Genomic DNA, 56241 nt, shown 5'->3' on the forward strand with positions numbered 1-56241 from the left:
TCCTTTCAACGTCACTTTACCGAAAGAGCTAAGAATATGAATTACTGCAGTCACGAAAGCTTTAAATCAAAAGTTTACTTCAAGGTAGCTTCATTCTTTCGATGACAGCAGATACCTGGTTATTCAACTCCTCTCCCCGCGTTGTTCCTTTCAGGGACTCCATGGTCAAAAACTCCTCCGTTATCGCAAAACTGTCGTCAATGCCTCGGATAAAAATGAGGAGCTGAGCAGTGTCTTTTACGTCCGTACTTTCATCCAGTGCTAGTGAATATAACTCAAAGGAATCAGACTTTTTGTTTCGTTGGCTGGCTATATTTTCATCAATCATTTCCACACGGCGAGTCACAGTCCTGCGTGATAAACTGACTTTTTCAAATTTTCTTTTGATCTCCGGACACAAGATGTTTGCTGTCTGTACGATGCATTCTTTTACAAACTCGCCTTCGGAGAAAGGCTTGCTAGCCTTTGCTATTTCAAATGCCACCAATAAACTTGCCTTGGTAGTTGACTGTTTAATTGCAGTTTGTCGGTGAAAAAAATGTTGCCGAGTCTGTAAATTAGCCGCTAACCTCTGAGCCATAGCCGCCCGTTCTTGCGTTGACTGCTTGCTAGCATAGTTAGCATGCTTCGTAGCAAAGTGACGGCTGATGTTGTACTCCTTGAAAACTGCGACAGTTTCTCGGCATATCAGGGATACAGCCTTCGATTGGACTTCAGTGAAAAAGTATTTTGTTGTCCACTCCATGTAAAAACACTCGGCACTCATTGTCCACTTTTCGTTTCCTTGATCCGCTCATTTTACAGAAGGGCTCACAGGACAAAGCGAAAAAGTGAAGGAAGCACCGTATCTAACTCAGCAATGTAAACAAACCCTGAAAATGGCGCTGATGGCCCACAATGCATTGCGAGATCATGTGCCCTTTCGAGCCCTGTACACCATACTCCCGGTCAAAGTGCGCCATCTAATGGGAAAATGGGGGCATTACAGGAGAAAGGTCTAATTTAATTTAATAATAATATTTGGACAAGTTCGGCGGGCCGGATTAAAAAGCCCAACGGGCCGTATACGGCCCGGGGGCCGTACTTTGCCCACGTCTGCTCTAGTTGGTGGTAATGTGATCTATGATTTGAGGTCCCATGGGCGTTATTTCACCGTAATCGATAACGCTGATCAGTGTGGGTTGGCGAATTTCGCTGCATTTCCCTCTGTTGCTCTCAACAGGACCCTCTGCTGCCTACAACATCTGTCATGTACGCTGGTTGCCCATAGTACAGTCCAGTAAAGCAATCGATTTCGTTTCATTGTTCCCCGCTGCTCTCATCGTTGCTCTGCAGCCTATCACACCTGTTAAGAATGGGGGGGTCACCTATCCAAGCACTCCCCTTTCTGAGATCTTATCAGACGGGCATATTTCGATCGATCTGGTCATAAGCCATTATTGTTACAGTACTTTAATGCGAGCTAAGCTAATTAGATATTTGGGAGGCATGGCATGTCTCTTTTGTGGCAAATTACTTTACCGTTTCTTACCTTTTGGTAGCAAAATTTTAACATTCAAGAACACAAAAACACAGCAGGTGGCTTTGATTATTGTTTTATTGCTGAAGCATCATTTAATAAAATAAGCACACGAAGTCTGATATGCTTTGTCCACGTTTTACACCACTGATAGAGTAATTTCACATGCTTGTTTAAATGGTGTACAAGCGCTTTATTGTAATTTCATCTCCCGCATATTAAGCAGAATCACTGTAATTTTTTAAAATCAAAATTGCAGTTAATGTTATGTCATATAAAAAACCTGGTTATTTGTTGGAAAAGCACCCAATGCACAGTGGATGTTTTGGTATTAGCGTGTGAAATCATGTGCATGTTGTGCTTATGTATGTGTGTGATCTTGTGAAGAGCTGGTGGTAAATATACTGCAATTGCTGTTCATGACTTTAAGGAACTAATAAGCTGCACCAGTGGGTCAAGTTGGGTGTGACAAGCACGTGTTCAATTAGATCATCAGAAATCTGAGTTCATCAATTTAATCAGGATCTAATCCACCAGATGGACCTGTGAAACTCGCTCGGAGAACCAGGTGACAACATTGATAAATTACTATAAAAGAAACATCACCCGTGCAGCTTTAGTAATCAATTGATCATAATTTATCCAATCACATTTCACCTGAACCATTCCTCATTCAACTTGGGTCAGTAAATTGTTTGGTAGAAATTGAAAAATGTTGCTCCTAAAAGAGTGATGAGACCGTTCCAAAAATGTGCTGAGGCATGAAATCATTAAAAAAAAATTGTTCAGCAGTAAGCTTCAAGACACATCACCTTTCAAGAGATGGGAACTCTATCTGTTTTGTATAAGTGGTAAATATGACTACTCGACCACTATTTAACTGGAATATTATGAGATTCCGGCAGAATGTGGATCAAAGAACTTTGCCAAATGCAGTGTCCCAGCTTGCAAGGCATGGTGTGCAGTGTACCGTGTACAATGTCAAGAACGTACACATTGCAGTTAACCTGATCAGCCAGTGTACCCAATGTAACGTGTAATCTGTTGCATCATGTATAATCAAGAAAGTACGCATGCAATGCCTTGCTGTTGCAAGCACAGAGACCTGGCGATGTAAGCAGGCTGCTATCGATCAGAGAGCAGCAGGCATCACTGACAGCAGTGCCCATCACCTACTGGGACACAACAAAAAAACAGAATCTTTCAGTAATAACACGAGGCCCTTCATAAGGACTTTTGATGCAAGTGTTATCATAAAGGACATTTACATTGGCACAGCACAGTAGTGTAGCCGGTTGTGTTCGTTGTATTGCGCCAGAATAATACTCTCCCAACCCTTTGACCTTCCGTCTCTACGATACATCACGGCACAGTTCACCCTCAGTGTCAGGTTACGTTGGTTGAGACATACATTGTGTGTGAGGCGTCATGTTGCTTAATCTACCCAAACTTATGTTGTGTTTCGTAAAAAAAAACATCAAAAATTTGTGGTTAACTCACAGCCAACACTTGCTTTTATTATTAACTAGCTGTACTACCCGGCTTCGCCCAGGACTTGGATTCACCACACCCGGCCGCCTTTGTCTCCCCAGTGGCGATGTTCACACCACACCAGTTACTCGTTTGAGGCTGAGTCGACCTAGGGGAGGCCCAGGACCGGTTAAAATAATCGTCACTGGTGGTGGCCGTGAGCGGGAATCTAACTCGGGTCGCCGGGTTCGTAGCGCGGCGCGCTAACCACTACACTACAATGCGTTACGCTTCCACACACACACACAGACACATACACAGCGCGCTAACCACTACACTACAATGCGTTACGCTTCCACACACACAGACAGACACACACACAGACACACACACACAGACACACACACAGACACATACAAACATAGACACAGACAGACACATACACAGCGCGCTAACCACTACACTACAATGCGTTACGCTTCCACATGCGCGGGTCACGTGACAGATTTGACGTCACAGCTCACTTGCCGTGCAAAATATATGCATCATTGAGCTCACCCCCCCAAACAACACACAAAAGTGTATTTTTTATAATTGTTGCATAGTGTACAGTCTGGAAAGTACCCATATGGCAAATTTCAGGTTTGTTGCATGTCGGGAAGTACGCTAAACACTTTGAACAGACACACATTCACAACTTTGCCTTTTATATATATGGAGATTTTACAGTGTAGAATTGTTTATTTTAGGTTTATGTGTGTAACGCTTTTGGTGGCAGATTTTGGCCAGCAAGGCACCAGGTATTAACCAAAAATAAATATACTTGATTTGACTTGTCCGTGGTTTGTACTGTTTGTAGTCATGTGGGTAAAGCTACTTAATTTCTCCGCAAGCACGGTTAAATCGCAATGCTCAGAATCCACGCGTGGATAAATGAACATTAATTTAATATATTATTTTACGTGCTATATTTCCCAATTTTAATCACACTCAAGTATTCCTTTTTTATGTTAAGACAATATTATCGTGTAATCTATGAGTCGAGTGGTGAGTGGTTAACACACTATGAACCACAGCTACCTAAGTTTGCTTGCTGATCATAGCTAACTTCTAACTACAGTGGTGAATTATATCTGGGGATCCCCATTCACCAACGTGCATTTATCATCAAGGTGAATGTCATAAAACACCTCCCATGCCAACTAACGCCGCATGGAGAGGCCTTGACAGACAGTGGATTAATACATTTCAAATATGATCGATTTCATATTACTGCAGGTGTTGAATTAGCATTTGGCATGTGGCTGCTAGGGCCTAAAACATGTAAACGTAAACAATGCTTCATTGGGGAGTGGACGCATGACCTTGGTATGATATAGGGTGCGGGTGTCAGTACTCACGGAAATGGCACTACAGCACCTCCTCAGGGATGGGCACGGCCGAGCTCACGCACTGCCCCTCGGTGTCGTCAGTCACCCCGTGACACTTGCTGCCCGCGGGGCAGCCGCTGTCCTCCACGCAGCCTCCCTGTTGCTCACGGTTCAACATCGTGGCCACTTGGCGGAGGGTACGGTGGGGTGGGGTGGGTTGGGTTGACGGGAATACACTGTTGTTAGATTTTTTTTTAATAAGGTGACAAAAATAATTGTTATTTGCTTACGTGCTTGAGGGAGGCTCCACAGGCAATGCCTGGCGTGGGAGTTATTTGAGCATAGCTCAGCACAATGGTCAGTGCCGATTGATGGAGGCCGGTGTGGGATAGCAGAGAACAACAATTGTATTTTGCTGAACCGTCTTCCGACAACAATAGGTTTCAACCAGCAGCCTATAACGCTTATTGTATTATACATTGGTGGTGCACACACTAAAGCACTATCCAGGCTCAAATTTGCTTCGCTACCCAAGATTTGACAGGGGCATGATTAGAACGTCAACTCTCAGGGCATTAAAAAAAATGTAACGACCTGTTACAGTGCCTGATCAGTGTATTTAAGAAGTATATTTGACACGGCTTGAGAAATACATTTTGAAAAACCATGTGCTTGTGCAGGTGTGTGAACACTGCAAAGATACAACATCCGCAAAGCACGTACCTGGGAAGCTTAATTCAGCATGGGGAAGGCAAAGGTTGACCCCTCCATACATAGTGCAGGTTGTCCCTTTGCCACAGCATGACTTCCCATCTCCACAGCATGAACCCTGGGCACACAAATATCACATTACCTTCTCCACACGCCGTTATTATCACACAAAGCTATAACGAAGGAGCTATATTATACAGATGAGCATAGTCTGCAATTTTGCTGTGTGATGTTATTCAATTAAGTAATGTGTATCATATTTTTTGGTTCTATTTGGTAAAGTCACGTAGGTGAAAATAAAATAACAAAAAATCACGACGTTTTGGCCACAACACAAGCGGCCTTCATCAGGTGAAGGGACGAGACTGTCTGGAGGACAGCGCTGGATGAAGGCCGCTTGTGTTGTGGCCGAAACATCGTGATTTTTTGTTATTTTATTTTCACCTACGTGACTTTACCCAATAGAACCAAAAAATATGATACACATTACTTAATTGAATAACATCACACAGCAAAATTGCAGACTATGCTCATCTGTATAATATAGCTCCTTCGTTATAGCTTTGTGTGATAATAACGGCGTGAATATCAAATGTGCTATGATTATGGATATATAACTTTACCCATGCAAATAATTTGTGATCAAGAACACGCCACGCAACTTTTGTCCCTGTACCGAGATGGAGGGAGTCGACGACCTGCGGCTCTTTAAACGACTGCTTCGTGACCGTCATTAACCGCGTGAATTGCGGCTCTTGAAATATATATTTTTTTACCGAATAAGAAAGAAAAAAATGTTCTTCTTGCTATTTTTGTTTGCCGACTCCTGCCGTCGATGAAAACCTAATGTTTTTCCCAGGAGAGATCACCGGGGTCCCTCTCACGCAGCTGTTCCACCACGCACCTCAGACAAGGGGCAGCAGCGAGATTCTCCATTGGCCGAGCACACGGAGCCCGTGCAGGAGCGAGCGTGTGCGTTGTAGGGAGACACGGCTTGCGCCGGCACCATGCTCAACTGCATGACTCCGTTTTCACCCTGTGGAGGCACAATCAACAGCGCCCATTCAGCACAATCGGACATCCTTCAATACTTGCGTGGATCTTCGCCGTGCTCTCTCTGTGCTCTGACTTGTTTGAAGCACGGTCACTCCTGTTTAACATCACCATTTTCGCGGTAATATTATACTGGTCAGGGTGGTCCAGATATCTTGTGACACCCCCCCCCAAAATAATAATAATAATAATTGACCTCTTACATTGTTTTCCTTGGGATATTCATTTCTGTTTTAAATAATCCTTACTTTTAAAACATGAAGTTTTAGATAATTAATTGGGGGGCAGAAGACATCTGGACCAGCCGAATATACACATTGACATATCAACTCATGCACGAGTTGAACTCTGGAAATCGCATGCTTATTAAGGATGTATTTACAAGCGAAGCGTCGAACCTATTTGTTCAATGTTGTGAATCGTGCTGAAACCCTAAGAACTTCATGTATTTATCTAGCAGGTGGAGGACAGTATGCGACACAATGGCATTCTACTCAAGTGATTTGACCCAAAAAATAAATTATGAGTCATATCATTCGTCGTAAAAACCTATCCCTTAAATTATAATTGCAATTATTCACGACTGTCATTCATTATTTTACCTCGGCTTAATACAGATCCCGATTGCAGTGGATTTCACGTGGTTATTAATTCAGGTTTAAATCAACAACAAACGAAATATTTATGTTTTGCATGCATCAAAATATAATGTGAATATGCGAATCTACATTGAGGTTTAATCAAATACGTAGTCTTAGAGCTTGCCTTCTTAGGTTAGATCTAACTGAGCCTCTTCTATAAAGGCAAGCCTTAGCCTTTGTATAGATAAATAAACGGAGGAGTCAATTCAGTCAATGCAATTCAATTAATAAGGACCTAAAATCTATTTTTTATGTTCAAATACATTCCTACATTTCCCATTCCACCATCCCTAGTTAAATAGTTTACTCAAATTAGCCGCTCGTACCGAGAGATATAACGCCATTAACAGCTACAAAATTCTAATTTTCGAATTGATTGAGACATTACGAGGCAGCGTTAATCAGAATTATTTTCGAGGACAAAGTTAGGTCGAACATTTACGTTTGCTACAGAGCCGCCGTAACGTGTGCTTCTGCGGTGGCCACGCGAAAGAAGCATCTTGCCTTGTCTGCAAAACAGCAGTAAACGTTCAAGCCTCGAACGCAACACCTCCTTCTGCCACAGGGGCAAGCGGACGCGAGCCCGGCCACCACCAACAGCAGCAAGAGTGCACGAGGAAAAGCCATGACGGTTGCGTCTTCGTTGAGTCCAGGTGAGGATGCGAGCTCACCTCGGCATGCAGGGTCCCCTCCTTATAAAGCCCCCCACGCGACATGAGCCAACTAATCCGCACCTCTAATCAAGTCATGCAGGCATCCTGAGATGAAATTTTTGTTGGACGGTTAGACAAGAAATGTTTCACAAAGGATGTTAAAGCTTGGTTGCGAAACGTGTTGTGTGGCAGGATTAATCAGGGGATTGCATGATAAAGCATTTGTGTCGGTTTGGCACGTTGAAGATTTCTCCAAAAGTAAACGACATGCAATGTCTACTCATTGGTGGTTTTCTATAAGTGTGCGCCTAAAATGTAATGTACAACGTGGTTCAGATGTCTTGTGACCCCCCCCCCCCCAATTAATTTTCCCTTTGCATATTCATTTCTGTTTTAAATAAACCTTACTGTGCTTGGCCCATCACATTTTTAGCATCTACATGGCACCAATGGTAATTATGCACCAACATGTTGGTTTATCCTACCATTGCTATGCAGATAATGCTCAAATTTATATCCGGTTAAGACCAGACTATGCAACAGCATCTTCTGTGCTATCTGCATCACTAACAGGAGTTAATTCATGGTTGCGCCAAACTTTTTGCTGCTAAATGCTGACAAGACTGAAGCCATATTCACCGGCTCCCCTCTACATCTTTCTAAAACTGATTCGCCACGTTTGTCGATTGATGGTCACGATGTGTTGTCCCGACTCGACTACTGTAACGCCTTTCTGGTTGGGATACCGAGCGCAGTACTGGGCAAACTCCAGCTTGTTCAGAATGCAGCTGCTAGAGCGCTTACACCACGTACACTATTCCCTAAGCACATTAAACAAGTCCTCTTATCTCTTCATTGCCAACCGGTCAAATTCCGAGCGGGTTTTAAGATACTACAACCGTATTAACCTCGAAAGTTAAAAAAAAGCTCACCCCACATTACTTGCAGGAACTAATGCATTTGTATATTCCATCAAGGTCCTGAAGATCTTCTGATCTCCAACTACTCAGTACTCCGAGGTCTATGTTGCGCTGTTTTGGTGATCGGGAACGAACGTCTTGCCACTTGAAATCAGGAAATCAGTCGGTAGATATATTTAAGTCTGCTTTGAAAACCCATCTTTTTAAAGTGGCCTTCCCTCTTTAGTATGGTCGGTTTCCCTGGTTCTATTTTTGTTTCCTGCTTTCCATGCATTGCGCATTGGGATCCTAGGATGGAATGCGCATTATACATTTTAATTATTATTACTTCCAAAAATGTTAAGTATTAAAGAATTAAATATGGGTCACAGGACATCTGGTCCACGCCATATTGTCAGATGGAGGTCTCTCCATGTCTTTTTCTAATGGGGTTTTTTGACCATACTTGTCTAGGTTGGTGAACAGAACTTCTGGTATCACTTGCCACTGATGTTAACCGTGATTGGGAATTAAACTCAGTTCGCTAACCACTCTGCCACAGCCCCACCTAGTGTTTAAGTGATACCAAATATTTTACCGTCAAATGCATACTAGATTGTTTAAGGTATTGTGCAGTGTACTGGAATACCAAGTACTGTGCAGTGTACTGTAATACCATGCAAAAACAAAATGTATACATTAAAAGAGTGACAATCGTAATGTTACTGCCATTTTACTCGGTGGTGGCTCAATGGCTCCAGTTTGCAGAAGTAACAAAATAATCCTCAGCTCTTCAAGGTTACGATACTACATACGTGACTTTACCGAAAAAAAACAATGAGTAATTTTATGCAGTCACGAAAGCTTTCATACTTTATTACGATACTACAGTTTTGTCAAGGCTGCTACTTAATCGGGTTCTCATCTCCAGCCGCTGGGTGGGGCGACGCCCCAACGCCCCTAGTGGACGAATCGCGCCAGCTCCTAACCACAAATTATCTCAGTTTAACACGTAGGCTTTCGCAAATTATCTCCCCTGCTGCAGTCAAACTTTCCATAACGCAAACTTTTTTACAACGCGCACGGAGATCGTCGAGTGACTGCACACTAAGCAACGAACTCAAATGGTGTATGCGACGTGCTTGGCTGACGAGCACATTAACTTGTGTCTTGTAAAGGATGGTGTGATTTATGAAAAGTGCATATATAAATCCCGTGCCTCCTGTTCTCCCGGTTTGACACATTCAATGACATTATTAGTAGATTTAGTAGTTAGTCACGAAGATGCTAAATTATAGTGATGTTTTTTTCTGCAGTAGTTTCAGCTAATTTTCTAATTTTCAGGTAATTTTCCACATGCCTTGCTCTTTTTTTGTTGAACTTTGATAGGATTGTTAGCATCTACTGTGAAGCAAAAGGTATGTGGTTAATACAACTGCAGTATTAATTGGAGCAGCCTCTGAGCTTGAAGCCTCGTATATAATTGTCAGACAATACAATCGCACTCTATAAAAAATAAAGTAAATATTGTGAATATGCATCAAAATATTTTCGGAGTTTGAGTGACATGGCATCATATGCAATGACTTTATTTTAGATATTTCAGTTTTTTTCCTGCAAGTAGAATTTTTTTTTTAAATGGAAACCTAATCAAGGCCTTCCTGGATAAATAAGGGACAGTGTTCATTTTATTTACACATGTATTGATATTTTAACATTGGGTCGTTGGAACAAAAAAATACGCATTGTGGTTAATTTGAGTGTATGGAACTCTGTTAAAGTCAAACTAATTTTACATTTAAACAGTAATTGTATGGGAGTAGCCTGAACAGTGAACATATTTTACATTTTTATATAACGTTTTGAATATGTTTAAACGTTAAGGGTAATTGCAGCCACATCAAGGAGATATGGCCACGTTGTTGTTTATTACGCTATGCACATGCCCAACCACGACTTGAGAAATTATACCACGTAAAAATGAGAACTATGTTACGGAACTGATAACAGTAAAACTATCAATCAATTTGCAATAAACTGTGGTTACGAATCGCAAGTCATGGTATGCAACTTAATTATATAATTCTAGAATAAAAATGTGTAATGTGCAAGTATTACTCACAAGCTACATGATTTTTGACAAAAGGACAGTCGCATAGCACTGGATTTCTATAACATACAATTTATATAAATGTATATAACTTACATTGTTTAACCAGTTTCAAGACCTTTTCAGTCATATTCGTCACAGGAGGATTTAGCCCATTCCTATTTTCAGGAGCGTTTTGGACATGGGTGGAACTTGAGTAAGAGGAGAAAACCTGTGAATATGATGGGTTAACACTTAAAGGTGCACTGCTGGGTTCAAATATAGGTCGTTGCCCTTGATGAAAACTGAACAATTATGTTAAGCGAGTTGATGGTTCCAGCACGGTCACCGATGTCTTCGTAAAAAAAACATACATAAAAAAACGTGCACTTGAACTTAATTCTGTATTTTCCAACAATTGAAGACTATTCTTAGCTCTTTCGGTAAAGTCACGTTGAAGGGAAACAATAAAATATATATAAAACAATAAAAATTCTCACGACGTTTTGACCATAACACAAACGGTCGTCATCAGGTGTGTCGGTTTGCATTAATTTATTTATTTTTGAACGGTGTATTTACTTATTTATAAAAAAACGTCAGCGCCACGTGCAGCGATTTGGCAGTTTATTTAGAAGGACTAGTCCATCTATGTTCTGAAAAGAGGATGGGGGAGACGAAAAATTAATGTATGCTGTCTGAAAGCCACTGTAAGCGTGAACAATCAATTAAGACCTGAAATGGTTTATCAAATCTTTCCAATGATTGCTAAGCCAGAATCCATCTTCTCGGTTGAAATTGTCTCTGTGCTTGTATATGTGGATAGCCTCATGAACGAATCTCTCATGGTAGCCAGATGGCTTACAAAGAACCTCTGTCTTGGAAAAGTCAATGTCATGTGAGCCTACTGAATTATAACAATGATCTGGCATGGCCGAGGTGTTGGTCCTACCGTATTTAAGGTCTGCTTTGTGTTCACGAATGCAGTCCGAGACATGGCGTTTGGTTTCTTCAATGTAACTACTACCACAGAGGCAACTTAGTTTGTAGACACCAGGGTACTGTATGTCCGGAATCACATCCTTTACAGACGGAACCAGATCACGGATTTTATGTAATGTGTTGAAACGGGCCTGGATCTCGTCTTTATTCAAGAGTAGGCTGGCCTCCCCTGACGCACACACTTACGCGTAGTTTAAACGGGTTTCTCACGGTAAATAAAGTCACTAGTGGGGGATAAAACTGTGTTGTGTGGTCTTTTGGGAGCGTGAGTAGGAGGGCAGAGTGTGCTGGGTGTCTCTGTGTATGCGCGGTTGTTCACCACGAGACGGAGTGTTTGGTGTTTGCGTACCGGTACGAGTGTGTACAGTACTGTTTTGTGTTCACGCGCATACGCGGCTGTTTGCGGCGAATACGGGAGTGTAGCGTCTGGTGATCGGGCGCACGCACGGTTGTTTACATCAAGGCGGAGCGCTTAGCGTGCGCGTGCCTAAGCCTACGCGGCTGTTTACGGGTGTGCTGTTCAACGTTCGCGTGCCTAAGCGACTGGTTTTGGTGGTGTTTAGCGCTTGCGTGCCTGTGTGATGGTGTTGCGGTCGCGTGTCTGCGCGATTGCCCATAGCGAGGTAGCGAGCTAAGCGCCTGGCGTGCGCGTATTCGCGGGGTTATTTAAACGGCCTTTCAAATCAGAGCGAGGCGACCCTCTCCAATCAGCAGCACGCGCACGGCAAACGCCCCGCCCGCCCATCCCTCGACCCCAACCCCCTCGCGTGCGATTGGTGTACGGGGCTGGGCAGGGGGTAGAGGCGTGTTTGTTATTGCCGGAGCACGTGGAGCGTGGGTGGGAGGGAAACACGCGTCGGCTCGCCGCACCTGTTTCTGCATGTGCAGGACGGGCTTTACTTTGCGAGCGCGCTCACCGCAGCACGCCACCACTGAACAGTGTAGCGCACCGCAAGCGTAAAGCGTACCACCCCACTAATTGAGCCATGCCTAGGCGGTCGGCAGCAAAGTCAGGGGCCCCGGGGGGTGAGGAGGTGGAGGTCGCTAACCCGGACCCCACAGAACAACCGGGGGGTAGTAGGAGTTTAACGGGGGAGTCGGGGGCCAGCGGCCCCGACAATTCGGTGATGGCGGGGGACGGTAGCCCCCACATAGCCAACTTGTGACTTATTATGCACATACCCAACCACAGTTTAAGTAATTCTGCAACATTGTATGCAAGTGTGGCAGAATAATCCCTTGTTCGTAATCCCATTGCAAACAGTTAGAATAAACAAATGTAACAACGTTGAAGACAAACCGACATTGCTTAACGTATACAGTAAAACCTTGGATTATGAGTAACTTGGTCTGCGAGTGTTTTGCAAGACGAGCAACTTGATAAACGAGCGAGGTCTTGCAATATGAGTAGTACGTATACGCTTTGTCTGCCGAGCGTCACGTGATCACAATTGAGCCAATGGTTCTTCTCTCTCTCTCGCTGCGGGATTGTGGGTAATCATCTCTCATGCTCGGTCTCGGTCGGCGTGCCTCACTCGTATAGTCAACATCCGTGCGAGCGTATACTGTTTACTACAGTACTATAGTGTTGTGACCACGTGTATACTATATTCTTAGCTCTTTCAGTAAAGTCACGTTGAAGGGAAACAATAAAATATATTTCGATTTAAAGCTTTCGTGACTGCAATGATTCATCTTCTTTGGTTCTTTCGGTAAAGTCACGTAGAATGATAATAAAATAATAAATTGTGTTATTTTATTTTATCAATGTATTATTTTATTATCAATCTACGTGACTTTACCGAAAGAACCAAAGAAAATAAAATATATATAAAACAATAAAATTCTCACGACGTTTCGACCATAACACAAACGGTCATCATCAGGTGTGAAAACCAATGCAAATAAACATTTGAAAGAAGTGGCGGTCTGCATTTATTTATTTTTAAACGGTGTACTTCTTTATAAAAAAAAAACGTTAGCACCACGGGCAGCGATTTGGCAGTTTGTTTAGAAGGACGAGTCCATCTATGTTCTGAAAAGAGGAGGGGGGAGACGAAAAAGGAATGTATGCTGTCTGAAAGCCACCGTAAGCGTGAACAATCAATTAAGACCTGAAATGGTTTATACTATTTACTATAGTAGTATAGTGTTGTGACCACGTGTATACTGTTTATGTGGGGGCTACCATCCCCCGCCATCACCGAATTGTCGGGGCCGTTGCTCCCCGACTCCCCCGTTCCATTCATATCGCTACCCCCCGGTTGTTCTGTGGGGTTCGGGTTAGCGACCTCCACTTCCTCACCCCCCGGGGCCCCTGACTTCGTTGCTGACCGCGTAGGCATGGCTCAATTAGCGGGGTGGTATGCTTTACGCTTGCGGCACGCTACGCTGTTCTGTGGCAGCGTGCCGCGGGGAGCGCGCTCGCAAGTAAAAACCCCGTCCTGCACGTAAACAAACAGGTGCGGCGCGCCAACGCGTGTTTCCCTCACACCCACGCTCCACGCGCTCCGGCAATAACAAACACGCTGCTATCTCCTGCCCAGCCCCGTACACCAATCGCACGCGAGGGGGTTGGGGTCGAGGGGTGGGAGGGCAGGGCGTTTGCCGTGCGCGTGCTGCTGATTGGAGAGGGTCGCTTCGCTCCGATTTAAAGGGCCCGTTTAAACATCCACGCGAATACGCGCACGCTAGGTGCTTAGCTCGCTACCTCGCTATTAGACAATCGCGCAGACGCGCGACCGCAACACAGTCACACCGGCACGCAAGCGCTCAGCATTACTGTAAGCGATTGCACAGGTACGCGAGCGCTGGACACTACCGAAAATAGTCATGTAGGCACGCGCGCTGAACAATACTGTAAACAATCGTACAGGTACGCGAACACCAAGCACGCTCTACCCTCCTCTTCATGCTCCCAAAAGACCACACGACACGGTGTATTCCCCGGCTAGTTATTTTATTTACCGCGAGTAACCCGTTAAGCTACGCATAATTGTGTGGGTCAGTGGGTGCCAGCCTATTCTCCCTGGGATCCTAGACTGAATTTACTCTGCCTGTCGCTCCACTCTCCACTTTCGATTAAATCACTCAATACTCCTCTCTCACTTGCGCTTACTTCCACTCTGCTGCGCTGAACGCTGTAGAAGGACGAGGCTGCGAGTCGTCTCCATAGAGGGCTGAGCCTGGCTGCGCTGGAGTTCGTCAAACGGACGTCTCGAACGGCTGACTCTCCTGCTCCGAGGACCGCGATGATTTAAAGAAGAAGTTCTTCTCCTACCCTAAACCTCCGCGTTTTTATCCACCCTAAAGGCATTCCGTTGCTCTGGCGCCTGCCCACCCGTGCTCTTTCATATTCAGATCCGTGACCTTACCTGGAACAATAGGCATTCAGATGCTTCCGCACCCATGCCTGCCCTGTCCATTCAGAGGCTGCGTTATTCTTGTCTCATTTGTTATTGAGTCCCTAATTCCATCTATAATAAAGGCGTACCGCTGTTCTCACACCCCGGGCCACCCTGCCCATTCAGATGTCGGAACGCCTGCCATATATAGCAGGCATTGCTAAAAAGATCTCCAAAATTCTAAACAAACACAAGATCCTGGTCTGGTTCAATACAGTACACAAAAATCTGTGACCTGATCCCTTTCATGAAGGATGTCATTCCTGACTTACAGTACCCCGGAGTTTACAGATTGATCTGCACCTGTGGTGACTGCTATATTGGGGAGATGAAACGACATGTCTCTGACCAAATTCGCGAGCATAAATCAGATTTGGAAACACGGCAGAACGAATTATTCTACCGTAGCTGATTACTGTAACAACGACGTGGGTGATCACGATATAATTTTCTCCGATACCAAGGTTCTTTGCAAACCCACGGATTTTTATCAGAGATTTGTTCACGAGGCAATTCAGATTTACAAACACAGACACAATTTCAACCGAGAAGATGGTTTCAAATCAAGCAACCATTGGAAAGATGTTCTAAATCGAACCAAACATTAACCTAATTTTCAATGGTACAGTATATTTTTTCAAGTAGTGGTTTCCCAAACTTTCGCAGCTGCTTAAATTCCCTTTTCACACCATCAATATGTAAACTCCACCTCCCCCCCTCGCCGGTCTGCACATGTTCACCCCCTCTACACCGTTCATCATGCTAAGTCCGCCAATTAAATGCTAATTTTTATGCTAATTCCTTTGTCAAAGCACCTTAATACCTCGAGACAGTCTGGTCCCTTCACCTGATGAAGGCCACTTGTGTTGTGGCTGAAACGTCGTGAATTTTTTTTTATATATACTTTTACGTGACTTTACCGAATAGAACCAAAGAGTATGTTATTGGAGTCCCTAATTCCATCTATAATAAAGGCGTACCGCCGTTCCCACGCCCCGTGCCGTGTGTGCGTGATTTCATCCGCAGTGGCTCTCCGTGACCACGTAATTTTAATATCAGGTCACGGTGCTGCGGTGCGCGTCAGCTACGGGGGGAGATCGCCCAATTTCCCGGCCGCAGGAAACCATGAAGCTTGATCCCATTAGGGGCTTCTGGATAAAAACCTGTCGGCCAGGTGACCTCCCTTCCCGGCTCTACGTGGGGTGTGTGTGCGTTCGTGCGGGGGGGGGGGGCGAGGCGCGCCGCGTCGGCGTTGTCACCCCCCGGTGGTGGTGTCACAGCGGTGGGTACGGTCCCCGACGGAGCTGCTCCGCCGCGGTGGCACCACATTTACTACAGTACTATAGTGTTGTGACCACGTGTGTGTGTGTAAAGCATTTTTTTTTATTGTGTCCAAGTGTAGTGACTGTTCTTTAGTAACTGTACGTCTCCCTTACACCAACGATTAAATTTAATTACTTTATATTAAATTTAAATAATAAAAATATAAAAAGGTATTTTGTATTAATCATTTTTATATGAATATTTTTTGGGTTGTGGAACGAATCATCTGAGTTTCCATGATTTCTTATGGGGAAATTCGCTTTGATATACGAGTGCTTGGATTACAAACACGTTTCTGGAACGAAACACACATTCGCAAATACGTTAAATGTGTGTGCGATGCAGCACTGCCAACACTCATGGTCACAAACAATGTACTGAGGAGCTTCTCTCCTGAATACAATGGTGCTGCCATGGTGTAAAGTTAGCACACTGGACTTGCTATCCAGGTTGCTGGGTCAATTCGGACTCCTGGGCCAAAAATTATTGTTTTCTTTAACGAGAAGTAATGTATGTGTAGTGGAGTAGAAAGGTGCGTATTGCATGGAAACAGAGACAGTGCGGGTTATGTTGTGTCAGCCTGTTGTGAAGGCAAAGTCATTGGGGTTATGTTGGGTTAGCCTGTAACGAAGGCAAATACAGTACAGGTTACGTTGGGGCAATTAAGCTGGGAGAGCCAAGGACGGCTGTGATTGGTTGGGGCTGTTGCCGGGGCTAGAGAGGCGTCTTGAAGTCTGGTGAGAAACATGTGTACGGATCACGCGGGGTGCCGTTGGGACTAATTAATTGGGGCGTAATGAGAGCGGGGATAAATTGGGGGTCGGCAATTGGAGCGGGAGTTGGAGTTGGGAGCTGGACGAGGCAAGACGTGGAGTTTGGAGGAGAGTTTGGAGACAAAGTGGGGGACAGAGTTTGGAGACAGAATTGGAAACAGAGTTTGGAGATGGAGTTGGAGACGGAGTTTGGAAACAGTGTGGAGCGAAGCTGAAGAAGAGAAGCAGCTAGCAGTAGAGAGAGCGTAACGATAGCGGAGCTGAAGAAGAGAGCAGCTAGCAGTAGAGAGAGCGTAACGATAGCGGAGTTGAAGAAGAGAGCTCGCAGTTGGGAGAGCGTAACGATAGCGGAGCTGAAGAAGAGAAGTAGTTAGCAGTGGAGAGAGCGTAGCGATAGCGGAGCTGGAGACGAGAATAGCCAGTAGTGGAGAGAGCGTAGCGATAGCGGAGCTGAAGACGCTGTGTGCGAAGACGCTGTGTGCGGAGTTGCTGAGTGCGGAGTTGCTGAGTGCGGAGTCGCTGTGTGCGGAGTCGCTGAGTGCGGAGTAAGCAAAGCAATCGTGGGGAGTGGAGAGACAAAGGTGGCGAGCGAGTCGAGTGAAGCACGGCGAGTGAGCCGTGGCGACCTGGATACTGTGGAATATGGAGGGCATGCTGAGAGTTGTAAATAAAGCGGTGTTCGGAGAAAGACAGACGTTGTCCGAGTGAAATTGAACACTAAATATGTATGCGCTGTTGAGTAAGGCGGTTTTCAACGTATAGAAACACACAACAGAAAGCTGCGGTATAGGAAAATAATTGGACCACCGCATATAAACATACCGTCTTAAGGTTTTAATCGAGGTAAGTCATTTTTAATTACAAGTGCTTTCAACATTTTCCTGTAAGATGATGTTCTGTTTTCAAAATGACTTGAGGACACCTTGTGGGTTGTGGTGGCTGATGCTTGAGCTTCCTCATATAATATCGCTGTTCCACCGTCTTCATGATTACACAACTTGTGCAAGGCACGTAGCTTGTGCCTTGCACAAGCTACGGATTTTTTTAATGACTTGCAATAAACTGCAATCAGTCTGCAGAATTATAAATGTATGTCATTTTACGATGGCTGCCATAATATGGTAACACGATGATATTTCGTTTGATAAACTAAGATAATTATATTGTCCATTTTTACAAACATTGAAAGGCCATAAAGGAGGCTGTCTCTGGTGTAGGCCAATCAGTTTCAAAGACAATGCCCATATATTTTTAGAGCATGTTTGTTTGCCACAAGCTCGTGTGGTTAACGCAGACTTTTATTCCTTGCAACAGGTTTCTATTTGGTGCTTGAACATCTTAACTGTTTTATTGCCAGAAAGGGCAAAACCTCTTATTTATGGATGTTAAAGGGCCAACATGTCATCCCAAAGTCAAAGGTGCATTCCTGAAGAAAAAAAACTCCACAATCCTTTTCAGGATGTACACACTATGTGGTGCTCATCATCGATAAGCTGGTGGGCTCATGCCAGCGTGACGCTTTATAAGGACAGCAGCAGCCTGTCGGTGGATCAGCGCTGTGTTCTCACTTGGGCTCGGCGAGGAGGCGATCGCGATGGCTCTTCCACGTCCGCTGATGTTCGTGCTGGTGGCGTCCGGGCTATGTGCCCTCGTGTCTGCCGACCGTTGCCCCGATGGTCAATACTGCGCATCGCACTGCTGCTGGAAATTTTCCCGATACACTTGCTGCTGGGCAGGAGAGGCAAGTTAATTTTAAATTATAACAATACAACTACTGTGTGCTCAATTCAACGTATTTCCTTAATTCAGCGTCGGCGGTTTGTTTGAGCTCATTTGCAAACGGGATCCTAACTGCGGCCATGATTGTGCAATGTCGCAATGTGCAGAATGAAGAAAAAGGACAAAAATAACGGCAACGAATGAGTATTACGATAAACTTACATTGGAATTTATTTCACGGACATAGCTGCACGACGTTATCCGTGGTACTGTAGTTGCCTGTCACAAGCAAATGCACAAATATATCATCCGCCTGTGTTTCCTGCTTGTGATTTCTGTCGGCTGAGCAGGGTAAAGGCCAGGGCGAGACACAGAGGGCATTGGCCACAGTTCCAGCTGAGGCCATCTCTGTCAAGGTCACCTCCTGCGCAGGCTCCGTCTGCTCGGCCAACGGCGAATCTCGCTGCTGCCCCTTGTCTGAGGTGCGTGGAACAAACAGCTTGGGAGGGAGCTGCGAGCCCTCCCGCCAGCCACAGGTCTGAACAATTGTGTCTGGAGGTTACAAACTGTGAATGGACGCAACAAAATGTTGTATTTTACAGCATGCTTAGTTGAGAACATTTATTGTGTTCTTTTACCAGACGCTGCAATTAAATACTTGAGATCACAAAGTACAATGTACGATAAAAAAATATATAGACAACAATTTTGAATTCAGTACTGTTTATGCATGTTCGTCATGTGGCATGTCCACATTTTTCTTTATTAATGACCTTTGTCGAGGCGTTGCGAGTTTTATCAGTGCTATTAATAATCTCAACGGGGTAATTTGCATTTAATTTTCAAATTTAGAAAATGCAAACCATGATGTCGCGGCACACAATGACATCACGGAATATTTAACGTCCACTGTGAAGCGGGCGGCGTGTACTTTGATGGTCAATAGGGCAGCCTTGGGATTGGAACCGTGCACCTCAGAATCGAGCGGCAAACACGCAACTGCTAGATCAGTGGTTCTTAACCTTGTTGGAGGTACCGAACCCCACCAGTTTCATATGCGCATTCACCGAACCCCTCTTTAGTGAAAAATAAAATGTGATTTTTTTCAAATTCAAGACATAGATATGTTTTTTACTGGTACACAAAATGAGCCGTGCATGAACATTACCTTGTTCAAAGAATAAAACCAACACAATGCATAAACTCACAACAAATTACATACCTGGAAATCAATGTGACTTCTGCTGTTGCCTTTGAGAGATCAGTTCAGATATGCGTGGCTTCACCTTGGCAAGTGCCACTCTCATGTCATTTTCACAGCAAAGTCTGTTCCTTTTCTTCGTTTTTATGTCCAGCATCCTGGAAAAGGATTGCTCACAAAGATATGTTGTAACAAATGGTATAAAAAAATCCAGGGCTTTCTTAGCAATAACTGGATACTTGTTCATTTGTCGACACCAAAACGTTGAGAGCGTTGTTGTTCTGAAGAGTTGCTGTTGAACCTGGCTCTGCTGAATTTCAATGATTTCGTCGAGGAATTCATCATTGACATCTGCTGTTTCAACAGCAAACGTGAACGGCTGTCTCACCCATGCTGGATATGACTCTCTTGTAGGGAAATATCCGTCGAGAGACTTTGCAAGCTCATCTAAGTGCGTGGCAATTGTTTGCTTGAGTTCCGTGGATACATAAATATCTCCGATTCCAGACACATCTTCGATCTTACTTGCACAGTCGTCCAGAAGCGGGAAGTTTGCGAAGTTATTGTTCTCTGTTCGTCGTTTCCATAACGGTAGCTTTTTTTGAAAAGCCTTCAGGTGTTCTTCCGCTTCCATGATATTGACTCCACCACCCTGCATCTGCTGATTGAGATGATTGAGAGCTGCGAATATATCAGCCATGTATGCTAAAATGAGAATGAACTCAGGATTTTTGAAGCAATCTACATGGCAGTGTTGGTGCTCTTGCAAAAACAGGGCTAATTCCACACGCATGGCAAAAACACGATTCAGCACCTGTCCCCGGGATAACCACCGAATATTAGAATGGAGCAGAAGTACCTCAAATTCAGAGCCCATTTCTTTACACAGCTCACTGAAGATGCGGTGCCTCAGAGCACTGTTTCGCACATAGTTCACACATTCCACCACAGTTTTTAATACTTCTGCCATTTTTGGAGGTAAGGTTTTTGTTGCCAACGCATGCCTGTGCAGAATACAATGCGTCACAATGATGTGTGGTGCATCGGCCTTTACTAGCGCACCAAAACCAGACTTTCTTCCCAGCATGACTGGAGCTCCGTCCGTACAAACTGCAGAAACCATATCCCATGAAAGATTGTTGTCTCTGAAGAAGTCATCCACAAGCTTCTTCACATCGGCTGCCTTCGTTGTTGTTGTAAGAGGCTTACAAAATAAAAACTCTTCTTTTATCATGTCGTCTTTCACATAGCGTACAAAAACAGCAAGCTGGCTTAGATCAGAAACGTCTGTGGTTTCGTCGAGTTGAAGGCTGAATTTTGCCGGGCTTGAAATCAGATCCGCGACTACTTGAGCCAAGATGTCTTTACTCATGTCTTCTATTCTGTCACTGACGGTGTCATTTGAAAGGGGAATTTGGGATAATTTACCTTCGGCCGCTGTTCCGAGTATCAGATTCGCCATCTTTAATGCAGCTGGTTTCACAAGTGTTTCACCAATGGTGTGTGGCTTGCCCTGCTTTGCGATCAGGTATGCAACTTCGTACGATGCTGTCAGGATCGGTTTGTTAACAGGTACAAATCCAAGAGCAGGCAGAGTGGCCCTTTCATCGAATCTGGCTCTCTTCACCCTGAATTCAGCAAGTGTTGTGTTCTTGTATTCCCCGTCTCCATGCAGCTTCAAGAAGTGTTCCTTTAGTTTTGCCGGTGCAAGACTAGAGTTGCTCAACTTGGCGTTGCAAATCATGCAGATAGGACGCTCACTCCCATCACGTTCCGTGATACATGAGAATCCATGTTGTACATATTCGTCCGACCACTTTCTTCTTTTGCCCGACATAGTTAGTATGGATAAAATATTAAAGAAATCACACGATGTACGACAACAACAGTCACACGTTGACTACTGAGTACGCACTAAATTCCCCGCAGCGCTGATTGGCCAAGCAGTGTAGCATGATCATCTGCAGCCAGTGATGGCCAAGCGGGCCGTGTGTGTCATCACAAATTTACACAATAATTCAAGTGTGTCCGGACCTCCGTGGCAGGGGGCTCTGCCGAACCCCTGAGATCGACTCACCGAACCCCTGGGGTTCGATCGAACCCAGGTTAAGAACCACTGTGCTAGATCATGTAAGCGCGTCCACTGCTACCGCTTAGGCCATGTGTTGAGATGTGCTGTGATGTTTGCTCAGGGCTCGTGCTGCGGTGACGGCCTGTCGTGCTGTGGAAAAGGATCCACCTGCACCACCTTCCAGGGGCTCAACGTTTGCCTGCCCAATGCAAAATTCCAGGACCGTGGTAATTGCATCACAACTGTATCATTCTCTCATTCTACACTCACCATTTATGTCAGAAAAATTATATATTGATTTTCCCTATATATACAGTAATGTGTTGTCGTGAAAATATCAATGAATCCTTTGGCATGTATTACTCTTACATTGATCCTAAATCCTAATCAGTATAAATACATAAATGCCGAATAAATGCGTTAATTCGCATCCGCTGCACACCATTGGATTCCCTAACCATACTGTCATGTAACTTTGATTTAAACACACTCAATCAATTGTAGCACAGTACTAAATCATTTTTATTTTACCAACGTACTCCACCAAAGTTGAAAAAAGGTTACAATGGCACGATAAGGAATTATATTCATGCCGAGTGCAGAATGTCGAGTAATGTGTAAGCGCAGCCTCTCTGTGCCGAGTTAACACTCCGCACTACAATCCCTGAAACAATGTCTTTGATTCCTAGCCATGCACATCAAAGGCAAATAGTGATTCAACCGAGCCCTGGTGGACTCAGCCTAAAATAGATGACCCACTGAATCGCGTGAACATCAGCGCTGGGTGGACAAAGGCATCTGCTGGGCATTGTGCTCGACAAACCACTCCCCCTTGCGTGCATCGATAGGCACGAAGGGCATTCCCCCATGTGAGTTGAATGCGATTAACGATATTTGTCGTTGAACGCGTGTTCGCTATAATGACACCTACTATCCTGTGTTCCTGCAGGCAATATGCTGCTCTGACGGGATCCTCTGCTGTCCGGCTGGGCACTTCTGCATTGGATCTGTGCGCTCGGTCCACGCTGTGGAGGGTGTCTGAGATGTGTGCCCAGTGGGCATCACAGTGCTGCGTGCACGAAGCACTGTGCATTGCACCCTTCGACTGCTCTTTGTGTGATTTTTTTATTTGCAGCAATTCACATAAAAAACACGAATAGCACCTTGCTCTTTATAGTCTTGGTTCTTTCGGTAAAGTCAAGTAGAAGGGAAACAATCAAGTAATAAAAATATTAAACGATAAAATTCTCACGACGTTTCGACTGCAACACAAGCAATCATCATCAGGTGTGAAAACCACAACAAGAAAATGTGAAAAAAGTGGCGGTTTTTTAACCTCAGCACCAAGGATAGCGATTTGACAGTTTGTTCAGATGGACGAGTCCATCTATGTTCGGAAAAGAGGAGGGGGGGAGACGAAAAATAATGGTTGCGGTCTGAAAGCCACCTTAAGCATGATCAATAAATTAAGACCCGAAATGGTTTATCAAATCCTTCCAATGATTGTTAAACCAGAATCCATCTTCTCAGTTGAAATTGTCTCTGTGTTTGTATATGTGGATAGCCTCATGAACGAATCTCTCATGGTAGCCAGGTGGCTTGCAAAGAACCTGTCTTGGAGAAGTCAATGTCATGTGAACCTGCTGAATTATAACAGTGATCTGCCACGGCCGAGGTGTTGGTCCTACATTGGAAGGATTTGATAAACTATTTCGATTGATCACGCTTAAGGTGGCTTTCAGACCACATTCATTATTTTCGTCTCCCCCCTCTTTTCCGAACATAGATGGATTCATCCATCTGGACAAACTGTCAAATCGCTATCCGTGGTGCTAACGTTAAAAATAACCGCCACTTTTTTCAAATTTTCTTGTGGTTTTCACACCTGATGATGATTGCTTGTGTTGCAGTCGAAACGTCGTGAGAATTTTGTTTTATATTTTTATTATTTTATTGTTTCCCTTCTACGTGGTGACTTTACCGGAAGAACCAAGAACATGAATCCCTGCAGTCACGAAAGCTTTCAATCAAAACCTTGCTGCTTGCAAAGACTAAATGGGATAACGTTGAGGCAATTAACAAATGTACTTTTGTTTACCAAAAATAAAGACTACCAACAAACGCTTAATAAATGTGGTGTCGGAGTCATTCTGGTGAGAGAGGCCACAGGGTGAAACTAGGGGGTTGGGGGGTTGATGGGCTATGGAAACGGAAGGAAAAAAAACGAAGGTAACTGCCACGGGTGTAAGAGGTTAAAAAAAACAATGCAACGTATTGGAACCTACTGAATGTCGCTGTGCGTGAATATTATTCCACAACATGGGGCTATAAATTATGTGCTTTCATTGGTAGAGATTCAAGGGGTCAACTGTTGGGAAGGTGCCCCAGATTTAAGCCGAACCTACAGTATGTCCCCCCGCACAGAAAATTGTCCTACCCCATAGTCTCTATACGTACCCAAATTCCTCTATACTTGCTCAATTCAATAAAGAGCGCTGTTTGTCACTGGCCACTTTGTTTTGAGTCTAAATGGGGTTTGGCCAGGAGACATAATGGTCGCCTGATTCCCCTCCCTGCCGTGGGGCATCCGGCACAAGCTTGTTATATTGTCTTCGCACTCATCTCATACGCTCTGCCAAGAACATAGCCACTCATCAACCTGCAGAAGACTGTACAAATGAACATGTAAGCATGCAAACCAACAATGAATTAATTGCCTGTTTGTGCAAGCAGAGACCTGATGATGTCAGAATTCTGTGTTCTCTGGGGCAGGAGTGGAAATCGCCGACATCAATGCCCATCACCTACTCGGACAAAGATCCTCCACAAACACGAATACTGTGATGTAATGGAGCACATTTACATTGGTGGAGCCATTTGTATATTGGATGTCTCAATGGCTATGCGTTGTGTTTAACAAAAAAAATAGATGTAATGCAATGTCCAATTATGTCAGGATCATGTCGTATTTCCTTTGCTTCATTAAGCAATTTAAATGCTCCCGAGCTCTGTTGCAGACCCACGTAAACGTTCGTGGACATATCTATTGCGGTCTTTCAAAGCCTACCACCGTGCGGGCATCTCTGTTTGCGACGGGGGAAATGTTGATCGGCACGAACAACCGCACAAGGAAGAGACACATGGCGATTGCCTCTTCACTGAGTCCGGGCGATGAGCGCGTGCCACCTGGGCACACGGATTCCCTCCTGGGAAAACCCACACAGCACGAGCCAGCAATTTAGCCACACCCTTAATCAAATAATACATCCATCATGATGTAAAGCAAAATAATAATAATGATGATATTGGGATGGCTGTACGAGCAAAATTGCACGCAGAAAGTTAAAGTGCATGAACGTGTGTGTTAGCCTATGTCGGCGATTGCACGACCCAAGTGTTGTCAGGTTGGTTACGTATTTGATAAATTCTACAAATGTAGACGGGTGTGTACTGTCTGCGAAGTGGTATTTGCAGGTGTGTTTGTGTGTGAGAGCGTCTTACGTAGCTCGTGGGGAGCGGTCGTGCGCTGCGCTACGAACCCGGTGACCCAAGTTCGATTCCCGCTCACGGCCAACACTGGTGACGATTATCTGGGCCCCCCCCCTAGGTCGACTCAGCCTCAAACGAGTACCTGGTGTGGTGTGTGAACATCGCCACTGGGGAGACAAAGGCGGCCGGGCGTGGTGCTGGCCACCCACCCCCTCGTGTGCCGTGCCGGCCTTCATAAGTAGCCGCTAACAAACAGCACTTTCCACAACAGTCTGTTACAGGCTATACAGGGGATATTTGTCTTTGTATGTGTGTGGCGCAGTGGTTGGCGTGCTGCCATACGGAGCCGGTGAGCCGAATTAGATTCCCACTCACAGCCAACACCTCCTTTAGGTCGACTCAGCCTCAAATGATGTGTAAACATCGTGGGTGGTGCTGGCCACCCACCCCCTCGTGTTCCGTGCCGGCCTTCATAGGTGCTGCTCGCTAACAGCACTTGCACCAAACAGTCTGTGAAGGCTACACGGGGAATCTTTGTTTCTATAGCTCGTGGAGAGTGGTGCAGCAACGAGTAGCACAGTTCTATGGACCCAGATAACCGAATTCGATTCCCAGCAACGGCTAACGTCATGGCCAAGTGACGGTGCGGTGATACATGCACCCAGCTGTGTAATAACAACGGACTGTACCTGTAGGTTATTGTTATTTAAAATGTTGAACATGACCTCAATTCGATTAAATCCCATTATAGTATTCAATTACTCTACCGTCCTTAAATTATCTGCCCAAGTGCAGGTGCGTCCATCGCTCGCGCTCCCTCGCTCCCATGCAATGAGACTCCCCCCTTCCTGCCTTTAATCACCACACTCTTGTGTGCTGGGATTCTTGAGGCTTAAATAGGGGAGGGGAGTTCAGGTGGTGTTTCACCTTGCATTCAACAAGTTTTATTTTGGTGACACATACATAATCTCTCCCGTACTACGATGCTACCATTGACAGTGGAAAAGATGCACAAGTCAAGGAAACCCACCGCAATGATCATGAACGCTCCGTAGTGGTTGTCCTGTCGAGCGTGCATTTACGTCTACTGGATAGTGTTATTACTCATTGGTGGTTCCAGTTTGTGGAGGCTGTAGAGTCGGCCGTGGAATTGTGAGTGTTGCGCTGGTGATTTAATTGAATACTATAATGGTAATGTGATGGCGTTGACTTCATTATTACGCGTCCGTTGTCTTTCCATTGCCAGCTTAGGACACCTGCACGTGTTGCTACCTCAAAACTCAAGAAACAAGCCACCGCTGCTGTTACTTTCATTTGCAAAAATCCGAAGCAGACCTCGCTCTTAAAAAAACTTATGAAGATGTTCAGTGAGGCTTTCCTCGATAAATAAGGGACGTTTGTTGATATGAATGATTATAACAAAAATAAAGTAACATTTGCCAAATATGCTACAATTTAATATCTATTAATTTAAATCTATATTATATTTGAAACAACAGCCAAACATATTCTTAGTTTTTTCGGTAAAGTCACGTTGAAGAGAAACAACAGAATAACAAAATATATATAAAACAATAAAAAATTCATCATCACACCTGATGATGACCGTTTGAGTTATGGTCGAAACGTCGTGAGAATTTTTGAGTTATGGTCGAAACGTCGTGAGAATTTTTTTTCATCACACCTGATGATGACCGTTTGAGTTATGGTCGAAACGTCGTGAGAATTTTTTATTGTTTTATATATATTTTGTTATTCTGTTGTTTCTCTTCAACGTGACTTTACCGAAAAAACTAAGAATATGAATTACTGCAGTCACGAAAGCTTTAAATCAAAATTTAACAGCCAAACAATTGAAATAATTTTCATAAACAAATGGTACACGGACATCCTACACAGGGATCAGATTTTATTTTTTTACGTTAGCTTTTCTTGTAATATTTTTCAAATGCTAGGAGTATTTACAGCTCCATCAATGACATGGCCAACCTTTGGTTTATTACACTATGCCAATACCCAACCACAGCTTAAGTAATTCTGCCACCGTTGATGCAAAAATATAAAAAATTAGAAACTTTGTGGTTGCGTAGCTGATAATGACCAATATCGGTAATTCAAAACAAAACAGCTTTAGAAGCGTTGAAATACACACCATAAAGTTGCTAAATAGTAAAATTAGTTAGAACATCAAGTATAAAGTGTATTTTACATAGATGCTTGTAGCCGCTTAAAGGATTAATTTGCTTTCGAAAATTGTCGTTAAAGGGAGTTGGGATGTCCTCTTCTCAAAATGTCGTGACTCCATCTGGTGAGTTGCAGTATTTGTCTGCTTCCTCAATTAATATCACTGTTCCGCAATTATTATCATAATTACACAACACAGTGCTGCCTTCTGAAGGAAGCTGTGGTTAGATGAACAATTTCCATAAAGAACAAGTGGCTGCAGCATGATAAATATTTAAAGTGACTCAAAAAACAACTTTTATATACAATTCGTGAAACAAACAGCATTTGAGGATGTTCACATGACCTGGTGAAGGTCGCCGATAAGCTGGTGGGCTCATGCCAGCGTGACGCTTTATAAGGGACAGCAGCAGCAGCAGCCTGTCTGTCGATCAGCGCTGTGTTCTCACTTGGGCTCAGCGAGGAGGCGATCGCGATGGCTCTTCCACGTCCGCTGATGTTCGTGCTGGTGGCGTCCGGGCTATGTGCCCTCGTGTCTGCCGACCGTTGCCCTGATGGTCGATTCTGCGTATCGCGTTGTTGCTGGAACTTATCCCGATACACTTGCTGCTGGGTAGGAGAAGTAAGCTGGTTTCATTGCATGTCTTTCATTTATACTATTTATACTATTTAATCGGTTTGTTTGAGCTCATTGGCTCCTTTGCGAGAGAGACATGACAGGATAGAAATTTTAAAATATATATAAAATGAACACCTGCCACCAATGCGTATTATTATTAACTGTTACATTGGAAAGTTTGTATGCTTATATTGCTGAAATATGTTATCTGTAGTAGTTCCCTGTTCGTAGCGAATTAAGAAATGTATGATCTGCCTGGCTTGCTGCGTGCGGTTTCCGTCGGCTGAGAAGGGTGAAGGCCAGGGCGAGACACAGGGGGCATTGGCCACAGTTCCAGCTCAGGCCATCTCTGCCACAGTCTCACAGGTCACCTCCTGCGCAGGCTCCGTCTGCTCGGCCAATGGAGAATCTCGCTGCTGCCCCTTGTCTGAGGTGCGTTGCCCAGCTTGGGAGGGAGCTGCGAGCCATCCCGCCAGCCACAGGTCTGAACAATTGTGTCTGGAGGTCAACGGGTCGTTAATGAGCGCAGCGAAATGTATTTTACAGCATGCTTAGTTGAGAACATTCTTGTGTTCCTTCACCAGCAGCTGCAATGCAATAAAAAACTAAAATATATTTATCAGTGGTAAACCAAATTAAACTTATCAGAGGGATAAAGTTTTTTTCACCTATGAAAAATACTAACTCAGAAATAACATTTCCTAACCTATTAAAAGTATCTAAATTGAAACATACGTCGATAACTACGAATGATCTATTTACAATATTAAATTCATGAACAATCTAAAAAAATGCCCGGTTACATAGAATGGGTGTCCAAAAGTTTTGGATAGTAAAAACAACTATTCTTAAACACGGTTCTCTTCATTCATGTTCGTTACGTGATATGTCCGCACCGTTCATATAAATGAACTTTTACGACGCCTTATTAGCTGTCAGTGTCTTTTTATCATTCTATTTATGTACCCAGGAAAACCTCACTGGGTTTCGTAGTTCAATGTCACGAAGGACCTGCCAGGTTTTTGCGCAGTAGCGGGTGATGATTGTTGCGGGATCTTTAAGGTTCACTGTTAAAGCAGACGGCACATTTTTTATTTATTTTCAATATACCTGGCAGTATTGATGAGGGCGGCCGTTTGCATTTGAACCATAAACATCTGCAACAAGCAGCGAACGGCTACGTCACCGTTTTTGTGTTGAGATGTGCTGTGATTTTTGCTCAGGGCTCGTGTTGTGGTGACGGCCTGTCGTGCTGTGGAAAAGGATCCACCTGCACCACCTTCCGAGGGCTCAACCTTTGCCTCCCCGATGCGGAATTTCAGGACCCTGGTAATTTGCTAATGAACTTGGCCTGCACTGCATACCCATTCCTGCACACATATCCAGCACATTGATTCACATCACTATCACTCAAATTTTGATTTAAAGCTTTCGTGACTGCAGTGATTCATATTCTTGGTTCTTTCGGTAAAGTCACGTTGAAGGGAAACAATAAAATAATAAAATATATATAAAACAATAAAATTATCACGACGTTTCGACTGTAACACAAACAGTCATCACCAGTTTTGATGATGACTGATGATGACTGTTTTACAGTCGAAACGTCGTGAGAATGTTATTGTTTTATATATTTTATTATTTTATTGTTTCCCTTCAACGTGACTTTACCGAAAGAACCAAGAATTTCCCTATCACTCGTTAATTTGTTTACGTTCGTCATTGCTGTTAAATATTCATGGAACTGCTTAGGACCTTTTTCTGAAGATACATTTCATAATATATAGTGTATACCGTAGGAATATATTAATGTATGAAATGGGAGACTGGTGGAGCAGTGGTTGTCGCAATGTGTCCATGAATCCGGGAACCTGAGTTTGATTCTCAGCCATGGCTAACACCATTGAAAAATTAACGATCTGAACTGGTCCTGGCAAACCCACCCTTTACGATACCGCACTTAGTAGTGCGGTGAAGTGTGGTAAAGCAACCCCCCCCCCCCCCCCGTGATTGAAACGGTGGCGGGTGATCGATCATCATCCACCAATAAAATGGCAAAGCTCTGAAAGGGAAATTATGACAGTCCAGTAAATAATAATAATGCATTCCCCACCACCACCAACCACCACTAGATACAACATTCACATTTCTGCTGGTTTCGCCCCCTCCCCCACCCCGCAAGTGGCCACCTTCCTGAGCCGTGAGCAGCAGCAGCAGCAGGACGGCTGCGTGGACAGCAGCGGCTGCCCCGCGGGGAGCGACTGCCACGGGGCGAGTGGCGACCACAGGGGGCAGTGCGTGAGCTCGGCCGCGCTCACCCCCTGGGTGGAGAAGGAGGCGGCGCTCTCAGGCCCTGTGGGAGCTCACGTTGTGTACTGCGGGAGCGGGCAGTACTGCCGGGACGGCCAGACCTGCTGTCGCCTCGCCACCGGCAGCTGGGGCTGCTGCAACATCCCGCACGTGAGAGCCTCCCACAGCAGCAGCAGCAGCAGCCTCGGCCGGCGCTCGGTCTACCGACCCATTGCCACAGATTTGAAGGTTAATGTTAAAGTGGCACCAAGGTCGGAATGGTCGTACCCCCGCTCATTTACGTAGGGGGGTGGGGTGGGGAGAGCAGAATGTAAACGCGCACATCCCCTGTGCATTGCAGTCCCAGGGACCTGGGTTTGACTCCAAGCATGGGCAGAGTTTGGGGGAATGGGGGTCACGGGGGGAAACGCCCCACCCCCCTCCCCAAATTGGACAGATTTATGATTTTTTTAGTTTACAATTGAGATTATACATAAATTAATTACTTATATGCACTCGCGATTCCTAATGTGGGGGACTAAACAAACCCCTGCCCCCCCCCCCCCCACCAAATATACAACTGAAACTCCGCCGATGATTTCCGAGCCACGCAACATCGCTGGCAATGTGTGGCTAAAACCTTGACCTGTGCTGCCAGTGAGACGAGTTCAAATTAGCCTAAAAGAGATTAATCGCGTGAACATCAGCGCCGTGTGGATCAAGGCATCTGCTGGCGTATTGTGCTCGACAAACCACTCCCCCTTGCGTGCATCGTCGACACGCACGAAGGGCATTCCCCCCCACGCGAGTTGAATGCCACTCAGGTTGCATTTGTCGTTGAACGCTCTAACGAGCCCTGCCATCCTGTGTGCCTGCAGGCGATTTGCTGCTCTGACGGGATTCACTGCTGTCCGGCTGGGCACTTCTGTCTCACGGCGTCGGGTCTCTGCGCTCGGTCCACACTGGCACTGCCCGCTGTGGAGGGTGTCTGAGATGCGTGCCCCCCCCCCCCCCAGTGAGCCTTAGAGTGCTCGGTGCACGAAGCAAAAAAAAACACGCCGTGCGTTGCGTCACCCCTTCGATGTGCTTAACTTAGATGTTATGCATTCGGTATGCTTTTTACTAGCTTCTTTATTGCAGCCATTCGCTATTTAAACACCTTAAATATATATTTTTCGCTATCAGCATGATGGAATGAGACAGATAAACCATTCGGATATTTCCCAGAGCAGTAACAACAGTAGCAACCCTTAGGTGTTTGAGAAGAGCTCACGGAAGCAGATGTCGCAACACTACCTCTGAAATCTCCTAATGTGACATCTGGTCCACACATCACAGGGCAGCACAATATTCTCACATATTAACGGCACATTATTCAAATTAGGGGTATTGTATTAGCGTTTTGTATTATTTAATCTTCATTAAATTATAACCCCTGAAAGTTTAATAAGAAGCAGGTGTCGCTACAATTTCACCCACGAAGTATAATCATGATACACTGACCAGCGCTAATAATTCAAACAGCTGAAGCTCGCACGGTGTTTTAAATATCGGGATGTGTAAATGCACTCGTAATACGCTTAAAATAACAGGCTGATGCCAACATCCACTGATTTAATACTGTTCTTCAAAAGGGACAGTGTTGTAATCGATGCCATTCTCTACACTGACTGTACACCTGTACTTTAATGGACGTTGTCATTTCTTTCTGCTATTGTAAACAAAATGGCTGCAATAAACCTGTTACCATTATGGCATTGTAGTCTGTTCAAACTGTTTTTATGCACTGAGCCATACTGATTAGGTTGGTGAAATACTGTATGGTGTATTCAACCCCAATGATTGAAGTATGGGGAGGCCTTCATCCAGCAGTAGATTGATGAAGGGCTGTAAATTAAATCATGAGCGCATGCATGCGAAAGAAGACTGGCCTTTTTTATTTGTCCACAGGGTATAAGGTCTTTATTTCACGGCACAAGTCCACCCCATCATTCTCGCTCTCTCTCGAAACGCCCCAGCTCTGCATCCCGCTCCCTCTTTTAACCTCTACCTGGCTCCACACCTCGTCCCAGTCCGTCTCCATCAATTGTCGCCTCTCTCTCTTCTTACCTTCATCTGGCCTAACCGCCCCACCTGACGCTCACCCAACCCTCCAGCTCTTTTCCCTTTATGAACGTCCCGGCCAATCCTCTTGCTCCCCGTGCCCTTAACCAAATCAGAGCATGGAGTGTTTGCTCCGTCCTTCTTGATTACTCTGTCCTAGGGATCGTGTGGGACAATCACTAAACATGTATTGTGACTAGAGAAGAGCAATGTAAACTGGTGAAATGCTGTTTTGGCACATATATGCCATGAACAAGCATAATAATGTCAGTTTAACGCGCAGGATGGATTTCTCCACAAATCTGTTTGTCGCCTGATGAAGCTAGTTGTAATTACTGGCGAAACGTCTTACTCAGATTGTAAGTGTTGTGGCTTGGCTCTCCAACACAATGGTGTGCTGTACATGTGTAATGACCGACTTCCGCGACACGTCGTGTAGAGGGTACCTCTTCTTTATTACTCACACTGGGCACAACACAGGCCAACACTTATTCTTCCTCACACTGAGCACAACACTCAATATTAACGTCTCTACTGGCTACACACAGCCGATCACTCGGCGTGGTCCCATCGCCCTCACTCGGCTACGCCGCTGGCTGGCGGCGTGACGATGACGGCGACGGCGATGGAAACCACGCAGGAGATCTTCTACATGGCCGGACGACGGAGAGAGATGTCGGCGAGCAGCGACACAGCCAGGACCCAAGACCCCACACGCGAGCCCCGAGCCCCAGGTCTGCTCCCCCTTATATCCCCCTAGGCGTGGCTAGGCCTCGGCTCCAGCCACGCCCTCTCGTGGAACCTTCGAGCAGATTCCTGGAGTATCTCGACTAACCCCTCCTGTTACCTTTGCCCCAGATACACCTCCTTCTCTGAATGGTTGGTACTTAACTGTGCCCGTACCCGTGATTCCCTTTCCGGCCAGCAGATGTCACCCTGTCATTACATCAACCCCCCCCCCCCCCTCATTAAAAAGAAATAGCCGTCCCGGTTAATACCAACGAAACTCCAGGTAAGGAACAGCAATAAAAGAGTTAACCAAGCATTGACTTCGGTTTCTTCTTAAGTAAGGCAGAACAATCTGCAGGAACAATCAAAAAGCACTTAACAAAGCAAGGGATGACGAGAAAATGGCGAGAGGGAAAAAGATGGAGGGGAGAGAAAAAAAATCACAACTCAAGCAACCAACCACAATCCCCCCCTCCCTTATACAACACACAGGGACATTCATATTAACGGAATCTTAAGCATTTAGACCGAGTTCGCGACGCTGGCCCGTCGACGGTCTTTATCTCCTGCACAGGGGGTGTACACACCGCCGGAACTCCTGGAGAAGTAGGTGAGGCTTTGAAGTCCGTCCACTGTCATGGGCTCGAACGCTGTTGGGGTTGAGATGTAGCCGTCGGTGGAGCTGTGGGCGCCGGAGTCGTGGTCGCTGTCCAAGGACGGTTCTGACATCCTCGCACGAAGTGCCCCGGCTGGCCGCAGTGGAAGCAGGTAAGCGAGGGCCTCCGCAGCATCCAATCTTCTTGCTCGTGCGGTCTCCAACTCCTCTATCGCCGGGCAGCGTCCCCTCTCCTCCGACTCCACACCAGAGGCGCAGCAGCGATGTCCTCTTCCGAAGTTGCATCCTCAGCCGGCTGCACCATGACATTCCGTGGCGACCACCCCTTTGGCTCCCCGTCTCGGCTGGGGTCCCCTGTCCACGCCGCCATTTGAGCCCATCAATGCAAATTCTCGTGGGCCTGAAGACACCTGGCGGCCCACCGGGACGTCTGTCCGTCTTCGTCACACACAGGTAAGACAACTCCCATCTCTCGTGCCAGTCCCAACATCCTTTCCATGATGAGCGAGTCAAGGGCTTTCGGATCCACCCCAGAGTAAGCTGCTCCCGCTAGCGCCAACAGCGCGCTGCGGTAGGCGAGATGCGTCTTGGCCTCCCCTCGCCTACGCTGAAAAATTTCCTGCGCGAGTCGGAAGGCGGCTCATACACGTTTGGCATTTCACCATAAGCCTTCTTAGCAGCGGGAATAGCCCTGAAAACAGCAAGAGCATCGTCGTCCAAAACAGTCGGCAGAGCCATCAGCGCCTCATCTTCTGTCCAATGTACTGATCGGAAAGCCGCTTCAAATCGCCAAGTGAACGCGCTCCAATCGCCTCCTGCCGCGACGAATTATTTAAGCTGAGGTAATCTCAGAGTATGTTCGGTTCCCCTTTCCTCGTTTCTAGTGGCGGGTGCCGCATCTTGTCTATCACGCTTGTTTCCTAAAAGGGAGGACTCCGTCCGTGCCTCCCCCGTGCCACCCGTAATGGCGGCCTCCGGCAGCGCGTCCTCCCCGCCATGTGTAATGGCGGCTGTCACGCTTGCGGACGTTTCCGCCAGAACGTCAACTCCTGGCTCCTGGTCGCTCCTTCCCGGCGATGTCAGTGCAGCGCGACCCGCTATCGTAGTCTCTGTCACGAGCGTCACCAACTGCACGACAACCGTCCGCAACAGGTCCAGCTGTACTGACGCCATCCGCCAGCCGTCTTCGGGCTGCTGGTGCGGAGTGGCTGCTCCCAGTTCCACCGTCTCTGGCGCAGCCAATGGCGGAACCAGGATTTTCAGGTAGGGGGGGCAACCCCTCCAGCAATGAGAAATGATAGGAGTTGTTAGTAAGTAAGGAGTTGTTAGTAAGTAAGGCGTTGTTAGTAAGTAAGGAGTTGTTAGTAAGTAAGGACTTGTCCCTTGCTTTTTATTCGACGCGTGTGCGGAGATGGCGCAGCCATCGATCGAGGGTCGATTTTGAACTGCGTTGTGTGATCGGCATCGCGCTCGCTGAAGGTGTTGATGCCTTCAGGGAAGTCGTGGACTGTATACGCAACTGCGCACAATTCCGTGAGTCACTTATAACTGCTTTGCCATTACTTATTGCCAATTATGGACTCAGAATATTGTCCTATCATCTCATAGAGTCCCTTCCATGTAATAATATGCTACACAGTGGCAGTGGGAGTTGCAAAATGTCGATTTATTACTAATAAACCCCAATGATCCGATCAAAATTAGGATTTTGATGGGATCATTGGGCGGACATGTGCCACCTTACCACCCCCACTGACTCCGCCAGTGGGCGCAGCTAATTCACTCGCCGCGGCTTCAATAACAGGGACCGCGGTTCCCAGGGCTGGTAGGAGGTCTTGGGTCACGTTTTCATCGTCGTCGGAATATGCCACAGTTGAGTTCCGTTTTTTCTGATGCTTAGACATACTTCCTTCTTTGCTGGCTAGCACCAAATTATGTTTTCAACCACTACTGACTCCAATGTATTGAGCGACTTCCGCGACACGTCATGTAGAGGGTAATTCTTCTTCATTACTCACATTGGGCACAACACAGGCCAACACTTGTTCTTCCTCACACTGAGTATAACTCTGGCCATTAACGTCTCTACTGGCTAAACACAGCCGATCACTCAGCGTGGTCCCACCGCCCTCACTCGGCTACGCCGCTGGCTGGCGGCGTGACGATGACGGCGATGGAAACCACGCAGGAGATCTTCCACGTGGCCGGACGACGGAGAGAGATGTCGGCGAGCAGCGACGCAGCCAGGACCCAGGACTCCACATACGAGCCCCGAGCCCCGGGTCCGCTCCCCCTTATATCCCCCCAGGCGTGGCTAGGCCCCACCTCCGGCCACACCCTCTCGTGGAACCTTCGAGCAGGTTCTCGGAGTATCTCGGCTAACCCCTTCTGTTACCTTTGCTCCAGATACACCTCCTTCTCTGATTGGTTGGTAACCATGCTCGTATCCATGATTCCCTTTCCGGCCAGCAGGTGTCACCCTGTCATTACACTAGTAACGAATTGGCATGTTCTGTTTACGTGACAAACCTTACGAATTGGCTGTCTCGGGTGGTGGTGGGTTTAATGGCATATTTATATATTTACACGATATAACCCAAAAAAATACTGGATTATGGATAATGGTGTGAATTGAATGAGGCCAATTCACACAGTATACGTCACTAGCCTTTTGCCCGTCCAAGGATGGGTGTTTGCAAGTAAATCTGAAAATTGCAAGCGAAAAGCAGACCGCGACGTGATATTCATTGCATCCATTTGTGTGCAATTTGTAAGGCCGCGGTGACACATATTTCATTTGAAGGTTATAACCCCTTGTTCTTCATGACGTCCTTTTTACTTTGATGTCTCAATACCATTACGGAGATCGCGTGACGTGAGGGTTCTGCCTTTGTAGTGAGGGTTCTAAGTAGACGCTGTGGAGTGACATCACCCGTTCATGATTATTAATGAGGGGGGTTCTCCATGCGGAGTGACGTCACCTGCTCATGATTATTAATGAGGGGGGGGGGTCCATGTGGAGGACGCAACCTGTTCATGATTATTGAGGGGGGCTGGTCAACGTGCAGTGACGTCACATGCGGGACACACAGACATTCTTGGCTCATTATAATAGTAAATCTGTATTTACAGAGCGTGTTTTTGATCTGCCAGCCATTCATATCTATTAGCACGGACGGCCACATAAGTTGCAAAAGAAGTTCAATATACAACAAAAAGATGTAACTTAAGCTCAGCTATGATCATATCCTGAAAATCAGATGGAAGAACCAAGGACGCAGGTATACATTCTGATTCAAAATGGTGAAGCATACCGTGCTCTTGAAAAAGATAACGGTGGGCTTAGCCATTGTGAAAGATGACAGCAGACATAATGGATGACAGCAGACAGAATGGAGTAGGAAGGTGCATTGTGGAAACAGCGTGATTACATGATCACACAGACAGTACGGGTTATCTTGGGTCAGCCTGTAGCGAAGGCGAATACAGTGCAGGTTATGTTGGGGCAATTAAGCTGGGAGAGCCGTGGACGGCTGTGATTGGTTGGTGCTGTTGCCGGGGCTGGAGAGGCGTCTAAAGGTCTGGAGGAGAAACAGGTGACGGTCACGCGGAGTGCCGTTGGGACGCGGGTTAATTAATTGGGGGTGTAATGAGAGCGGGTATAAGAGTGGGAGTCGGAGTCAACAGAGGGGGTTGAATGGTGGAGAGCTTGGAGAGAGGTTGAAGAGCGGAGAGCTTGGAGATGGATTGAAGTTGGAGAGCTTGGGGGATATGGACTTTGGAGAGCTTGGAGTCAACATGGGGGGAGTTGAAGTGTGGAGAGTTTGGAAGACAGAGTTTGAGAGACAGAGTTTGGAAGACAGAGTTTGAGAGACAGTGTTTGGAAGACAGAGTTGGAGTTAAGAGTTGAAGGGTGGAGTTGCTGAGTGCAAAGACGCTGTGCGCGAAGTCGCTGTGTGTGAAGACGCTGTGTGCGGAGTCATTGAGTGCGGAGTCGCTGAGTGCGGAGTAAGCGAAGTAATCGTGGGGAGTGGAAAGACAAAGGTGGCGAGCGAGTCGAGTGAAGCACGGCGAGCGAGCCGTGGCGACCAGGATACCGTGGAATGTGGACATGCTGAGAGTTGTAAATAAAGCGGTGTTCGGAGAAAGACAGAAGTTGTCCGAGTGAAATTGAACACTACGTATATAAAAGGGAAATTTGTGAATGTGTCTGTTCAAAATGTTTAACGTACTTCCTGACATGCAACAAACTTGAAATTTGGAATGTGGGTACTTTCCAGACTGTACAATATGCAAAAAATATAAAAATAAACTTTTGTATATTTTTAGGGGCGTAATAATGATGTGACATCACATCTCTGTCTTGTCCTCCCGTGCATGCGCGAGCGTAACGGAGTGTGCCTGCTGATGTCCCCCCCCCAACCCTCCGCGGGTAAAGTGCCATACAAATGTGTTGCAGGTCTAAGGCGTTCTTCACGCAGCATTGGTTTATTGTTTGAGTCGTTTACTGCCGTACGCACCCTGAAAGTTGTGTGTGTGTCTGCAGCAAGCGCGTGTATGTGTACCTATGGACGCACGCGCGTGCGTTTGTGTGTGGAGGGAGCGGTAGTGTAGTGGTTAGCGCGCTGTGTCTGTCTGTGTGTGTGTCTGTGTGTGTGTCACTGTGTGTGTGGGGAGCGGTAGTGTAGTGGTTAGCGCGCTGTGTCTGTCTGTGTGTGTCACTGTGTGTGTGGGGAGCGGTAGTGTAGTGGTTAGCGCGCTGTGTCTGTCTGTGTGTGTGTCTGTGTGTGTGTCACTGTGTGTGTGGGGAGCAGTAGTGTAGTGGTTAGCGCGCTGTGTCACTGTGTGTGTCACTGTGTGTGTGGGGAGCGGTAGTGTAGTGGTTAGCGTGCTGCGCTATGAACCCGGCGACCCGAGTTTGATTCCCGCTCACGGCCAACACCACCAGTGACGATTATTTGAACTGCTCCTGGGCCTCCCCTAGGTCGACTCAGCCTCAAACGAGTAAGTGGTGTGGTGTGTGAACATCGCCACTGGGGAGACAAAGGCGGACGGCCGTGGTGAATCCAAGTCCAGGGCGAAGCCGGGTAGTAAAGCTCGTTTGAAATAAAGCACAGACAACACGCATAGAAGATACAAGGGCAGAGACCAACCAAAACGATATGGAGGCTAAATACTTTAAAGAGGACAGACGAACGTACGAAAAGTAACAACAACAACAACAATTTAATTTGACCTTAATTTTCCTATTTTAAAGAGCAAAAGGAAGCAAAGGGGATGTAGAGGATATGAAATATATGTATCATGTGACACTGAGGTGCTTGGGGTATTATTCATTAAATGCTGCCCCACCGTTGATAAGACTCTTAGCAGCAGAACGCACTGATGTAGTGAAACTAATGCCAGCCGTATGTATGTGTAGCGCCATAGATGGAACGGGACCTCGTACCATCAGGGGAGGGGCTGCTGGGGGCTGCTGGGGGCTCAGGATCCCCAGACAGCTAAGCCCCTTGGTGCCCCTAACGGGGGGGCTGCGGGGGTTCTGGGATCCCTCACAGCCCCACCCCTCAATGGGCAAGGGGCATAAAAGGGGACCTCCCCAGCCGATCTGGGACCAGTTGAAGACCGAAGCCGAAGACCAGCAGCTAGGTAGGACCCTGGACCCCCTGGCCCCACTGTCCTTGTCAGGGCTGGGACGCTGTGCAGGCCAGTGGTGGGACTCTGGGCCAGTGGTGGGACTCTGGGCCAGTGGTGGGACTCTGGGCCAGTGGTGGGACTCTGGGCCAGTGGTGGGACTCTGGGCCAGTGGTGAGACTCTGGGCCAGTGGTGGGACTCTGGGCCAGTGGTGGGACTCTGGGCCAGTGGTGGGACTCTGGGCCAGTGGTGGGACTCTAGGCCAGTGGTGGGACTCTGGGCCAGTAGTGGGACTCTGGGCCAGTGGTGGGACTCTGGGACAATGGTGGGACTCTGGGCCGGTGGTGGGACTCTGGGCCAGTGGTGTGACTCTGGGCCAGTGGTGGGACTCTGGGCCAGTGGTGAGACTGGGCCAGTGGTGGGACTCTGGGCCAGTGGTGGGGCTCTGGGCCAGTGGTGGGAGTCCCAGAGTCTAGACCCGCACCTTGGCTGAGTGGGGTCAGGGTAGCCTCCCCTAGGGTGATCCTAGCGGAGGAGCCGAGAGCGAAGCCAGTGTCACGGCACGCGTGGAGTAGGCTGTGTCCCGAGGCTGTAACAGTGTATGACGACTGTTGGAGTGCTGTATTGTAATAAAGAAGTTGCCTATACGAAGTGTCTCCGGAACCCATTACATATGTATGCATGTTGGATTTCTTTCGTACTGTACGTAGGCAACTGTGATAATCGGAGGTGGGAACAGTCCTTGATTAGTTGGAGCCATTTTGGCAGATCTCATGTGGATTTGGTAAGTTTGCTCTAAATCCAAGATGTAAATTTATTATTTTTTCTATCTACGTGGCTTTACCGATAGATGCAAAAGAATATAAATTGTATTTATGCCAAGATTTCTTGAAAGAGATCCCAGAGATATTCACGTATAGTGTTGCGATTCGCAGCAAATATGTTATTTACATAGTGCTCATGAATATACCACTATCTTGATTTAATGAAAGGATGATTCCTTACGTTTTTATTATAATCGTTCACCTTTGAAAAAGCAACATGATAATACTCTCATATTAAGATTGTTTCGCAAAACATATAAAAGTACCAGAGGATAAAGAACGTTGTGAATACAATTTTATTGAAGCAACAATTTATAAATCTGTTGAGAAGCACAGTTGTCTATCGTGACATTCACTGTTTTCAAAGAAATGTGTTTCAAAAATCAACTTTATTAAATCATGAATATCGCAAGCAAAATAATCACACGAACACAATTACATGCCGATTCGTCTTTAAAATAGAGATCACGTAAAAAGCTTCACCCATATGTTAGAAGGTGTCATAAGCTAGTATTATGCGCTTCTGTGACTGTGTTTGCATTGCTGTGAATGTCATGGGATGAGAGGATTGTGAGGTGTTTGGGGTTTATGTCGCTCTGCATTCACGAGATTACAATGTATCAGAAAATCTCGTGGTAGAAAACAGCAAATTAGATATTTGACAATGCTCTTCTGCGAACTGAAGACGTTCGGTGAGATGTTACTTAAAACGAGGTGCTCAACAATGAACTGAACTGCATGCAGAGGGTGCTCAACTATACTTGAAGCCTGTGAACATCATTGATGCCATTTATGTGTTTGTTAAAAAAAGACAGCACAGCATTTAATAGATCACTGTGCCGCTTTGCCTTGTTGCAGCATGGCAAAATTTATTGCGCGGCGATACAGCCCCAGCAGTAGCGCGTTCGCCACTAGTTGCAGAGGTTTGCAATTTTAATCTGGCAAACGAGGCTTGTTAATACCGCGTGTGCATTAAACATAAATACATTCCGTCTGCTTCGTGGGGGGTGTAGAAGATCCCCTGACGTCAATGGAAATGAATAGACCATTGTATCGATTTATGGTCAATATTTCCCATTTTCGCAAGTTTACCAGCATATTATGCACTCAATTATGTACTTCATTGAGGCAATCATTTCCACCTACAAGCAGACTTGCGTTATTTGGCTGCTATAAATTTCCACGTGTTAAGCCTGTTGGTTGAGCTATCATTTATTTATTTTTTGTGTTTTTCTTACCTTTCTTACACTTTGCATTGCTTGTTTTGCATTGCTTCTTGTTGTAACTTTCTGACCCGCTCAGACTGGACATGTGATGAGGAGCTTCATAACTCACCGTATTTCTCAAAAATGAATAAAGATTCTGATTCTAATACCCACTCCTTAACTGGTGCCACAAAGCGACCGCTGCCACGTTTGAAATCAGATGTGAAATTAGGTGCTTTGAGTTGCTGAGGCATTTAAGGCGCAATATGAATGCAATATAATTATTTGCCATACTTAATATGTAGAATGCATGTTATGTGCATTGTGCAGTAGGTGGCATGTGCCATGCATCCTTCATAGAACCTGCAGACCAGACAAGGCCTCGCTGGACCTGCTGCACAGACGATATGGAACGAGGCACCGGGTCATCGAAGGACAGCAGTGAATCCCATCAGAGCAGCACGTTGCCTGTCAGGGCACACAAAATTACTCGTCATCCTGCAACCACGTGCACACATAAACACACCACCTCAGAGTGAGGAATTTCTGTTTGTGAACATCTTCAAAGGATGGTATGGCACAAGGCAGGGTGGTGTGGGACAGTGAGCAGCATGACACCTTACTGCATGTGTCGCAAACATAATCGTGTTCACATACTCTAACAGGCGTTCATTTTACGATATAGTTGTCCATACACCATTGTTACCCGACAGATCAATGGTATAGTTTTCCCAAAACAGTCTTTCATAAGTGTTAGCTAGCATCTATTAACGCTGGCAAGGCACAGAGGCGGTTTGCATGGCCAGTGCCATGTTAGGCTCCTTTGTCTCCACAGTGCTGTTTACACACACACATATTCTCTGCAAATATCAATGGCGGAGTTAATAATATTATGCACGAAGCACGTAGAAATAGTATTTGTGTAATTGTATTGTACTTTCCAACCCAGATGAGAAAAATTAAATGTGCTGAATAATTTCCAGCAACTAAAAATGTGGATCACCATTCATTTGTTCGTAAATGACAGAGAAAATGTTGAGAGTGATAAAGTTGTCTGGAGGAGGGTGTAAGCTTCCAACCATAATGCTATTCGTCAACTGAAAATCCACGCTGAGTGTAGTTGTGTTGAAGTGCTGGGCACGGTTGGGTGTTGGTTACTTACCCTCCTCCCGTTGCAGCAGCCCCACATGCCACAACGGCTCCGACAGCAGGTCTGCCAACGCCTGCAGTACTGGCCTCCTCCACAGTGCACGACGTTGTCTCCAACAGGCCCTGAGAGCGCCGCCTCCTTCTTCAACCAGGGGATGAGGGCGGCTGAGTTCACGCACTGCCCCTTAAGGTCGCCACTCGCGCCCTGACACTCGCTCCCGTCAGGGCATTCGCTGTTGTCCGCACAGCCGTCCTGCTGCTCACGGCTCAGGTAGTCGAGCACTGGGAAAAAGGAGAATTTTGAAAAAGGTCAAGGTGAAAAAAAAGATCACAAAGTTCATGTCAGACTTTTACATTCTGATTCCGGTGGTTCTGTTTTTTCACGTAAGATTATAGTTGGTAAAACAATTACTCTACTTTCACAAAATATTCACAAACATTTTAGAGTATCTTACTTGAACATAATAAGTGAATTTAAAAAGAATGGAGTTCTGAGCTGCCAGTACTGTGATCCTAGATTCATTTCCAGACAGCCTGTGAATAAATTTCCTTTTCAGGCTGAGTTCAGCATCTCGGGCTAGTAACCAATGACTGCACAAGACAAACATCACATTAAATCAAGTTCTCCACTTAATTTAGATACATTCTAGCTCTTTGAATACAAGAAATAGGTTTATCTTTCATGAGACAGACACGACTATCATATGGGAGAGCATGTGACAAAGTGCTGCTCCCTCTACTTTGCAGACCACGTTACTTGAAGCGATCTCAAGTAGCTCTGTGATATCCACTTCAGTGGGCCATTATCTACCTTGTACGTTTGAACTGCTCTGTGAAATATCTAAATGGATGGATTCTTCATGTCACGACATGATGCCTACCGCACAATCGGGATAAAATCGTGGAAATAAGACCAAATAAAGTTTCAAAAGATGGAAATCCTACCTGCCACACCAGACAAGGCCTCGCTGGACCTGCTACACAGACGATATGGAACGAGGCACCGGGTCATCGAAGGACAGCAGTGAATCCCATCAGAGCAGCACGTTGCCTGTCAGGGCACACAAAATTACTCGTCATCCTGCAACCACGTGCACACATAAACACACCACCTCAGAGTGAGGAATTTCTGTTTGTGAACATCTTCAAAGGATGGTATGGCACAAGGCAGGGTGGTGTGGGAGAGTGAGCTGCATGACACCTTACTGCATGTGTCTCAAACATAATCGTGTTCACATACTCTAACAGGCGTTCATTTTACGATATAGTTGTCCATACACCATTGTTACCCGACAAAGATCAATGGTGAGTTTTCCCAAAACAGTCTTTCATAAGTGTTAGCTAGCATCTATTAACGCTGGCAAGGCACAGAGGCGGTTTGCATGGCCAGTGCCATGTTAGGCTGCCTTTGTCTCCACAGTGCTGTTTACACACACATTTTCTCTGCAAATATCAATGGCGGAGTTAATAATATTATGCACGAAGCACGTATAAATAGTATTTGTGTAATTGTATTGTACTTTCCAACCCAGATGAGAAAAATTAAATGTGCTGAATAATTTCCAGCAACTAAAAATGTGGATCACCATTCATTTGTTCGTAAATGACAGAGAAAATATTGAGAGTGATAAAGTTGTCTGGAGGAGGGTGTAAGCTTCCAACCATAATGCTATTCGTCAACTGAAAATGCACGCTGAGTGTAGTTGTGTTGAAGTGCTGGGACACGGTTGGGTGTTGGTTACTTACCCTCCTCCCGTTGCAGCAGCCCCACATGCCACAACGGCTCCGACAGCAGGTCTGCCAACGCCTGCAGTACTGGCCTCCTCCACAGTGCACGAGGTTGTCTCCAACAGGCCCTGAGAGCGCCGCCTCCTTCTTCAACCAGGGGATGAGGGCGGCTGAGTTCACGCACTGCCCCTTAAGGTCGCCACTCGCGCCCTGACACTCGCTCCCGTCAGGGCATTCGCTGTTCTCCGCACAGCCGTCCTGCTGCTCACGGCTCAGGTAGTCGAGCACTGGGAAAAAGGAGAATTTTGAAAAAGGTCAAGGTGAAAAAAAAGATCACAAAGTTCATGTCAGACTGTTACACTCTGATTCCGGTGGTTCTGTTCTTTCACGTAAGATTATAGTTGGTAAAACAATTACTCTACTTTCATAAAATATTCACAAACATTTTAGAGTATCTTACTTGAACATAATAAGTGAATTTAAAAAGAATGGAGTTCTGAGCTGCCAGTACTGTGATCCTAGATTCATTTCCAGACAGCCTGTGAATAAATTTCCTTTTCAGGCTGAGTTCAGAATCTCGGGCTAGTAACCAAATGACTGCACAAGACAAACATCACATTAAATCAAGTTCTCCACTTAATTTAGATACATTCTTTCTCTTTGAATACAAGAAATAGGTTTATCTTTCATGAGACAGACACGACTATCATATGGGAGAGCATGTGACAAAGTGCTGCTCCCTCTACTTTGCAGACCACGTTACTTGAAGCGATCTCAAGTAGCTCTGTGATATCCACTTCAGTGGGCCATTATCTACCTTGTACGTTTGAACTGCTCTGTGAAATATCTAAATGGATGGATTCTTCATGTCACGACATGATGCCTACCGCACAATCGGGATAAAATCGTGGAAATAAGACCAAATAAAGTTTCAAAAGATGGAAATCCTACCTGCCACACCAGACAAGGCCTCGCTGGACCTGCTGCACAGACGATATGGAACGAGGCACCGGGTCATCGAAGGACAGCAGTGAATCCCATCAGAGCAGCACGTTGCCTGTCAGGGCACACAAAATTACTCGTCATCCTGCAACCACGTGCACACATAAACACACCACCTCAGAGTGAGGAATTTCTGTTTGTGAACATCTTCAAAGGATGGTATGGCACAAGGCAGGGTGGTGTGGGACAGTGAGCAGCATGACACCTTACTGCATGTGTCGCAAACATAATCGTGTTCACATACTCTAACAGGCGTTCATTTTACGATATAGTTGTCCATACACCATTGTTACCCTACAAAGATCAACGGTGTAGTTTTCCCAAAACAGTCTTTCATAAGTGTTAGCTAGCGTCTATTAACGCTGGCAAGGCACAGAGGCGGTTTGCATGGCCAGTGCCATGTTAGGCTGCCTTTGTCTCCACAGTGCTGTTTACACACACACACATTTTCTCTCCAAAGATCAATGGCGGAGTAAATAATATTATGCTCGAAGCACGTAGAAATAGTATTTGTGTAATTGTATTGTACTTTCCAACCCAGATGAGAAAAATTAAATGTGCTGAATAATTTCCAGCAACTAAAAATGTGGATCACCATTCATTTGTTCGTAAATGACAGAGAAAATGTTGAGAGTGATAAAGTTGTCTGGAGGAGGGTGTAAGCTTCCAACCATAATGCTATTCGTCAACTGAAAATCCACGCTGAGTGTAGTTGTGTTGAAGTGCTGGGCACGGTTGGGTGTTGGTTACTTACCCTCCTCCCGTTGCAGCAGCCCCACATGCCACGACGGCTCCGACAGCAGGTCTGCCAACGCCTGCAGTACTGGCCTCCTCCACAGTGCACGACGTTGTCTCCAACAGGCCCTGAGAGCGCCGCCTCCTTCTTCAACCAGGGGATGAGCGCGGCTGAGTTCACGCACTGCCCCTTAAGGTCGCCACTCGCGCCCTGACACTCGCTCCCGTCAGGGCATTCGCTGTTGTCCGCACAGCCGTCCTGCTGCTCACGGCTCAGGTAGTCGAGCACTGGGAAAAAGGAGAATTTTGAAAAAGGTCAAGGTGAAAAAAAAGATCACAAAGTTCATGTCAGACTTTTACATTCTGATTCCGGTGGTTCTGTTTTTTCACATAAGATTATAGTTGGTAAAACAATTACTCTACTTTCACAAAATATTCACAAACATTTTAGAGTATCTTACTTGAACATAATAAGTGAATTTAAAAAGAATGGAGTTCTGAGCTGCCAGTACTGTGATCCTGGATTCATTTCCAGACAGCCTGTGAATAAATTTCCTTTTCAGGCTGAGTTCAGCATCTCGGGCTAGTAACCAATGACTGCACAAGACAAACATCACATTAAATCAAGTTCTCCACTTAATTTAGATACATTCTAGCTCTTTGAATACAAGAAATAGGTTTATCTTTCATGAGACAAACACGACTATCATATGGGAGAGCATGTGACAAAGTGCTGCTCCCTCTACTTTGCAGACCATGTTACTTGAAGCGATCTCAAGTAGCTCTGTGATATCCACTTCAGTGGGCCATTATCTACCTTGTACGTTTGAACTGCTCTGTGAAATATCTGAATGGATTCTTCATGCCACGACATGATGCCTACCGCACAATCGGGATAAAATCGTGGAAATAAGACCAAATAAAGTTTCAAAAGATGGAAATCCTACCTGCCACACCAGACAAGGCCTCGCTGGACCTGCTACACAGACGATATGGAACGAGGCACCGGGTCATCGAAGGACAGCAGTGAATCCCATCAGAGCAGCACGTTGCCTGTCAGGGCACACAAAATTACTCGTCATCCTGCAACCACGTGCACACATAAACACACCACCTCAGAGTGAGGAATTTCTGTTTGTGAACATCTTCAAAGGATGGTATGGCACAAGGCAGGGTGGTGTGGGACAGTGAGCAGCATGACACCTTACTGCATGTGTCGCAAACATAATCGTGTTCACATACTCTAACAGGCGTTCATTTTACCATATAGTTGTCCATACACCATTGTTACCCTACAAAGATCAACGGTGTAGTTTTCCCAAAACAGTCTTTCATAAGTGTTAGCTAGCGTCTATTAACGCTGGCAAGGCACAGAGGCGGTTTGCATGGCCAGTGCCATGTTAGGCTGCCTTTGTCTCTACAGTGCTGTTAACACACACACATTTTCTCTCCAAAGATCAATGGCGGAGTAAATAATATTATGCTCGAAGCACGTAGAAATAGTATTTGTGTAATTGTATTGTACTTTCCAACCCAGATGAGAAAAATTAAATGTGCTGAATAATTTCCAGCAACTAAAAATGTGGATCACCATTCATTTGTTCGTAAATGACAGAGAAAATGTTGAGAGTGATAAAGTTGTCTGGAGGAGGGTGTAAGCTTCCAACCATAATGCTATTCGTCAACTGAAAATCCACGCTGAGTGTAGTTGTGTTGAAGTGCTGGGACACGGTTGGGTGTTGGTTACTTACCTTCCTCCCGTTGCAGCAGCCCCACATGCCACAACGGCTCCGACAGCAGGTCTGCCAACGCCTGCAGTACTGGCCTCCTCCACAGTGCACGAGGTTGTCTCCAACAGGCCCTGAGAGCGCCGCCTCCTTCTTCAACCAGGGGATGAGGGCTGCTGAGTTCACGCACTGCCCCTTAAAGTCGCCACTCGCGCCCTGACACTCGCTCCCGTCAGGGCATTCGCTGTTGTCCGCACAGCCGTCCTGCTGCTCACGGCTCAGGTAGTCGAGCACTGGGAAAAAGGAGAATTTTGAAAAAGGTCAAGGTGAAAAAAAAGATCACAAAGTTCATGTCAGACTGTTACATTCTGATTCCGGTGGTTCTGTTCTTTCACGTAAGATTATAGTTGGTAAAACAATTACTCTCCTTCTTTGGTTCTTTCGGTAAAGTCACGTAGAATGAGAATAAAATAATAAATTGATAAAATAAAATAACACAGTAATATTCTCACGACAATTACTCTACTTTTACAAAATATTCACAAACATTTTAGAGTATCTTACTTGAACATAATAAGTGAATTTAAAAAGAATGGAGTTCTGAGCTGCCAGTACTGTGATCCTGGATTCATTTCCAGACAGCCTGTGAATAAATTTCCTTTTCAGGCTGAGTTCAGCATCTCGGGCTAGTAACCAATGACTGCACAAGACAAACATCACATTAAATCAAGTTCTCCACTTAATTTAGATACATTCTTTCTCTTTGAATACAAGAAATACGTTTATCTTTCATGAGACAGACACGACTATCATATGGGAGAGCATGTGACAAAGTGCTGCTCCCTCTACTTTGCAGACCACGTTACTTGAAGCGATCTCAAGTAGCTCTGTGATATCCACTTCAGTGGGCCATTATCTACCTTGTACGTTTGAACTGCTCTGTGAAATATGTGAATGGATGGATTCTTCATGTCACGACATGATGCCTACCGCACAATCGGGATAAAATCGTGGAAATAAGACCAAATAAAGTTTCAAAAGATGGAAATCCTACCTGCCACACCAGACAAGGCCTCGCTGGACCTGCTACACAGACGATATGGAACGAGGCACCGGGTCATCGAAGGACAGCAGTGAATCCCATCAGAGCAGCACGTTGCCTGTCAGGGCACACAAAATTACTCGTCATCCTGCAACCACGTGCACACATAAACACACCACCTCAGAGTGAGGAATTTCTGTTTGTGAACATCTTCAAAGGATGGTATGGCACAAGGCAGGGTGGTGTGGGAGAGTGAGCTGCATGACACCTTACTGCATGTGTCTCAAACATAATCGTGTTCACATACTCTAACAGGCGTTCATTTTACGATATAGTTGTCCATACACCATTGTTACCCGACAAAGATCAATGGTGAGTTTTCCCAAAACAGTCTTTCATAGGTGTTAGCTAGCATCTATTAACGCTGGCAAGGCACAGAGGCGGTTTGCATGGCCAGTGCCATGTTAGGCTGCCTTTGTCTCCACAGTGCTGTTTACACACACACATTTTCTCTGCAAAGATCAATGGCGGACTTAATAATATTATGCACGAAGCACGTATAAATAGTATTTGTGTAATTGTATTGTACTTTCCAACCCAGGTGAGAAAAATTAAATGTGCTGAATAATTTCCAGCAACTAAAAATGTGGCTCACCATTCATTTGTTCGTAAATGACAGAGAAAATGTTGAGCGTGATAAAGTTGTCTGGAGGAGGGTGTAAGCTTCCAACCATAATGCTATTCGTCAACTGAAAATCCACGCTGAGTGTAGTTGTGTTGAAGTGCTGGGACACGGTTGGGTGTTGGTTACTTACCCTCCTCCCGTTGCAGCAGCCCCACATGCCACAACGGCTCCGACAGCAGGTCTGCCAACGCCTGCAGTACTGGCCTCCTCCACAGTGCACGAGGTTGTCTCCAACAGGGCCTGAGAGCGCAGCCTCCTTCTTCAACCAGGGGATGAGGGCGGCTGAGTTCACGCACTGCCCCTTAAGGTCGCCACTCGCGCCCTGACACTCGCTCCCGTCAGGGCATTCGCTGTTGTCCGTGCAACCATCCTGCTGCTCACGGCTCAGGTCGTCGAGCACTGGGGAGTGAAAAACAAAAATAATCATGAAACAAATCCAAGCACAGACACAAAGGCAGATACACAAGCAGAGACAACACACAGACATCACAAGACAACACAAAGACAGACACAAAGATACAGACCTTATACCTCCCCGTAGAGGCGGTTTAAACTTGGTTCGAAGCTTGCAATTTAGCAATCTTTGAAATAACGTAATCATCCAGGCTACGCGTTAATTGTGTTTTGACCGACCGTCTGTGTTGCTTTATATGGTTTCCAAATTTTGCTAAACTCTGTCTGTTTGGTATGCTTCTCTCTCTGTGTCCCCTATTGTGTCGGTGTTAGTTCCCCCTACTTGGGTGTCTGTGTATACATCTGGGGTTATGTGTTTCCCCTCTCTCGTAAATTTAGCTCTTCTGTACCTGATGATGGCTGCTTGTGTTGCAACCGAAACGTCGTAAGCTATTATGTTATTTTATTATTTCTTATTTATATGTGACTTTACCGAAAAAAACAAAGATTAATCATGAAACTCATTATTATAATTGGATTTGTTTGGGTCTGTGAGTTAGGACGGACGACGCTCAAATGAGGACGATTTCAAATATCACAAAACTGTCAACGCGGCCACTAAAAACGCACACGAATTACAATCACTAGCATTGTGAGAATTGGTGTGACAACAGTGAATACATTTAACCTCTCACCTGGGTCCTTAAAGATGTCTTTGGGGAGGCAAAGGTTGACTCCTACTAAGTTGTTGCAGGTGAATCCTTCGCCACAGCACGATTGTCCGTCGCTACAGCATGAGCCCTGGGCAGGCCATCATCACCGTGTCAACACTCGCAAGAATACATCAACACCCTTAATTATACACCATTATGGTTAACACAAACCCATTTTCTACTTCAACATTCAAATAATTTAATATTTCCTGAAACCTAAATTATTTTGCTATTCATTTTAATCTCCGTGCTCTACATAATTTAGGGCAATTTTCCGAATACAGTGGACTGTATTTTGAACATGAGGTCGTGAACGTCAATTTATAACATGATTTTCCTTCATTGGAAACTGCTGTTAAATATGCAATTCTCATAAATGCAGTTTGTAAAAATACGACAATGTACATTGCTAACAAATACAATGGAATTTCCATCGTGTCTTCAGGGTTATATGTGTGTTGAACTTCTTGAGCACCGTACGTAGCCAACTGTGCCAATCAGAGGTGCAGGGGGAAGGACATTGGTGTCCACTCGCCACGCTAAGCTTGGCGAGTGGAAGGGCTTGTAGGGTCTCTCCCAGCCGATTCTCACACCTTGGGGAAGGAAGATTCTCCATCGGATGAGCAGTCAGAACCCGAGCAGCTGGCCTGTGCTGGCATCACTGACACCACTCTCACACGCAGACCCCCACCATTCTCAGCCTGCGGCCACTCACACGAATCACATCGGTTATTATGCATTCATCTTCAATGCAGAGCCAATATAATTATGAATCATTGAGAGCAATTATTAGTGTCATACAATGGCACATTGGAATACGTGTGGTTCGATGTTGTAGTCACAAAGTGAAAAAGATTAGAGAACTGATCTACAAAATCTTTGCTCTGTGAAAAAAATAGTGCTGATACTGTTCAACATCAAAAATTGCAGCTCCTAATAGAACTTAACTTCCTCCTCAAAAAACAGGATACGGTTTCTCGAAATAAGGCATTATTTTTGCGACAAAATTTGCATTTTTATTCATTAATACTAGGTGTGAGAGATCTTTTGAAACAATTATCTTCTGAAATAGATACGGACTAACTACAATGTGATTTAAAAGGTTTAGCAGCATGTAAAATCATTGAGTACAAAACACTTGTTTTGCTGCCAAGATTTTCTCCATATCGGTGGCATTTTGATAAAAAATCAAGTAATGTGCAAAAAACCGAATGTTCAAATCAAGCTTGTCTTGCCTTTTCATTGTAACAGCAGTAGTAATTTGAACCATTCCTGCAGCAAACGCGTCTGCAGGAGGGACAATATTGATCGGCGGACACGAGCACACAGAGCCCAGTCACCACCAGCAGCGGCAATAGCAGCAGCGCATGAGAAAGAGCCATGATGGTGTCTGCACTCAAGCCCAGGTGAGAACCCAGAGCAGTTATACCCAGGGGCTGTCTTTTTCTTATAAAGCACATATGGCATGAGCCAACATCTAATCAGTGGTCTGCATCAGACAGTTTGGACATCGCAAAGATTTCCTTTTCTTAGCTTTCATAACAAGTTGTTTCCTTACTGGAAACAATTGTGTAAAAACAACGTTTGAGTGCCATTGTGCGACAATCAAAAGCTACTGTTGCAATAACGGATGATTTTTTTCGGTTTATCTAAGAAAAACATTTGATCGTAATCCACCTCTTACTACAATGTACAACTCTACATATATATTGTTAGCCATAGCAGCTGTACTATTTTAGAATATTGTATATAATTGTTTAAATGTGCCTATGTCCAAATAATCTGCAATACAATCTTATTAGATCTCAAAAGCTAAGCAGGGTTGAGTCGGGATAGTACTTGGATCGGTGCACAGAAAATCCTTATAGGGTGTTGGGCTATGTTGTGGGTAGCAAAGGCCAATGCAGCCACATTCATTGTTTTATTACATTAAAATGCTCCTACTTTTATTCTCCCTGTGTTCACCAACCCTCACTGAACATGAAGGCGAAATAATAGTCATAACCTGCATGGTGTGCGAGAGGAGGTTCTCATCGAGCAGTGCTTTCACAAAAGGACTGTACGTGTACATTGTTTAAATAAAATTGTCAGATTATGGCCAAAGCAGCTGTGGTACCACAGCAGCCAAGCCGCTCCGTCGGAGCCGTACCTGAGCCGTACCTGCGACGCCACCACGAGAAAACGTCCGGGCCGACGCTGCTTCTCCCTCACCACCCCCCAAATGAGCACACACAACACACACTACACACACACACAACACACACCACACACAACACACACACAACACACACACAACACACCCCCACGTAGGACCTCGTGGGGAAGTCACCTGGCCTCCAGGTTTACACCCAGGGGCCCTCCTCGTAGGGACATCCCCCACGGTTTCCTGGGGCCAGGGAATTGCCCGACTTCCCCCAGGTTGAATTACACCACGGAGCCGTGAATTGACGTGCAATTGCATGGTCACGACGAGGCTACTCAGTCACCGCGGTTAGGATACACAAGAGCACGGCAGGTAGGAGGTGGACGGTGCCACGAACGATGGGCTAAGAGCACACAGGAGGCAGGATAAGCCGGGTAGGCGTCTGATTGGCTGGCAGGTTAGGGTCCTGAAGGTCCACACGAGCACCAGGTGAAACATCTGGTTGGCTGGAAAAGTATGCTTGCACACCACGGCCAATGGCAACGGCCCAGCAGCGGCCCCTTTGATGTGTAAAGAGGCAAGCGGACGGCGCTGAGGGCACCGAAAGGGGGCGCGCCAATGGCCGTGAAGGATCGCGGGTTAGCCAAGGGATTCTTTGATGTAGAGAAGGATAAAATGGGAGAGGAGAGCGACGATGGGCAGTTCGCGTTCTCCTCAAGTCAGCCATCAGAGCAGTCAGCTTGCCGGCCACTGGGTCGTCCGTGTGACGAGTCTCAGCGCGGCCAGGCCCCGCTCCCAGCAAGAACCTCGTGCAGCCTCGTCTCTCCTCGACGACCTGCGCATCCGAGGCGAACCGTGAGTACGAGAGAGAGTTGGGATTTAAGCGTAAAAGCCTAGGGAGGTTAATTCGAAATAGACGTGACAAATTGGGTCTCAGACCGTCGGGAATAGGTTAGTTATTCTACTAATATTGACTCCGGGCTACGTAATATTTAGCCTCGGACTCGCCGAGAATAAACTGTTAGTGATCAATAACCTTGTCGTGTGGTTTCTGCGAGTTTGGGAAGAGCGCATGGTGGTGTGATTCCGCTCGTCGTGGCACGGAGATTTGCGCGCGGGTAACTCTGTTGAGGCGGCCGTTGTGTGCGCGCCCGACCGGGGTTCCTGCGTCGTTGTACCCTGTGTTTGCGTGCGAGTGCGTATTTGCCCACGTGTTTGCGCTCGCCCATGCGTGTGGCTCGTTGTGAGCGTGTGGCAGCAGCCCCTGAATGATACCCGTCCTAAAGCCCATCCCGAATAAACCACCCCGGAGCCCTGTGGGCCCTTTCCATTGCGCACCTGCGGCGGCGGCGCGTGCGAGTGACGTCACTGCCCTTTAACCCCTTACCCCACGTTCTGCGCGTACGATTGGTGCGCGGCCCCGGGAGAGTAGCGGCGTCGGATTTTGGGTGGCTGCGTGTCCGTGCGGGGAGCCTCCCACTGACGTTTGTAGGAGTGAACACGAGGAGACGAGGAAATTAATTCTAGGCGGCCGAGTGCCAGCCCCGAGTACGCGTCACAGGGAGGATATGGAGGGGGTGGGGTCGCGGACCCAGGGAGCCGCGGCACGAGGAGAAGAGATGGGGAGCACCGACTCTCAAGGGACGGAGGAGGGGTCTGGAGGCAGCAGCTCCCCAGGGAGCAACCCTCCACCGAGGGAGGAACCAGAGGCCAGCAGCCTTCACACAGCTTCCTGAAAGTAAATCCCTCAATAAAGATTAAAAGGAGAGCATTATTGGGATTTTATTCCAAACTAGGAATGACAACCTTGACCTTTTTTGTCCACATGGATCTGCTATGAATTTGTTTTATTTGGATACAATTCCAATCATTGTTCAGGTGAGTTGTTGTACATTTAAATAATAAAAGTAAAATCTCTTTCCGATATTGCACGGCTAGTTGAGTTGCCACAATATGGCGATATGATAAATGGTACGATACAAATTCTTTGACAAACGTACTTTTTTTAAAGGTTGTTTTTGCTCATTTTATACTTCATAATATATTCTATATTTAAAATTTTGAACAAATATGCAAAAGCAAATGGAATAACTGAGGGTGTAAACATATCAATATCCAGCTAATCATTTGTTAAATATTTTCCAGGTTAAATGACAAAGCAATTATAATCGTTTGCATTGGTCATACACTTATTTATTAATTTTGTCTGACAGGCTGTGTTATAAGTCTTACAGATTGTAAAGTTGCAGTGATTACAAGGTTTATGGCAGGCTGATATTGAGTGAACTGGAGTTAAGGGACTCTTAAGTAATCTTGACATGCATAGTACAGCAAGCACCAAAAAATACTGTAAAAGTCTGAAATACAATTACAAGTTAATAATACACGTTTTTTGGGGTTAGATCGCGTAAATATAAATGTGTCGTTAAACCCGCCACCACCCGACACAGCCAATTAGTAAGGTTTGCCACGTAAACAGAACATGTCAATTCGTTACTAGTGCAACACACCGGTGTGTTGGGGAGCAAATCCACAACATTTACAATCCGAGTACGACGTTTCGCCAGCAACTACAACCGGCATCATTACAAGATTATAAGAAACGAACACCGCGATAATCGTAATTTCGTGAACATTGATTCAAATTGATTTGTTGACTGGTGAAAGTTAACATCGTATAATATCGTCAAAGATCATTATGCTGCAACCCTATGGCTTGCTAAGTACATTTAAGGCCATGACACCAACCATATACTTGGATGCACCATTGCTTTAAAAGCATTCTTGCAATCGCATTTATGCCTCATTCTGTAAGAAATACATATTTTCAGTGATTTTATAATGTATTAGAGCGGGAAATGTTTATGCATTTAAACATTAAAACGAGACTATTTTAAAATACAAAAACCCGAAGTTATATTATATATGCAGTACAGTTGCAGAATGTTACTGCAAATCTTTAGCAAACCACAAGTTGAGAAATGTAGCCACATCTTGTGCAGTAAAAGATATGGAGAAACAAACTTTCACACATCCCATTTTTATCTTCCGTGATGGTAACATGGTTGAGATGTTGGTCAAACATTTTTACAGTCTTAATCAAATATTTTTTTTACGTAAAAGTTACGTTTGTATAAATGTAAAAATCTTTAAATATATGTAAAAGTCTGCACATGATTGTGTAAGAAAATTTTTATTGAGTTAAAGGCATTTTTAAATTCGAATATATCTTGGAATGTTTTTACATTTTTTTACAATTACACTAACTTATCTGAAATAACTATCCCTTAGTGTAATATTACGTGTCGACCCGTCCTGTCATCAAAACATTCC

The 56241-nt window shown here is 45.6% G+C and overlaps 4 protein-coding genes across 9 annotated transcripts; 2 read left to right on the forward strand and 2 right to left on the reverse strand.

The window, feature by feature from the left end:
- Positions 1–2202: 2202 nt before the first annotated feature.
- LOC116940529 (uncharacterized) lies at positions 2203–7605 on the reverse strand. Of its 2 annotated transcripts, none has more exons than XM_032950468.2 (5): positions 7269–7605; positions 5975–6106; positions 5083–5188; positions 4390–4545; positions 2203–2694 (listed from the first exon to the last, which is right to left on the reverse strand). In XM_032950468.2, the coding sequence occupies exons 1-4, from the start codon at positions 7389–7391 to the stop codon at positions 4400–4402; spliced, it is 507 nt and encodes a 168-aa protein (XP_032806359.1). In that variant the 5' UTR covers positions 7392–7605; the 3' UTR covers positions 2203–2694; positions 4390–4399. The 2 variants fall into 2 exon arrangements, with proteins under 2 accessions (XP_032806359.1, XP_032806360.1); XM_032950469.2 differs by having other exon boundaries at positions 2203–2691; positions 7269–7572.
- A 10838-nt stretch (positions 7606–18443) lies between these two features.
- LOC142924164 (uncharacterized) lies at positions 18444–24030 on the forward strand. The gene is made up of 4 exons (XM_076065909.1): positions 18444–18648; positions 18977–19108; positions 22020–22125; positions 22848–24030. The coding sequence occupies exons 1-4, from the start codon at positions 18502–18504 to the stop codon at positions 22862–22864; spliced, it is 402 nt and encodes a 133-aa protein (XP_075922024.1). The 5' UTR covers positions 18444–18501; the 3' UTR covers positions 22865–24030.
- A 3863-nt stretch (positions 24031–27893) lies between these two features.
- On the forward strand, positions 27894–32234 carry LOC116940527 (progranulin-like). 4 transcript variants are annotated; one of them, XM_032950467.2, is made up of 5 exons: positions 27894–28184; positions 28482–28622; positions 29414–29519; positions 30373–30650; positions 31358–32234. In XM_032950467.2, exons 1-5 carry the CDS (start codon positions 28047–28049, stop codon positions 31469–31471), a joined length of 777 nt encoding a protein of 258 aa, XP_032806358.1. In that variant the 5' UTR covers positions 27894–28046; the 3' UTR covers positions 31472–32234. The 4 variants fall into 4 exon arrangements, with proteins under 4 accessions (XP_032806358.1, XP_032806355.1, XP_032806357.1 ...); XM_032950464.2 differs by having other exon boundaries at positions 27906–28193; XM_032950466.2 differs by having other exon boundaries at positions 27920–28184; positions 28479–28622.
- An 8434-nt stretch (positions 32235–40668) lies between these two features.
- Positions 40669–55946, reverse strand: LOC116940525 (progranulin-like). Of its 2 annotated transcripts, XM_032950455.2 has the most exons (13): positions 52001–55946; positions 51359–51466; positions 50748–50853; positions 49790–50058; positions 48987–49092; positions 47957–48225; positions 47153–47258; positions 46225–46493; positions 45420–45525; positions 44487–44755; positions 43686–43791; positions 42754–43022; positions 40669–42059 (listed from the first exon to the last, which is right to left on the reverse strand). In XM_032950455.2, exons 1-13 carry the CDS (start codon positions 52223–52225, stop codon positions 41946–41948), a joined length of 2322 nt encoding a protein of 773 aa, XP_032806346.1. In that variant the 5' UTR covers positions 52226–55946; the 3' UTR covers positions 40669–41945. The 2 variants fall into 2 exon arrangements, with proteins under 2 accessions (XP_032806346.1, XP_032806348.1); XM_032950457.2 differs by lacking the exons at positions 48987–49092; positions 49790–50058.
- Positions 55947–56241: the final 295 nt, after the last annotated feature.

The sequence above is a fragment of the Petromyzon marinus genome, chromosome 9 (assembly GCF_048934315.1).
Source record: "Petromyzon marinus isolate PM22_M1 ecotype Great Lakes invasive population chromosome 9, UKy_Petmar_22M1.pri1.0, whole genome shotgun sequence".
In the NCBI taxonomy this organism is placed as follows: domain Eukaryota; kingdom Metazoa; phylum Chordata; class Hyperoartia; order Petromyzontiformes; family Petromyzontidae; genus Petromyzon; species Petromyzon marinus.

Excerpts from the sequence above, each read along its gene's own strand:
- LOC116940527 (XM_032950463.2), top strand. The coding sequence starts at position 28,047 with ATGGCTCTTCCACGTCCGCTGATGTTCGTGCTGGTGGCGTCCGGGCTA. Across the intron at positions 28,623-29,413 it reads GCTGCTGCCCCTTGTCTGAG|GGCTCGTGTTGTGGTGACGG; the intron begins GTGCGTTGCCCA and ends ATTTTTGCTCAG. Across the intron at positions 30,651-31,357 it reads GCTGCTGCAACATCCCGCAC|GCGATTTGCTGCTCTGACGG; the intron begins GTGAGAGCCTCC and ends GTGTGCCTGCAG.
- LOC116940525 (XM_032950455.2), bottom strand. The coding sequence starts at position 52,225 with ATGTGCTTTATAAGAAAAAGACAGCCCCTGGGTATAACTGCTCTGGGT. Across the intron at positions 50,059-50,747 it reads AGACATCTTTAAGGACCCAG|TGCTCGACGACCTGAGCCGT; the intron begins GTGAGAGGTTAA and ends TTCACTCCCCAG. Across the intron at positions 47,259-47,956 it reads GCTGCTGCAACGGGAGGAAG|GCAACGTGCTGCTCTGATGG; the intron begins GTAAGTAACCAA and ends GTGCCCTGACAG.
- LOC116940529 (XM_032950468.2), bottom strand. The coding sequence starts at position 7,391 with ATGGCTTTTCCTCGTGCACTCTTGCTGCTGTTGGTGGTGGCCGGGCTC. Across the intron at positions 6,107-7,268 it reads ACTGCTGTTTTGCAGACAAG|GGTGAAAACGGAGTCATGCA; the intron begins GCAAGATGCTTC and ends GTGCCTCCACAG. Across the intron at positions 5,189-5,974 it reads GCTGCTGCCCCTTGTCTGAG|GGTTCATGCTGTGGAGATGG; the intron begins GTGCGTGGTGGA and ends TTGTGTGCCCAG.
- LOC142924164 (XM_076065909.1), top strand. The coding sequence starts at position 18,502 with ATGGCTCTTCCACGTCCGCTGATGTTCGTGCTGGTGGCGTCCGGGCTA. Across the intron at positions 18,649-18,976 it reads CTTGCTGCTGGGCAGGAGAG|GGTAAAGGCCAGGGCGAGAC; the intron begins GCAAGTTAATTT and ends TCGGCTGAGCAG. Across the intron at positions 19,109-22,019 it reads GCTGCTGCCCCTTGTCTGAG|GGCTCGTGCTGCGGTGACGG; the intron begins GTGCGTGGAACA and ends ATGTTTGCTCAG.